General features: G+C 53.8%; 2 protein-coding genes and 2 long non-coding RNA genes across 8 annotated transcripts in view; 3 read left to right on the top strand and 1 right to left on the bottom strand.

Moving 5' to 3' along the window:
* The first annotated feature begins 4,192 nt into the window (after nucleotides 1-4,192).
* LOC144579531 (uncharacterized) lies at nucleotides 4,193-18,526 on the top strand. 4 transcript variants are annotated; one of them, XM_078350932.1, is made up of 4 exons: nucleotides 4,193-4,445; nucleotides 7,256-7,439; nucleotides 12,718-13,715; nucleotides 13,826-18,526. In XM_078350932.1, the coding sequence occupies exon 4, from the start codon at nucleotides 17,592-17,594 to the stop codon at nucleotides 18,312-18,314; it is 723 nt and encodes a 240-aa protein (XP_078207058.1). In that variant the 5' UTR covers nucleotides 4,193-4,445; nucleotides 7,256-7,439; nucleotides 12,718-13,715; nucleotides 13,826-17,591; the 3' UTR covers nucleotides 18,315-18,526. The 4 variants fall into 4 exon arrangements, with proteins under 4 accessions (XP_078207058.1, XP_078207070.1, XP_078207048.1 ...); XM_078350944.1 differs by having other exon boundaries at nucleotides 12,718-13,711; XM_078350922.1 differs by having other exon boundaries at nucleotides 12,718-18,526.
* A 4,630-nt stretch (nucleotides 18,527-23,156) lies between these two features.
* Nucleotides 23,157-59,168, bottom strand: LOC100396719 (NFAT activation molecule 1). The gene is made up of 5 exons (XM_035265131.3): nucleotides 59,010-59,168; nucleotides 39,567-39,896; nucleotides 36,514-36,626; nucleotides 28,424-28,522; nucleotides 23,157-24,241 (listed from the first exon to the last, which is right to left on the bottom strand). The coding sequence occupies exons 1-5, from the start codon at nucleotides 59,128-59,130 to the stop codon at nucleotides 24,107-24,109; spliced, it is 798 nt and encodes a 265-aa protein (XP_035121022.2). The 5' UTR covers nucleotides 59,131-59,168; the 3' UTR covers nucleotides 23,157-24,106.
* Nucleotides 26,001-36,523, top strand: LOC118145741 (uncharacterized). 2 transcript variants are annotated; one of them, XR_008473884.2, is made up of 4 exons: nucleotides 26,001-26,369; nucleotides 26,583-26,724; nucleotides 28,666-28,844; nucleotides 30,488-36,523. It is a non-coding gene; the product is annotated as an uncharacterized LOC118145741 (long non-coding RNA). The 2 variants fall into 2 exon arrangements; XR_013527306.1 differs by lacking the exon at nucleotides 26,583-26,724.
* A 4,630-nt stretch (nucleotides 59,169-63,798) lies between the features above and the next one.
* The window catches only part of LOC118145743 (uncharacterized), a 16,201-nt gene continuing 10,832 nt past the window's right edge, over nucleotides 63,799-69,167 (top strand). The window contains exons 1-2 of the long non-coding RNA XR_008473901.2: nucleotides 63,799-63,880; nucleotides 64,347-64,434. This is a non-coding gene — a long non-coding RNA (uncharacterized LOC118145743). The remainder of the gene's footprint in view (nucleotides 63,881-64,346; nucleotides 64,435-69,167) is intronic.

Consider the following 69,167-nt stretch of genomic DNA (forward strand, 5'->3'; position numbering starts at 1 on the left):
GAAGATTAGGGGCCTGGAGACATTAAGTAAATCACCCGAGGTCACACAGTAAGGAAGCGGCAGATCTCAGAGTTGCCTGGCTGCAAAGCTGGCAACTTTGCAACCTTTCCCTCCCCCACTGCGCCTTAACTGCCGTCTTAGAGCTGGGTTTGAGAATGCCTCCCCGGTCCGGGGTCATTATGGCATTTTCTTCTACAGAGTATGTTCCTGGTAAATGGAACTGTTTATTTTCCACCTATTTATTTATTTTTTCTTTAAGATGGTCTTGCCCTGCTGCCCAAGCTGGAGTGCAATGGTGTGATCTCTGCTCACTGCAACCTTTGCCTCCTGGGTTGAGATTCTACTGCTTCAGCCTCCTGAGTAACTGGAATTACAAGCACGTGCCACCACAACCAGATAATTTTTTGTATGTTTAGTAGAGACAGGGTTTCATCATGTTGGCCAGGCTGGTCTCGAACTCCTGACCTTGTGATCTGCCCACCTCAGCCTCCCAAAGCGCTGGGATTACAAGTGTGAACCACTGCGTCCAGCTACACTGATGCTCTTATCCTTTGTCCATCTGTTTCTGATGGCAACAGCAACCTTCAACTTCCAAAAACAATCACTGGGAGTCCACCTTGTGCAGAGGTAGGACAAGCTTCCATGCAGGTAGGGATGCTGCTGCACCCACAACACCCATGCATCCTCCTCTCTATCTGCCTTCAGGTTGCAGTCAGAGGAGTTTGAAGCCTCTGCAGGGAGCACAACTTCACCAACTGGAACAGACTCCCCTTAAAGGAATGTATTTAGGAAGATCATTTCAAGCATACCATGTACATGCATTTCTCCAAAATATGCTTAGATGGACTTCTGTAATCAGAAAGCTGTGTGTATGGGTTTTGCATTTTCTTGGTCCACACAAACCCCTCGAGAGGTCCCTGTGGGCACTGAGCCTATATGTAGACATCCCCTCCCCTCCTTGATGTCCCAGACATCACAGTCCCTCTGAGGGGCTCCCACCCCCTGGGGAGCAGTCCCTCTGACCTACTCCCCACCCTCTGGAAACTGGGAGGTTGGAAGAGGGGGCATATGCCACAGAGCCAGCACACAGTAGGGTACTCAAGGCACATCTAAGCCTTCGTTTCTGCTGTGTGGAAATGCTTCCTTCACAACTGGAGTCTCAAAACCTCCCCTCAGCAAGAAGGTGCTGCTCAAAACTCTGGGCACACATTAGGGCTGGGAGGGGGTGGCGGAGAGGGGAATATGGCCTGCCCATCCACCAGGTAATGAGGCACCTGCCCATCTCTCAGACTGGTCTAGACCCACGTTCTGGGCTTTGACTGCAATGCCTTTCTCTTTCCCTTTGCAATTCCCTTGGGTCCTGCCCAAGACAGATAAAAGAGCAACTTGTCTTTATGAGAGGTTCCTCTGCCAGAGGGAGGGACCTGGAGAAAACCAGAATGAGGGCCAGAGCCAGAGAAAGATAAAGCACCAGGGCCTCCCACACCAGTGCCTGAGGGTACACTTTATTCCCCAAGGATTTACCCCCAGGTACATGCTTTATTTCAATCTATTTTTTTTATTTTCATATTCCTTTATGAAGGCACTGGGAAATGCATTTACAAGAACAAGGGGTGTTGACATCTTCCTGGCAAAAGTATTAATAATGTATTCCCAGGTTAAATTCTGGATCTCTTTATCACTAGCTACCTAGTGGACCCATGTGAATCAAGTGGGGATTAGAAAATGGGATCCTGTAGTGTGATGTGCATAAAATACCCCACAGATGAGTTGCATGGGAATAGTTGCTTTCTTTATATGAAACAATGTAGAAAGTCAGCACGACACAGTGACCAGAGCATGGTGCCTGTGCCCGGCCTGAAATCTAAGCCACGTGTTCCTGGTACTGTCACTCAGCTCCTCTGTCCTCAGCTTCAGTTCTAGGATGTGAACTTGTTACTAGGGCTTGCTTATTACTACGCTGTTACGAGGCTAAATATAAATGCAGACACAGCGTTAAGAAAGATGATGGGTACTTCATAAGTGCTGTTCTACACAGGTGTTCAGTTACACATCTGGAAGACACGCAGCACTGGTGACCTCCAGAGACGGGACATGGAAGGTGACAGGTCAAGGCAGGACAAAGCTCCACCTTTCCACATTGGCATGGACATGATGCTTTACAACTCAGGGGGAAAAAATCTGTTATCTCTTGTGACGTGGGATGAGAAGAGTGGGAGCTGACTTCTATTTTATGGTTCAGGGAACTGAAATTTAGAGAGATTCAGTGATTTGCTCAGAGTAACAATGCTGATGAGTAATGAAGCTAAGGCAGGGAATTTAGTTGGTTCCCTGGGGATGAAGATCCCTGAATGCTTGAGACCAGGAGTCCACACCCTGGACTCCAAAGTGAGGACCCTCATCCATTCCCAAATCCTCTTATACCCCAACACTGCTGCAGGGAGACACTGATGCCCTGGAGGGGGTGCCTGGCCCAAGAAAAGGGCCCAAACCCTGCCTTAACTCCTGGCTTGACATTTCAACCCCTCACCCAAAATGCAAGACTTTCCCCCAAAGAAGCCCTGCTGAAGGCTTGGGGGCCCAAATTTGTGTCTGTCTTACCCACACTTGACCCTGTATCTGCCTTGTGGGGTGACTTCCTTGTGGTCAGGTGACCTCCCTGAATGACCAGTAGCCTCCTTGACTCCCAGCTGACTCAGAATGCAGGACGTTCCCAGCCAACTGCCCCTGTGACAGTTGGACTTAGAATCAGATTCATCTTCAACCAACCAAACCAGGCTACTGGGCAGTTAAGATTCATTAAGTGAAAAAGTGGCCTGTGGGGCTGGTGCTTGGACAGCTCAGGGAATGAAGCCGACAAGCTGCCAGGGTCTCAGTACCTATTGACCAGAACAGCTGCCCGAGCAGCCTGGAATCAGGCCTGGCTAAGAAGGGTCAGAGGCTGACCCAGCTCTGAGTGAGCAGCTCCCTGCTCGTACCCTTCCTCACCAAGACTCAGGTCCTGCTGTGTAAATCACAACCATTCCAAATCTTCTGATGGCTTCAGAAGTCCACAGCACCTTCAGTGGAGAAGCTGGCAGGGGGCGACGACCGAGGCTCCACCTGCTGTTGGCCAGAGGCTGATTTAGATGCTCCTGGGGATGGGCAGGAAGTTTCCTTGTACCCAGATCACTTTTCTGGCATATCCTGTATTTGAATCTTTCAGGATCTCTTGTATCCATGAGCCATGAGCATGAGAAAAACACATTCAAAGTGGAGACCGCAGTTGATATGTTCCTGGCAGGAGACCATGGGCCAGTGCTCGTGTTTCCCAGGTTACACTTGTGTTCACCAGCTGCCTAAGAGGGACTGAGTCAAAGTTGGGCTTAGGAGGAGGGGTCCTGCAGTGTGGTGGGCACTTACAATACACAACAGGCCAATTGCATTGAAGATGTTACTCTAATGAGAGGCAGCAGCAATTCAAGAAGTGTCTGCTTCCCACGCTGAGCAAGGGCGGCAGCCGCTCCGAGGGTTTTATTTCTGCCCGCAAACTTGTCCGAGGGGGCGGTAGGCGCGCTCCGGTGAGGCGCCAACACCGTGGGCTCTCGTTTTTGGACTTTGGGGACGGGGGCAAGACCGGCGTTGCTGGAGGGGCGGCCGCCCGGGGCGGGAGAGGCTACCGGAAAAGCACCTGCGCCTCGCCGCTAGCCCTGTGAGCTGCCCGGGTTCTGAACTCCCTGGCTCCTGGGGTTCGAGTCAGCATTCGGTCCCGGAACCCGGCAGGCTGCATGCCGGCAGGAGCTGGCACAGCTGGTGCGGAAACCCCCAGGAACTCCGCGGCTTCGCCCCGCGGCCCTTGCAAACATGGAGGTGACTGCTTGCAAAACCCCCTTGCACACCTGGAGCTGCCGGCTTCCAAAGCCCCCTTGCACACCTGGAGCTGCTGGCTTCCAAAGCCCCCTTGCACACATGGAGCTGCCTGCTTCCCCGGCCACCCCAAGGCCGGTGGGCTCCAGCGGTACTTCTTCAATAGGCGGGATTTGAGTTAGGGAAGCTCCCCACCCATAGGGGCTGGAGAAGGTGAGCAAGGGGGAGGGGCGGGAAGTCAGCAGGCAGGCTCGGTGATTGGCTAAGTCTTTGATGGATGGGTATTGTGTCCAATGTTGGAACGAAGCTGGAGGTTTTTTGTTTGTTTGTTTGTTTGTTTTCCTCTGCGGGGCGGGACGGTATTTCCCTGGTAACGGAGAAGTGGCGGGTGGTAAAGGTGGTTGAGGGTTTCTCCATCTTCCCTCCCTCCCTCCTTCCTAGTCTGGGCATCAGGGCCTGTGACCGTTTCGTTAGCGGAGAGGTAGCTGCCAGTCAGCTTCGGTAGGCCTGTGCCCCCAGCCCTTCTGGCGGCCTCCGTGCTGAGCTGGTGGCTCACGCGGAGAGGGACGCGCAGTGACGAGCGGCCGAGCAGCTTTGCGGTGAGAGCACGCGGGGCCGGGGGTCGGGCGGGAGCCTGGTGGCGGGTAACGCCGCACTCTAGGGTGTGTATGGGGTGGGGGGGGCCTGACCTCCTTGGCTTCCCGCAGAGCAGACGGGCTGGAGGTGTGTGGCTGTGAGAGGCGGGTGGGAGGCAGGGCGGGGTGGCTCTCCGCGAGGGAGGAGGAGAGTGTAGTCCGGTTGCACGTTGAGTGGGACAGGCTCTCGCGCCGCCTCTCTGAGGCAGGACCCGCGCACCCGTGCAATTGTGGAGAAAGGGACTGGGCAACTTCGCGCTGAGGGCGGTTTACAGCGGATCACACCCTCTCCTCCCCGGTGTGCGGGGCCTCGGGCGTGCGGCCGCGTTCCGCCCTGCTGGGGTCCGGGACGGGTAGGGGGTCTCCGCGAGTCGACTCTGGGCGTGGCAGGAAGGGCGCGTGAAGTCTGAAGTCTCAGTTCTTCCACCTCCTCGAGATCCGGTTGGCTGGAGGGTCGTACTGATGGTGCTGCCAGTCCCCTTGCTCCCTTTCTCCGCTTGTCTGTCTCCCTCTCCCCTCCTGGTTTCCGCCTCACTGCTAAGGAGGCGGAACCCGCTGTCGGATCGTGCTGGGAGTTTGGGCGCCCAGATCTGCCCCACCCTATGTCTTGGAATTTTGTAATTCAGAGGGTTTTAATAATTTACATACAGAGCAAGTTTTTTGTTTTTCTTTTTTAAGGAAGGAGGTGTATAGTAATTTAACAAGATTCCTGGCAAAGCATAATTCTGTTTACATTTTCTGTGTGAATATACAAGACCAGTGACAGCCATGCGTGGCAGATGTTAGTACCTGGGAATTTTAATTGGAATTAAAAGGTTATGTGCATGGCAATCAGTAGTATAGCATAGTGCTTTTCAAGGCTTTCTTACTTTTCTGGGCAATTCCACCAGTCAAGAAAGAGTTTGTTAAGCTTTACTTTCCATAGGCCTTTGAAAAATTACATAGTGTATGCTTTTTCAAAACACACCCTCCTCTCCCCTTAGATAATAAAAGCTTATATTTATTGAGCACTTACTGTGTCACAGGTACTGTGTTAGGCACTAGACTTTTTTTTTTTTTTTTTTTTTTTTTGAGGCAGAGTCTTGTTCTGTCGCCCAGGCTGGAGTGCAGTGGCGCGATCTCAGCTCACTGCAACCTCCACCTCCCGGGTTCAAGCAATTCTCCTGCCTCAGCCTCTTGAATAGCAGGGACTACAGATGCACGCCGCCACCCTCAGCTTTCGTATTTTTGTAGAGATGGGGTTTCACCATGTTGGCCAGGCTGGTCTCTAACTCCTGGGCTCAGGCAATCCACCTGCCTCAGCCTCCCAAAATACTAGGATTATAGGAAGGAGCCACTGACTGTGCCTGGCCACATAATGTCCTTTTTTTTTTTTTTTTTTTTTTGATGGAGTCTCATTCTGTCGCCAGGCTGGAGTGCAGTTGTGTGATCTCTGCCCACTGCAGCCTCTGCCTTCCAGGTTCAAGCGATTCTCCTGCCTCAGCCTCATGAGTAGCTGGGACTACGGGCACACACCACCACACCCTGTTAATTTTTGTGTTTTTAGTAGAGATGGGGTTTCACCATGTTGGCCAGGGTGGTCTCCATCTCTTGACTTGTGATCCACCCACCTTGGCCTTCCAAAGTGCTGGGATTACAGGTGTGGGCCGCTGTGCCTAGCTTTTTTCATCCCTGTTGTAGCATGTGTTAGAATTTCCTTTTTTTTTTTTTTCTTTCAAGATAGAGTCTTGCTCTGTTGCCCAGGCTGAAGTGCAGTGGTGTGATCACAGCTCACTGCAGTGTCGATCTGAACTTAAGCAATCTTCCTACCTTAGCCTTTCAAGTAGCTGGGACTACAGGTATGTGCCACCAATGCACCTGGCAAATTTTTTAACATATTTGTAGAGGTGAAGTCCTCCTATGTTGCCCAGGCTGGTCTCGAACTTCTGGGCTCAAGAGATCTTCCTTTTTCGGCTTCCCAAAGTGATAGGATTACAGATGTGAGCCACCATGCCCAGTCATTGGTGGCAATTTCTAATAAAATATTTCTTATTTGCCCCTCCTTTTGCTTTTGTTTTCCCTACCCTTTCTCTGTCTTGTGCACTTGTATGTTACCCATATTTCCCAGCATGACAGTGGACCCTTCATGAGTCCTCTTGGTGTCCTCCAGGGCTAGCTTGCTCACATGCGGGCTATTGGAGGATATGCAGGTCCACATTCCTTATTTGCAGTTATGAAAGGAAAAGGTTTTGTTTGTTTTTTGGTAAATCTAGTTCCACAACTACTTTTGGGGGGCAACCCAACCCAGGCTGTCCCATGTGATGCAGAAATGTGACTGCTTGATTATGGGGAGCTGCCCCAGCCTTAGCTGGGAGAGAGAGATGATACATTATATGTACCATACTACCTTTCTAAAATCAAAGCAACCCTGATGACTCTAAGTGGAGTCTCTCCCTCTACTGTGGACTAATATGTCTCGTGGGCCACTCAGGGTCTCCACTCAGTGTCTCCTCTTGGATAGCTAAGAGGCGTTGTAGACTCTTTACTGTCTTTTTCATATGCCATCCATCAGCAAATCTTACTTGCTCTATATCCAAAATACTACCCAGAATTAGACCACTTAGGACCTGCATCTCCACTACCCTCGTCAGTGCCTGTGCATTTCTAGCTTGGTGTTATCAGTTCTGGAAGTCAAGCTTCTATTAAATGTGGGTGACTGGTCCTATGTTGCGTCTGTCATACTGGAGTGAGAATTGACTTGCATGCTATCGCTTTTGGTTTTTGCTTGAGCGCAGAATGAAGTGGCATTTGGATAACCAGGAGTCAGTCGTATGCAGCCCAGCGGTGTCAAATCCCTGGCAGCACAGAGGCTTTCCTCACTGGCACCGGGTGCTTGCCCCCACCCCTCCTGTGAATGAACCAGTGGCAGAGACCATGCAGTCAGCCCGGGAATTCAGTACGCTAACACCCAGCTACCAGGTAAGCTAGAGCCAACCTGAGAGTAACCCCCCATATAGGCACCGAGGAAGGAGAGCTAAGCAGAATCCTGGCACAATTAAGATCTGAAGAATATCTCAGTTTATAATATTACTACTCAGTTATTTCCTTTTATATAATTCTTTATATAATCATATATTAGTTTATAGAGTGAGGTGAAGAATGTCTCAGTTTATAGTGTTACTACTCAGTTATTTCCCTTTATATAATCCTCTATATATAATCATATATTAGTTCATAGAATGAGTGCCTAAAGAATATCTTACCACTCGGTTATTTCCATATATATATGGATAGTTAGAAGATATATGTATAACTATACATCATATATATATAGAAATAGTTTTATGTATATAACTTTATTTTATAACTAAATGTAAGATATAATTATAGTTATATTTTTATATGTTATATATATTTATACAACATATAAAAGTATATCTTAGTTCGTAATCAGAGGAATGTCTAGAGTAGACATGGTACAGAGCATGAATTAAGGAATAAGCAGCTTATAGTTGGACGAATGTCTGGAGCAGATACAGTGCAGAGCATGATTTAAGGGAAAACAGTTATACCAGGACAAGAATCCATGGCCCAGGCAGCAGTGTTCAATATCGTAAGATACCCGCTGTATGACAGGAGGGGCAAGAGCCACTCCTCTTGATAAAGGAGTTGTAAGACCTTGCTCCAGTTCTTGTGGAGGGCTGCCTTCAGACCAGCAATCCCTTGAGCATCCGAGGGCTCAAAACCCCTCTGGATAATCGCACCTTGGTGACTGTGAACCTTATCAGCTCCTGTTACTGTGCTGCTCGAAAAGCATCTTCCTATAGAACCCACTGGAAGCTGCCAGCAGGTGGCAGTAATCCTGACAGCTCTGTCACTGCTGTGTGACTTAAAGCATCCTCCTATAAATCTTTTTAAGGTAGCTTGCCCATAGATAGAGGTATTGCACACTGCACCCTCTTCACTGCCCACGGCCCACCTCCATGCCTCGGTGACCTAATGGGGGTGGACTCCTGACTGCACATGGCCCACTTCCTTACCTTGATGAGCTAATGGGAATGGACCCCTTGCTGCACACTGTCCACCTTCTGGCCTAGGTGACCTAATGGGGATGGACCCCTTGTTTTATGGCTCACGATCCTAACACTATCCTTAAAGATGGCTTCAGTCATTACCCTGCCCCCTAACCTAAACCCAGTAATACTGACGCTTCTGGACATTCAGGGCCTCACCTGACTCCGCTTATAGGTGGCATGGCCCTGCTGAACCCAGCTGTGTTTTCCTTGTACTTCTGTGTTCTGTCTCTATTTCTGAGATACTGCACATCAGCACAGCATAAGGGACACCCCACAACCCTGTGGGGTTCTCAGCCCTACACAACCAAGGAACTAGAGTGAGGGAGGAGGAATAGTGATTTTGGGCAATTAGAAAACATTTTGTAATACTGAGATATTAAAAAATTGTGGAGTATGTGTAAGGTTAAAAGAATAAATAACTTGTGTCCTCACCATACAAGTTTTTGAAAAAAGAATGTCATGGCCTTTGAAGTTCCCTGTGTATCCCTCTCTGATCCCTTCTTTTCCCTCCCTTCAGAGATAGCCACTCATCTAAACTTTGTGTTTATCATTCCATTGACTTTATTGACTTAAAAAAAAAAAAACTCTAACATAATTGTTTAGTTTTGGTATTTTTGAATTTTTATATAAATGGAAACATTTTCTTCTTTGGCTCACTTTTTTTTAAAAAAAAAACTCCATATTTATGTAGATAGCTCTAACTGCACCATTTTCACTCTGGTATGAATTATATGCATATATTCAATTTATTGCATATATTCAATTCAATAACAGTCAATTCTACTGTTGGACTATTGAGCCATTTCCAGGTTTTTGCTTTTACAAAGGTGCTGTTGTGAACATTCTGATGTTCTCTTAGTGAATTCAGTGGTAATTCATGATAAAATCAGAATCTTGTGCCAGAATTTAAATCAGCACACTCATTAAGACAGTTTTGCTGTTTATTTGGAAAAAAAAAAAAAAAGCAGTTGAATTAAACATCATTATAGAGAAATACAACTAACTCTTGGACAGTTATCAAAACCACGTGTATAACTTTTTTTTTAAGGAGATAGGGTCTTGCTCTGTGGCCCCGGCTGGGGTGCAGTGATGCGATCATGGCTCAGTGCAGGCACAAATACACAAAATACATACTAATCAACCATATGTGTTATCGGTAAAGCTTCTGGACAATGATAGGCTATTTGTACTTAAGTTTTGAGGGAGTGAAAAGTTATACATGGGCTGGATGCAGTGGGGCAGACTTGTCCCAGCTCTTTGGGAGGCTGCGATGGGAGGATAACTTGGGGCCAAGAATTTAGGACCAGCCTGGGCAATATAGCAAGAATTCATCTCTACAAAAATCATAAAAATTAGCCAAGCATGGTGATGCCCACCTGTAGTCATAGCTACTAGGGAGGCTGGGGCATGGGAGGACTGCTTGAGCCCAAGACTTTGAGGCTGCAGTGAGGCTCCCTGCTTTGTTACTGTGGATCTTAAATCTGTTCTCAAGACAGCAATCCAAGTGATTCTTTTGAAACCTAAGTCATACCATTGTCATTTCTCTGCTGAAAACCATCTTGTGGCTTTACATTTCAGTCTGAGTATTAAACTGGAGTCCTTATTAAGATGTGTCTGTAATTGTGACACTTTGAGAGCTGAAGGGAGAGGATCATTTGAGGCCAGGAGTTCAAGTCTAGTCTGGGCAACAGCAAGACCCAGAAAACAAACTAAGAGAAAGTACAGGTTGGCACAGGCCCTTAGATCTGGGAAAGCAATTTGTTCCAAAGCTGCTTGAACTCACAAGACTACCAGCAGTCCATTCCCTCTAACCTGTAACATACACCAAACACAAATCAATTTTTTAAAAAAATCTCCTTCCCCATTTTCAAACGTTCACTAGTTGAGATGGGAACTGCCTCTGTGGGTGGGGCTTTCGAAGAGTTTCAGAATCAGAAAACCTTCGTTTTGGTTTTATTTAAAAATTACTTGCCGGGCGTGGACTCATGCCTGTAATCTCAGCACTTTGGGAGGCCGAGGCAGGTGGATCACCTGAGGTGAGGAGTTCAAGACCAGCCTAGCCAACACAGTGAAATCTCATCTCTATTAAAAATACAAAAAAATTAGTTGGGTGTGGGGGCAGACACCCAGCTACCTGGGAGGCTGAGGCAGGATAATTGCTTGAACCTGAGAGCTGGAGGTTTCAGTGAGCCAAGAATATGCCATTGCACTACAGCCTGGACAGCCGAATGAGACTCTGTCTCAAAAAAAAAAAAAAGTTCAATGGAGGTCAGAAGTGTCAGTGCTTCTGACGGTTACCACTGACCGAGAACGGAGACCTGGAAGGGATATTCCCAAATGAGGCTCTGCTGTCACAAGCGTGTGTGCGCACAAACGCACACTTGGCGCTGGACTTCACACCTGCCTGGCTCCCTCTAACAGGGCTGGTCAAGCATGACAAGAAGGTTTTCACTCAAATTATTGTCCTGGAAACAAGGTGGCTAAATGCATTCAGCACCAGCCTTCTCTCATCATCTTAGATCCGTTAAACCCATTCAACCGCCAGTCAGGTGGCTGGAAAAGAATGTTCCCCAGCTGTCTGTGGAAGGATCCTTTAATGAAAGGTCAGTGTCATCTAATGAAAGCTTCAGGCTCCTCTTTAGCTGAGGCCAAAGAAAGGTGGGGAAAGGGATATTACAATCAAGGAAATTTTTTTTTTTTTTTGAGACGGAGTTTCGCTCTTGTTACCCAGGCTGGAGTGCAATGGCGCGATCTCGGCTCACCGCAACCTCCGCCTCCTGGGTTCAGGCAATTCTCCTGCCTCAGCCTCCTGAGTAGCTGGGATTACAGGCACGTGCCACCACGCCCAGCTAATTTTTTGTATTTTTAGTAGAGATGGGGTTTCACCATGTTGACCAGGATGGTCTCGATCTCTTGACCTCGTGATCCACCCGCCTTGGTCTCCCAAAGTGCTGGGATTACAGGCATGAGCCACCGCCCCCGGCCTAATCAAGGGAATTTAAACAGGGCTTAAGCAGCACTGAGAGTTCTACTTCCCATTGATTAGGATAAGAGAACATCATCCTCCAAGGACATTTGGGGGCTATTGAGTTTTAAGGTAAATTTCTATCAGAGGCACTGGTATTCAACCGCCTGGCTTGAATTCTTGATCCTACTTAGTGATCCGAGTGCAGACTCAAGGTGTACATTCTTCAGCTGGGCAGCTGGATTCAGCTGCCTTTCCCCAGCTCAGCAGACCCACCTGGCCGTCTAGGAGCTGGTTAAGGATTCTTTGCAGATGATGCAAAGCACACAGGAGACCTCACATCTCGACATCATTGTGACGGTTCTCTGGCCTTCCCATCTCAAGCTCACGTGTGATCACGGCTTCTTCAAGCCTGCATGGCTTCATCTCGTTTCACCCTGTGTTCCACACTGTCACCTACAGCCTGGAATGCCACAGCCTCTCCATTCTTTTGAGTTTCATTTATTCACTTGACAAACGTGTAGTGAGAGTCCACTTTGGGCCAGGCATTGTTCTAGGGGGAGAGGAGGCACGTTAATCAAGTGAATGTGGCCGAGTGCAGTGGCTCAAGCCTGTAATCCGAGCACTTTGGGAGGCTGAGGCAGGCGGATCATGAGGTCAAGAGATCGATACCATCCTGGCCAACATGGTGAAACCCTGTCACTACTATAAATTTTAAAAAATTAGCTGGGAGTGGTGGACTGTGCCTATAGTCCCAGCTACCTGGGAAATTGAGGCAGGAGAATTGCTTGAATCTGGGAGGCGGAGGTTGCAGTGAGCCAAGATCGTGCCACCGCACCCCAGCATGGCACCTGGCGACAGAGAGAGACTCTATCTCAACAAAAAAATAAAAATAAAAAATAAAAAAATTAGCCAGAGGCTGGGCATTGTGGCTCATGCCTATAATCCTAGCACTTTGGGAGGCTGAGGTAGGAGAATCTTGAGGCCAAGAGTTCAATACCAGCCTGGGCTACATAGGGAGACCACATCACTACAAAAAATAAAAATAAAACAATTAGCCTGGCATGGTAGTTCCAACTACTCAGGAAGCTGAGGCAGGAGGATTACGTGAGCCGGGAGACTGCAGTGGGCAACAGAGCAAGACTCTGTCTCAAAAAAATAAAAGAGAGAGAGAGAGAGAGAGAGCAGACTTGGTGTCTTCCTCCTATAATTCCAGCATTTTGGAAGGCCAAGGTAGGATCATCCTTTGAGCCCAGGAGACTGATTCATCACTGCACACCAGCTTGGGCAACAGCGCAAGATCCTGTCAAAAAAAAGGAAAGAAAAGAAGAAAGTGAAAGAGAAAGAAAATAAAGAAATACATCAGGTGGGCCAGATGTGGTGGCTCATGCCTGTAATCCCAGCACTTTGGGGGGCCAAGGGGGAGATGGATCATGAGGTCAGGAGTTCAAGACCCACCTGACCAACATGGAGAAACCCTCTCTCTACTAAAAATACAAAATTAGTTGGGCATGGTGGCAAATGCCTGTAATCCCAGCCACTTGGGAGGGTAAGGCAGAAGACTGCTTAAACCTGGGAGGCGGAGGTTTCAGTGAGCCAAGATCGCACCCCTGTACTGCTGCCTGGGCAACGAGTGAAACTCATCTCAAAAAAAAAAAAAAAGGAATAAAAGAACATGGTGGCTGAGAGGGTCTGGTAAGGTCAGGTAACAGTGGCCTCAGGCCACAGGCACCTCATGTGGGCTCAATAGAGAGACCCACCCCCAACTCAAGGGAAAGGAGCCAGTGATGGCCACAGGGGGTTGGGGGTCTCTGGGTCCTGGGACAATGACTTTCAAACAGCGAAGGTGAAGAGAGACACTCTTCCTGTTTTGCCCTCATGTGCTGCCCACCTGGCTCCCCGTCTGCCAGCTCACACTCTGCATGGGCATGACCCCAGAAGGCTGTGGTGCTCCTGCTGGAGTGGGTTTGTGGTGGGCGAGAGTGTGGGCCCAGGGGAGGGTATGTGGACACCCACCTGGAATGGAAGGGGGCTCCCCCAGTCCTGTGGCCAACTCTGTGCAGCTGTCAGCGCCTGCACCCCAGGAGCTGTCCAGAGGGAAGACAAAGGCGGCAGATGGGAGAAAAAAAGGACACTTACTCAAAGTGCCACTTCCTGCTAACCACAAGACAAGGAGCTTCGGAGAGAAGAGAAATCACCAAGGGCATGTGGTAGGTATGTGGACAGCCTGCTTTGAACCGGCCCTGCCTGGACTCACCCTGAGCCAGGCTCTCCCCTCCCTGCGTAGTCCATCAGTGAGAGTGTTCATACTTGCTCCTTCCCAGGGAGGAAACACCAAGGGACTGCAGCCCTCCCCTCTGCTGACTTTCCAACTCCCTCTGGGGAGGATCAGAGCCAATTCATCAAGTGCCCCCCCAGCCCTTCCCTCTTGCCTCCTGTCCTCACCAGCTCAGAAGGTCCCTCAGGAGCAGCACTGCATCCTCCCACCTCCTCAGCCCTCAGGGACCTCAGCCTACTAACCTATCCCTCCTGGGCCTGAGTGAGCTGAGCTCTCTTCTGGCCTTCCTATCAGCTCAAATGCAGCCAACTCGCCCTCATCAGAAAGCACACACATAAAGTAAAATTTAAAAATTTCTGCTCCTCTCTCTCTCTCACTTACATACACACCCCCACACGTGCCCACGCACACACACACCCACAAGTAAGAGCCAAATTATAAACTGGGGAAAGATCTTTGCCACACAGAGACCCGACAAGGGTCAAAACCTTATTGATGAGCTCAAACCAATCAATAAGCAACATACAAAGAGCCTGGATGCTCATACTCTGACCCAGGGATTTCTTTTGTCTTTCTTTATTTTTTTTTAAATAAAGACGGGGTTTCACCATGTTGGTCAGGCTGCTCTTGAACTCCCAACCTCAGGTGATCCGCCCGCCTTGGCCTCCACAGTGCTTGGATTACAGGCGTGAGCCACCACACCCGGCCCGACCCAGGGATTTCCTTTCTAGGAAATCCCAAGAAATATCTAGCTGGGTATACAAATATACAGCCATTCTAAACGTCCATATGCACTGATTACCAGGTTAATTCCTTCCCAGGAAATAACTGGCAATGTACAACTGTATGTATAAATTCAATGTAACATTATCTAAAAGAGCCAAATATATTTTTTTAAAAGTAAAAAGAGATCCAAGAATTCAACACGATATAGCAAAATGCAAGCATTGAAAAGATAAAAAATGTTTGAGAGATGAGGAATGCTCATGAAATTATACTAATGGAAAAATATTTTATATAGACAAGATATTCAAATATGGAAAAATGTGTTTTTATTTTATTAAGTTTTATTTTTTATTTATTTTGGAGGTGGAGTCTTGCTGTCACCCAGGCTGGAGTGCAGTGGCACCATCTCAGCTCACTGCAACCTCCACCTCTTAGATTCAAGCCATTATCCTGCCTCAGCCTCCCCAGTAGCTGGGATTACAGGCACCTGCCACCACGTCAGGTTAATTTTTTGTATTTTTGGGGTGAAAGGATTTTACCATATTGGCTAGGCTGGTCTCAAACTCCTGACTTCAAGTGATTTGCCCACCTCAGCCTCCCAAAGTGCTGGGATTACATGCGTGAGCCACGTTGCCCCGCTGGAAAAACATGTTTTTAAAAGTCTGGCAAAAAAAGGCAAATGTTAATAGTCATCCACAAGTATGCAAACAGGAATGGTTTTTCCTACTTCTTTTAGCTAATTCATTCAAACAACATTCAGGAAGCACCTGCCAGGTGCCAGGCCTGACACTGGGCGTTGAGATCTGGACAAGACTCCTTCCCTCCAGGAGCTTCCAATCTGAAGGGAAGGATGCAGTGAGCCAATGAAAATGCAGGGTGGCCGGGCGCGGTGGCTCATGCCTGTAATCCCAGCAGTTTGGGAGGCTGAGGCAGGTGGATCACCTGAGGTCAGGAGTTCGAGACCAGCCTGGCCAACATGGCAAAACCCCATCTCTACTAAAAATACAAAAACTGGCTGGGTGTGGTGGCTCACGCCTGTAATCCCAGCACTTTGGGAGGCTGAGGTGGGTGGATCACCTGAGGTCAGGAATTCAAGACCATCCTGGTCAACATGGTGAAACCCCGTCTCTACTAAAAATACAAAAAAATTAGCTGGGCATGGTGGCGCGCACCTGTATTCCCAGCTACTTAGGATGCTGAGGCAGGAGAATTGCCTGAACCCAGGAGGTGGAGGTTGCAGTGAGCCAAGATCGCGCCACTGCACTCCAGTCTGGGTAACAAGAGTGAAACTCCGTCTCAAAAAAAAAAAAATTAGCTGGGCATGGTGGTATGTGCTTGTAATCCCAGCAGGGCTAAGGCAGGAGGATTGCTTGAACCTGGGAGGCGAAGGTGTGAGCTGAAATTGTGCCAATGCACTACAGCCTGGGCAACAGAGTCAGACTCTGTCTCAAAAAATTCAAAAAAAGAAAGAAAATGCAGCATTATCAACAGCAGTTTGTGAGCACACACACCTAGAAGGTCCCCAAAGAAGCAGGCAGCTGGGGAGAGTGGGAGGAGGTGCACCCCAGATCTCAGATGGCCGGCTTGGTGGCGGAGCTATCCACCTGCCACCACCTTCCAGGACCTGCATCCCAGATGAACTGCATCCTTGGAGGTCTGAACCCATCGGCCCACGGCCAGATGGGCTTGGCAGTTGCTGGCTGGGGCAGATGTGGTAGGTCACAACCTCCTGGTATTCCATACAAGCCACCTGCAGAGGTTCTCCCAACCCTGTTCCACACTGGTCCCCGGGCCCATCACAGGAACTCGAAAGTAACGGACACATTACCCTAGGCAGCTAGAGGGCTTCAATTAGTACAAGGAAACAAAACACATTTTTTAGATGGCTGTCCATTTCAGAGTTTATCCTCTAAGACTGAGCTGTCCCAGCAGACAAGCAACACAGGCACCCAAGGCATTAGAAAAATGTTTGAAAGCGAAACTAATAACAAAATTGGGTGTAGTGGCGTGTGCCTGCAGAACCAGCCACTTGGGAAGCTGGGGTGGGAGAATCGCTTGAGCCCAGCAGTTTGAGCTGTAGTGAGCTAGGATTGCACCACTGCACTCCAGCCCGGGTGACAGGGCAAGACCCTAAAAAACGAACAAAAAACTATTGACAGAGAGGATTCCGTCTCTCCTTGCCCTTTCTTTCCATTTATATTTTGTTTTCCTTTGATTTGGGGACCCTCTTTTTGGGGATTTCAGCTGGAAACCCAGTGCAGCCGGTTTCGGGTCCTGGAGAAAGTCTGCGGGGGGAGAGGGCTGTGGGACGTTTTCAGGGAGGCCTGGCCCATCCGTCTGCTATGGGACCCTGGGAAGGGGAAGGGTGGCTCTCCCATTCTTTGGGAGGAGGCGGCAAAGGGGAAGTCTTTGGGCAGTTGGTAGCGGAACGCCAGACCTGGCCTGAGCACATCAGGTGCTTGGGGTTATTCGCTGAATGCAGGGTAAGTGACCCCAAGGGGCCTTCGCGGAACAGTCAGTCGCTCGGTTTTGGGGAAGGTAGGAAGCCGCAGAGAGGGTGTCTGGACGGAAACCTGGGTGGGTGCAGGGGAGACGGCGCTTCAACCCTCTCAAGGCCAGAGGCTCAGCCGAGACTATCCAGGAGGTGGGAACTTGTCCTCCCAGATGACAGATTATGAGACCGTGGGAAGGGGACTCGCCCCGGCAGTGAAGCGGGATGGACGCCGGGACCCGGTGCCCCAGCAGAGCCGCTCCCAAGCCCAGCTGCGCTCCCGCTCAGCCCTCAACCTTTCCCAGCTGGAGAGGAGAGGGGGGCGCCTGCGGATCCCAGGCGAGCGCGGAGGCCGGGCGACTCCGACCGGCTCGCCCCGCGTCCAGCTCGTACCGAGGCCGTTTTCCGCACCTGGAGGGCCCTTCCCGCTTCTGGGCAGGTCCAAATCCTTGCCCTCCTTGAGGCCGGCGCCGACACCTCCAGCCCGGCAGAGCCCCCTCCTGCCGGCCGCTATCCATCCCCGTCCCAGTCGCATCCGCTCCGGGGCGAGCACCGCCGGGCGCCCAGGCCTCCCGCGGGACCGCGCGCCCCCTGGATGGAGGAGCGCGACTCGTCCAAGGTCGCGGGGCAGAGCCTGCCTGGGACTCGGCTTCTCCCGGACGCCCCGTCTCCAGCCCCGGGACCCGGCCGGGCGGGGCTGACCTCTAGGGCTCCCGGGCCGGGTGCGTCCTGCCCGCGAGGGCCGGGGCTCCAGGTCCAGCCGCCGGGCTCCACTTCGGGGCGCAGTTGGGGTGGAGGCAGTGGCCGGTACCGCAGCACGGGGATCGTGCGCGCACAAATGTCGCCTCCAAAACAGGTGGCCCGGACTGGGGCCGCTGCCCAGCCCCTCCGCCCCTCGCTTCCCCCCGCCCCCGCCCTCCCGAGGCGCCCCCTCCCCACCGGGAGCTGCAGGACCCGCCTGGAATCCCAGTCCGCTGCACCCTCGGCGCGGCCCCTAGTACCTCTGGCTCCTGCGGCGGCCGGCAATGGACAGCTGGGGCCCGGGCAAGAGGCGCTGCGGCTAGAGGGCAGGGCCGGGAGCCCGGCAGGAGGCGGCACCGCCCCTCCGGCCCGGGGCGGTGTCAGCCCCGGCCCGCCATGCCCCGCGGGTCCCGCTCCCCGGCCCCTGCTGGGTCCCCGCACCAGGCCGGCGACCCCTCGCTTTTCCCCAGGCGGGTGCAGACCGTCCCTGGCCCGCCGGCCAACCGGTAGGGAGAGCTCCCCGGCCTCCCCGCTGCCGGTATTACGGGTTACAATCCCGTTTTCCTCACGGAACTAATGAGAAAACGGAGATTCAGAAAGTTGTTAGCTCAATGTCCTGCAGTGGGGAAGGGACGGTGTCACCCGCTAGGACCTGGGTCGGCTCCCACCGCCCCCTGCCGGGACCGTGCTAAGGGCGTTGCCTGCATCATCCCAGTATTTACGGAATTCCAGTTATTTGCTGGATCCTTAACGCCGCCCGGTCTTTTCCCTACTCCTCCTTGCTCTCACCTCGTCCATCTTCTCACTCAGCTGCTGACCCGGTGCCCAAGCCACTGAGAGAACGGAACGTCTATCCTAGCCCTGAGAAAGAGCCTGGCACTCAATGGGTACCCAATAAATACGCTTCGATTGAAGGAATCGGTAGAAATTCCCACCAGCTTCCCCACGCACCTGCTGAGGTAGCGCCCACACTCCCTTCCCTCTTGGGACCAGGCTGAACCCGTCCAGCTTCCAGCCACGACCACCCCCTCCACAAGATCCCGACCCTTCAAGCCAACACTGATTCCGGAACTCTGCCCTCTCTCTGCTCTCCCTGGGTCATTTCCATCACAGGCTGTTGTTACTTCTCCCAGCTTAAAACTAAAACAAGAGGTGGGGCAAGCACTCACGCCTGTAATCCCAGCACTTTGGGAGGCCAAGTCAAGCGGATCACCTGGGGCTAGGAGTTCAAGATCAGCTTGGTCAACAAGGTGAAACCCGGTCTCTACAAAAATACAAAAATTAGCCCGACGTGCTCACTTGAACCCAGGAGGCAGAGTGCAGTGAGCCTAGATCATGCCACTGCATTCCAGCCTGGGTAACAAGAGCCAGACTCCATCTCAAAAAAAAAAAAAAAGGAATGAATGAATGTGGACCCTTTCTCCAGTGGTAATACTCCTTTTTTGTGTGTGTGAGACGGAGACTCACTCTGTAACCCAGGCTGGAGTGCAGTAGCACAATCTTGGCTCACTGCAACCTCCATCTCCTGGTTTCAAGAGATTCTCCTGCCTCAGCCTCCCAAGTAGCTGGGATTACAGGCACGCACCACCATGCCCAGCTGATTTTTGTAGTGTTCATAGAGACAGGGTTTCACCATGTTGGCCAGACTGGTCTCGAACTTCTGACTTCAAGTGATCCACCCGCCTCTGCCTCCCACAGTGTGGGGATTACAGGTGTGAGCCACCACACCCAACCCACTTGTAATACTGTTAATGCTTTCTCTTTATGTCGGCTTTTCCATGATGGTAAGTGTGTTTTTCAGAGAAACTTTGTATTGCTACCCTAAATAGAACACCAGTATCTCAGAGACTAGAAGGCAACAGCAAAAATGAAAAAAACTAAAACAGTGTTATAAAGCCCAGGTAGGTCCTAGTGAGGAAGGAGACCCAGGCATCTGGGATCACCTCCCCCTTGACGTCCATCCTGCGTTTCAATAAAAGAAAGGGCTGGCTGCCTGGTGCCTCCTGAGTCACCCTCCTGTAAATAGCAAGCTTGGTATTGGGGAAACCCTCCGGAAGACACTGTATTTACTTAAACAAGATCAAAGCCCCACCCTACTCCATCCGGAGACCAGAAACCTTTCACATGTGATTCCTAAAGCTGTAAACCCAAAACCCTTTCACCAGTAATTTCTAAGGCTGTAAACCTAAGATTGTTTCACCTGTAATATCTAGAATGTAAGCCTATATAAAGGCAAAGCCTCTCTTTGTTAAATGAACTGGGTCATTTAGACAAATCAACACCCAGCTCCTGGCTGTAATATTAATAAACTCCTTCCCTCCCTGTTTGGTGTTCGAGAGCTCTGTTTCTCAAGGCCGCTCCTGCTACACTGTTGCCCATCCAAGAGCTGAGCCCCTCCTGCCCTCTCTTTGTTCAAAGGAAAATTCAAAAGGTATAGAGAGGTTTTCAAGACAGGCCAGCTCCCATCAAAGACTTGCCCTGGACTTAAGCAAAGGCATTAAAAGAGAATTGAGAAGGGAATGGCTTTCTTTTTTTTTGAGACAGTTTCACTCTTGTTACCCAGGCTGGGGTGCAATGGCACCATCTCGGCTCACCGCAACCTTTGCCTCCTGGGTTCAGGCAATTCTCCTGCCTCAGCCTCCTGAGTAGCTGGGATTACAGGCATGTACCACCATGCCCAGCTAATTTTTTTGTATTTTTAGTAGAGATGGGGTTTCACCATGTTGACCAGGATTGTCTCGATCTCTTGACCTCGTGATCCACCCGCCTCCACCTCCCAAAGTGCTGGGATTACAGGCATGAGCCACCGTGCCCGGCCTTCTTTTTCTTTTTTTTTGGAGACGGAATCGTGCTCTGTCACCCAGGTTGGAGTGCAGGGGCACAACCTCAGCTCACTGCAACCTCTGCCTCCCAGGTTCAAGCAATTCTCCTGCCTCAGCCTGCTGAGTAACTGGGATTACAGGTGCACACCACCATGCCAGGCTAATTTTTTGTATTTTAGTAGAGACAGGGTTTCACCATGTTGGTCAGGCTGGTCTTGAACTCCTGACCTCAGGTGATCCACCTGCCTCGGCCTCCCAAAGTGCTGGAATTAAAGATGTGAGCCACTAGACTGGGTGCGGTGGCTCAAGCCTGTAATCCCAGCAATTTGGGAGGCCGAGGCGGGTGGATCACGAGGTCAAGAGATCAAGACCATCCCAGTCAAAATGGTGAAACCCTGTCTCTACTAAAGATACAAAAAATTAGCTGGGCATGGTGGCTCATGCCTGTAATCCCAGCTACTCGGAAGGCTGAGGCAGAAGAATTGCCTGAACCCAGGAGGCAGAGGTTGCGGTGAACCGAGATGGCGCCATTGCACTCCAGCCTGGATAACAAAAGCGAAACTCCGTTTCAAAAAAAAAAAAAAAAAAAAAAATTAGCCAGGCATGGTGGTGCATGCCTGTAATCCCAGCTACTTGGGAGACTGAGACAGGAGAATCACTTGAACCTGGAGGGAGACACAGGTTGCAGTGAGCCGATATCACACCACTGCACTCCAGCCTGGGCAACAAGAGCAAAACTCTCTCAAAAAAAAAAAAAAGGTAAGAAAGAAAAAGACAAGCAGAGGTTGGAATTCAAATTTGCCTGGCCCCCCAAGCCGCAGCAGCCTTTGAGGCCAAGTTATTTTCTAGCCTGACCTGTCCTGGCTATAGGGAGAGCTTCAGAGGCCAGGGCATGGAGGAAGAAGTGGGGGACAGAAGAGCCCTCATATCTGACCTGCCCTGGACTTAGTTTGCTCATCTGTGACCCTGCCCCGGAAGCACAGCCTGGCCCATGCTACCCTGGGCTCTCCTGACCCTGGAGCACCCCTTCTGCTCCTGAGCCCAGTGCACCCCTTTGCTCTCCCTACCAGCACCCCCGCAGGTCCCTTTCCTCCTAAGGTTGAGCACACAGGCTCCGAGAGGAAGGGAAGGCATGGCTTGTGGCTGGCTTTCCGGCTGGAGATGAAGAACCCTGCGATGCTTGTGAAAGAAGGGAGTGGTCTGCCTGGGGTTGAATCTGCCCCTATTAGTAGGGTGGGTGTGGGCACATTTTTATTTTTTGCAACAGCGCCTTACCCAGGCTGGGATTCATTATTATCATTATCATTGTTACTATTTAGAGAGTGTCTCACTCTGTTGCTCAGGATGGAGTGCAATGACATGATCACAACTCACTGCAGCCTTGACCTCCCAGGTACAAGTGAGCCTCCTGCCTCAGCCTCCTGAGTAGCTGGGACCACAAATGTGCACAACCATGTCCGGCTCCTTTTTTTGTTTTTTTTTGTTTTTTTTTTGGAGATGGAATTTCGCTCTTGTTACCCAGGCTGGAGTGCAATGGCGCGATCTCGGCTCACCGCAACCTCCGCCTCCTGGGTTCAGGCAATTCTCCTGCCTCAGCCTCCTGAGTAGCTGGAACTACAGGCACGTGCCACCATGCCCGGCTAATTTTTTGTATTTTTGGTAGACACGGGGTTTCACCATGTTGACCAGGATGGTCTAGATCTCTTTTTTTTTTTAGATGAAGTTTCGCTCTTGTTTCCCAGGCTGGAGTGCAATGGCGTGATCTCAGCTCACTGCAACCTCCACCTCCTGGGTTCAAGCAATTCTCCTGCCTCAGCCTTCCGAGTAGCTGGGACTACAGGTGTGTTCCACCATGCCCAGCTAATTTTTGTATTTTTAGTAGAGACAGGGTTTCACCTTGTTGACCAGGATGGTCTCAATCTCTTGACCTAGTGATCCACCCGCCTCGGCCTCCCAAAGTGCTGGGATTACAGGCCTGAGCCACCGCGCCTGGCAAAGTTGTTTTTTTGTTGTTGTTTTTTTGTTTTTTTTTTTTAAGAGACAGGGTTTCACCATGTTAGCCAGGATGATCTTGATCTCCCGACCTGGTGATCCTCCCACTTCGGCCTCCCAAAGTGCTGGGATTACAGGCGTGGCATGAGCCACCCCGCCCAGCCAAGGGTGTCTTTCTTTTTTCTCTCTGCCAATTGTCTTGTTATAGCACACTAAATATGTCCCGAGAAGTACCCCCTGTGTTTAGTGTGGTTGATCTGTCCCTTGACATAAGTAACTCTATCACTTCCTGTGTAGCTCAGATGGAGGGCCTGCCCTCTGTCTCCAAGGCCACCTCCCTGCCTCTTCCCCCACCATGCTACCCCACTCCTGCTCTCTGCCCTCCAGCCACATGGGCCTCCCCTTCTAGCCTCAGAGCTTCCCCCACAGCTCTGTCCTCAGCCTTCTGCCCTCTGTCTGGGATGCGCCTCCTCCCATAGACTCACCTGTTCCGACTGCCTCCTATTCATCTGGTTACCGGCTCATGGTAGGGTCCCAGGACCCCCTCCCCCTCCCCACCCTGGCTGGTCCCTCCCAGAAGACCACCCCTCACAAGAGGGCTACAAATACCGCTGTGTGTCCATGGGGTCAGTGACCTGTTCCTACAGACAGTCATTCCCAGAGGCCAGGGACATGCCTAGTTCTCCTGACCAGCACCCCAGGGCCTGGCACAGGGTGGGCACTGCCTGAGACAGCCCAGACATCCCTCGGGGTCCCAGGCCGGGGGAAACCCTGCTTTCACTCGGGGTCAGTTGAGGGCTGAATATAGAAAGGGCTACAAGAATAGGCAATTTAACAAATAGTGCCAGCCTGGGCCAGTAGGCCAAGTGCCAGCTGCCCGCCCTCCCTGATGGGTGCTCCAAGATGCCCACAAGCTGCTGTTCTGACTGAATGACACCTCACACTTCATAGTGCTGACAGCTCTGGCGCAGATGTCACTCAACTTGGAACACATCTGAACTCAGGAGCAGCTGGTATTGCAGGAAAGCATTGCTCACCCACTTTACAGATGAGCAAACAGGTTTGAGAGAAGGTATGGTTGCCTAATATGCCCGAGGCTCTGTCACGACCATGGCAGAGACCTGACCCGAAGCCCAGCTTCTAACAGCTCACACTCTAGCTCCAGACTTGAGCCAACACCGGCCTGGGGGCAGCTGGAAGCCTAACACCCCCTGTGCTTGGCCAGTGTGGACACTGTGCCCGTGGTAGTTACACTGACTCACAGTGCGTGGGCACAGCGGGTCCCAGGTGGCTCCCCCAGCACAACCTTCTACCCTCACTGAAAATCTCCGAGGTGAGTACAGTTAGGTGGCTCAGTCTGCACACATGGAGATTCAGACACAGAGAAGTTAGTTGCCTCACCCGGGGCTGCACAGTGGCTAAGGGACGGAGCAGGAACTCAAACCCTCTAGTCCTAACCAGCAGGCCAGCTGCCACCAGGAGAGGGCTGGGATTCCACAGCAGGTGGGTCATTTCCATGTCCCATTTGCCCCCCACTTCACCCATGATGGGAGGGTCAGATGCAGTGAGAAGCCAGGCTTGCAGCCCCGAGCCTGTGTACCTTGGAGAGGGGGCTGTGTGTGGTGGTGGGTGGGCTGCCAGTCTCACTCTCGATGCAGGCATAGACCTCCGTCTCACGGCGCTTCAGAGCCTGCAAGAGACAGGGTGCCACGATCAGGGGAGGTGTGCAGAAGGACAGTCCCCGGCCCCAGCAGCTAGCCTCCCTGCCTGTTACACACTCTGCCATGGGATCCCAGGGGAGGGTAGAGCCCGGCCACACCTTTGCACCTGCCACCCCATTTCCCAGAGTCACCTTGCCCCTTCCCTGCCTGTACAGGGCTGACCCCTCTCTGTTCTCTGCCACCTCCCTAAGGCCATTTTAGGACTCCAGTAAAGCCTTGTGCTCCACCTGGCAGGTTTTATCCAGGCTTCCACCTGGCTCTCCAGAGAAAGGGCCAGGTCTCCTCCTGCTGTCCCTGCCTGTCCCTAGGCTCTCAAGGGCCTGGCAGCCAGCAGGCCCCTGCAATGACACCTGTGGCCACTGCTCCAATAGGATGCCGCCCTGAACTCTGCCTTCCCGCCCCTGCTCAAAGCCCAGGCTCCTGTGAGGGTCCTCCCACCCACCCGCACCCTCTACATCTGCCCCCCGCCCCAGCCTGTACTCAAGGATAACCAGGCACCCAGTGGGGTCACACTCCCTGGCCATTGGGCCAGTACCCTGCTGGGGGACTCCAGAGTCCTGTCACTTTCCTTTCATTCCCCTCTGCCACCCCTCCCGGGCCACCTGGGCTGTAGCCATAACCCATATGCACCTCCCTGGAGATCTCAAGCTCCTGCCATCCACTCTCTGACCACAGGCCCTCCACAGCCCAAGCCTCCTCCCAGGAAACCCGAGTGAGTGTCGAGCTCAGCTGCAGTTGGAGGCCCTGCCCCGGGCCTCATGGCTCCTGTACTGGATCATGTCAGAATCCTGCTCCCACCAGCATCTCACCAGATTGGGAGCCCCTTGAGGGCAGGGACCATGCCTCGTTTGTCTCTGGGTTCCTGATCCCACAGCTGTGCTTAGCACCCAACAAGCTATCGTGAGGGGCTTCCCCATCACTCAGGTGTCCTAGAACCCATTCACTCTTGGCCCAGCTAAGAGAGGCCTGACCAGAGACCTCAAGGGGGTAGAAAGAACTGGGGCTTTTGGCGGGGCATGGGGGCTCACACCTGTAATCCCAGCACTTTGGGAGGCCAAGGCGGGCAGATCACGAGGTCAGGAGATTGAGACCATACTGTCCAACATGGTTAAACCCCGTCTCTACTAAAAATACAAAACTTAGCTGGGCGTGGTGGTGCCCGCCTGTAGTCTCAGCTACTCAGGAGGCTGAGGCAGCAGAATCACTTGAACCTGGGAGGCAGAGGTTGCAGTGAGCTAAGATCACAACACTGCACTCCAGCCTGGTGACAGTGAGACTTTGTCTCAAAAAAGAACCGGGGCTTTAAAATCAGACAACAGTAGGTTCAAATCTCAGCTCTGACTTCTGCCGGCCAAAGGCAACCCCTTAACCTCTCCATGCCTCAGTTTCCACATCTATAAAATGGGAATAATCACATCTATTTTGCAGGTTCAATGCATGATTAAATGAGATACTGTGCACAGAGGGCCCCGCACATAGGCAGGCAAGTAGTAGGTGCTTTATAGGCTGCTGTTGAATGGTCAAGAGATGCATGATGCCTTCCCACTCCCCTCTCTAGGATCACAGACCAGAGAGACCCTCCCTCAGAATCTGTTGGGCTTCACAGCAGAGCCCACCAACAGCCTAAGCAAGAGCAGAAGCCTTTCCTTCCTGAGTGTACATGTCATGTGGATGCCGGCTGGTTGCCAAGGAGGCGGTTTCCCTGGCAACAGGCAAGCAGGGGTTTCTGAGGCAGGCTGGAGAGACAGGTGGTGCTCAGAGGCAGGAGGAGGGTGGGAGGCGGGAGGCGGGAGGGGTGGAGGGAGGGAGGCAGGTACCAAGAGGCAGCTGGGCATGAAAATCCAAGTAATAAACCATTTGGCGCTTGGGAGACCCTCACTTCAAGGGCATCAGGCGCGGGGATGGTGGGGTGGCCCTGGGGACGAGTTCAAGGGGTTTTAAGCCAGAAATAGGCTGGGTCTGGGGAGAGGGGCTTTCAAACTCTCCTTGTAGGAAAGGGACCAGGGCTGCCCCAGGAAGAAGCCCCATTTCCAGTGGAGAGAAACGTCCAAGACCTGCCCTGGCTTGTGTGGCCTTCATACCTGCCCGGAGCACCAGGTACCCCCGCTACCCTGGCACCCAGGATGGGAATGTTCCTCTGTGGTCGTCCTGTGCCCTCCACCCTCCACCCACTCAGGCCCAGACCCCTGTGAGGTCTCGAGATCTGACAGTCTCTCTGAGCTGGACGTTTCTGGTCACAGAGAGAAGGGAGGGGAGCAGCCTCCTTGCCTGTGTCCCGGCAGAGGAGCAGGTCTGGGGACCCACAGGTAGTTCCCTCCCTCCTGTCCAGCTCAGCCTGGCTGCCCAGAACACATGAGCCCAGAGAGGGTGGGCGATGCAGGGCCAGAGAAGACCAGCCTGCCCTAGGACGCTGCAGGCCCCTGACCCACACAGTGGAGGAGTAGGCGAGTGGGTGAGTGGGCGAGTGGGAGAGGAGGCAGTGGTGCAGCGGGCAGGGCGGGAGCAGCTTCGGGGCTGAGGGCATGGGAGGCTGTGGAGGTGGCCACCAAATAGCAGCTGCTGAGTGAAGCCTTCGACAAGTCCTGACCTGCTGGGGTGCATCTATATGCAAGGTCTGACCTGCATCACCAGGCTGTGAAATGCAGGGTGCTGCCTTGGCAACAGGACACCCTCTGAGCCATGAACCATCCCCTCCTGGCCCTCCATTAGGTTTGTCTGCTGGGAGATTGCACAGGCCTTGGAGGGGACCGCTTGTGGGGCTGGGCTGGGGGTGGGCTGGGGCTGGGCTGAGCTGGGCTAGGGGCTTTGGGGTAGGGGCTGGGGACTGGGCTGGGCTGGGGTTGAGGGTTGGGGGTTGGGGGCTGGGCTGGGGGTTGAGGGCTGGGGGCTGGGCTGGGCTGGGGCTGGGGGCTGGAGGTTGGGGGCTGGGCTGGGCTGGGGGTTGGGGGCTGGGTTGGGCTGGGGGTTAGGGTTTGGGGGTTAGGGGCTGGGCTGGGTTGGGGGTTGGGGGTTGAGGGTTGGGGGCTGGGCTGGGCTGGGGGTTGGAGGTTGGGGGTTGGGGGCTGGGCTGGAGGTTGGAAGCTGGGGGCTGGGGGCTGGGGGTTGGGGGCTGGGGGTTGGGAGCTGGGGGCTAGGGGCTGGGCTGGGCTGCGGGTTGGGGGCTGGGCTGGGTTGGGGGTTGGGGCTGGGCTGGGCTGGGGGTTAGAGGTTGGGGGTTAGGGGCTGGGCTGGGTTGGGGGTTGGGGGTTGGGGGTTAGGAGCTGGGCTGGGCTGGGGGTTGGAGGTTGGGGGTTGGGGGCTGGGCTGGGGGTTGGAAGCTGGGGGCTGGGGGCTGGGCTGGGCTGGGGGTTGGAAACTGAGGGCTGGGGGCTGGGCTGGGCTGAGGGTTGGAAGCTGGGGGCTGGGGGCTGGGGGTTGGGAGCTGGGGGCTAGGGGCTGGGCTGGGCTGGGGGTTGGGGGCTAAGGGTTGGATGTTGGGGGTTGGGGGCTGGGAGCCAGGGGCTGGGCTGTGCTGGGCTGGGCTGGGGGTTGGGAGATGGGGGTTGGGGGCTGAGCTGGCGGCTGGGGCTTGTTGCAGAGTGAGGGGCCGTGTCAAGGAGGGGAACAGGGCATGGGGGGCACCTGGCATTCGTATGCTTTCCAGGGGGCCTGCACATGTCATCTCTTTTCAGCTTCACAGAAATTCCACAAGGTGGGAATTGTTATCCCTATTTTACAGATGAGGAATTTGAGGCTAGGAGAAGTCACACAGCTGGTATAAGACTGAAGCAGGGGGCCAGGCGCAGTGGCTCATGCCTGTAGTCCCAGCACTTTGGGAGGCGGAGGTGGGCAATCATGAGGTCAGGAGTTCAAGACCAGCCTGACCAACATGGTGAAACCCCGTCTGTACTAAAAATACAAAATTAGCCACGCATGGTGGCGTGCGCCTGCAATCCCAGCTACTAGAAAGGCTGAGGCAGGAGAATCGCTTGAACCCGGGAGGCAGAGGTTGCAGTGAGCCGAGATCGTACCACTGCAATCCAGTCTGGGTGACAGAGCAAGATTCTGTCTCAAAAAAAAAAAAAAAGAAAGAAAGAAAATGACTGAGCCAAGGAATCAGACCCTGCCTCAGGCCTGAGAGCAGTGGAGGGAGCCTGGGCCCCGGGACTCACTGTGTAGACGGATTCTGCAGGAGGCTGTTTGGGGCTGCTGGCAGATCTTGGAGCTGGGCACTTCCTGGTGGGGTCCTTCCGTGGAGCCTGCATCTGCCTCTGTAGGGAGAAAGGAGTCAGGGCCAGGGATGAGTGGCTCCCATCGTCCTCCCCGTGCAGACCTCACCAGGGGAAAGGATGGCAGATTGTCATGAGGCCACACAGAGATTCATCGCTCTGTCCCTCCCACTCACCCTCTCCAGTGAAACATGGCGAATACCTCCAAGACCTGCATCAAGCCACTCATGCACCTGGAGACACAGGAAATGGAAGAGGCCCACACGAGGTGTGGCCCCCGGACGGAGCACCTGGCTGTAGGGACGCAAGCTGCTGGGCCCGGTGCCAGTGGGGCAGGGCCCAGGGACCAAGCCGGCTGTCGTGGGTGAGCCTCTAGTGGCACCAGCCAGGCCTGGTGTCCAGTCCTGCCCTGCTGTCACTTACTGGCTCTGGCCTTGGTTTCTTTTTTCGTGTTTATTTTATTTTTTTTTTTGGGAAGGAATTTCGCTCTTGTTGCCCAGTGGCCCAATCTTGGCTCACTGCAACCTCCACCTGCTAGGTTCAAGCGATTTTCCTGCCTCAGCTTCCCGAGTAGCTGGGACTGCAGGTGTGTGCCAACATGGCCGGCTAATTTTGTATTTTTAGTAGAGACAAGGTTTCGAGATGTTGGCCACGCTGGTCTTGAACTCCTGACCTCAGGTGATCCGCCCGCCTTGGTCTCCTAGTGCTGGGATTACCATGAGCCACCATGCCTGGGGGTGGGCCTTGGTTTCCTCAGCAATAACCCTCCTTTGTGAGATTGTTGCTAAGATTCAAGGAGAGCACAGGGAGCAGGTGCCCGGTGCTAAGGAGGTGGCGCTTTGGGGGTCCTTGGCCAACCAGCACACACTTGATAGCACCGGGAACCAGGCAGTGTGAGGAAGTGGGCAACGTCCCTAGCCTCCTGAAGTTTAGGGGCCAGTGAAGAGATAGAGGATGAACCCACAGTTTTGCCAAAACATGGTATGTGGGCTGATCGCGGGTCATGGAGTCTCTGGCACACGAGGAGGAAACCAGTGCCCCACTGGGCAGAAGCAATATTGAAGGTGAAATCCTGAGGGCAAGTTCATTTAGCAAGAGAGGGAGGAGGGAGCCCCAGGAAGAGGGAACAGCAGGTGCCAAGGCCTGGTGGTCTTGAGGCACTAAGAGAAGGTCAGTGTAGGCCAGGCACGGTGGCTCACACCTGTAATCCCAGCACTTTGGGAGGCTGAGGTGGGCAGATCATGAGGTCAGAAGTTCAAGACCAGCCTGGTCAACATGGCAAAACCCCTTCTCTACTAAAAGAACAAAAATTAGCCAGGCGTGGTGGCGAGTACCTGTAATCCCAGCTACTTGGGAGGCTGAGGCAGGAGAATCACTTGAACTGGGAGGCGGAGCTTGCAGTGAGCTGAGATCACACCACTGTACTCCAGCCTGGTGACGAAACAAGACCCCATCTCAAAAAAAGAGAGAGAGAGAGAATGTCAGTGTGGCCAGAGAGGAGAGCCTGCCCAGGAGGGGCCGGAGTGGCCGTACAGGCTTTGTGAAGAGCACAGGAGATAACTGAGGGCTGGAAGTGGGAGCCAGGTCAGAGCTGCGCTGGAGAAAGACCCCGCTGGCTGCTGCCTGGAGCGCTAATGGTCACGGTGGAGGCTGGGCCCGGCCTGCTGGGAAGGTGAAGCCTGGGCAGGTCAGGAGGCGGTGCAGGCAGCCCTCTGGAGGCAGAGGGAGGTGGCCTGGACGTCCCCGCTCATTGCAGGCACCACACTGTCACTGCTGACAGTGGAGCCACAACTGCCTCATCTCAGGGCAGGAGCTAATTAAAAACCCTGGCCTCCTGCCAAACCCCAGCCCATTTACTGCAGGATTAGCTGTTGAGAGCTACTTAACTCTCAGGCAGAAGCCGGTGCCACCCCCAGTCACAGCATATAATGGCTTAGAGCATGGAGCCAGGTAGGACTCTGAACACCGGACCTGCCTTCTCTCACGGGCCTCTCCACAAACCTGCAGGTGAGTCTTTTCATCATCTCGGTTCTGTACCTGACGGAGAGGAGGCTCAGAGAGGGCAGATGACTTGCGGAGGCCATGAAGCCAGGAAGTGGCAGATTTGAATCTGGATCTGTGTTTCACCAAGATACCGACGAGATGAGAGCTGGAGTTGTCACTCCTCTGCTTTGTTAGAACATGTAAGCCTTACAGACTCAGAGAAGTGCTGGCGTCTGCGTAGCACTTGCTAGTTTACAAAGTCTGCTGGGACCTGTCCTTATTTTCATTTAATTCTCAAAACAACCTGAGGAGGTGGGCATGGAATTGCTCATTTAACATAGAGGGGACCAGGTACAGTGGCTCACAAATCCTAGCACTTTGAGAGGCCGAGGCAGGTGGATCACTTGAGGTCAGGAGTTCAAGACCAGCCTGGCCAACATAGCAAAACCTCATCTCTACTAAAATTACAAAAATTAGCTGGGTATGGTGGCTGGCATCTGTAATCCCAGCTACTCGGGAGGCTGAGACAGGAGAATCGCTTGAACCTGGGAGGCGGAGGTCGCAGTGAGCCGAGATTGTGATATTGCACTGCAGCCTGGACAAAAGGAGTGAGAATCTCAGAAACAGAACAAAACAAAACAAAACAAAACAGAGGGGGGAAGCTGAGGCTTGTCCATCTGGTGAAGAGCTGTCCTTGGATCAAACCCAGATGTGTGTCCTCAAATCCAGGGTCCCCTCCCCTGCACCACCTGCTTCTTGAGGGCATTGTCATAGTCAGAGGCTGTGCTCCACCCCAGGGCACCTTGGTGCCTCCTCTTGTCAGGCAGCTGGGGACCTGGTGTCTGTGTCCTCACTGAGCCGGCCGGCTTGGACACCGCTGGGGCTGAGGATGTGAGCTCACGTGCAGTGGCTCTCCTGCAAGGCTGACCTGGGCTCAGCTCTTTGGCCCTGCCGGGGCTGGAAAGCACGGTCCCTGGAGCTCAGCTGTCGGTGTCCCTCCCTGGTCCTGGGCCTGGGCTAGGCATGGAGGACCCCGTGGTAAGAGAGACCCAGGCCTGGCCTCGAGGCTCTATCAGTGAGACTGCTGGGGCTGCCAGAGAGGTGAGTGCCACTGCAGGGCCCCAGGAAGGAGCCCAGGTCTGCAGGGGACTGCAGCAGTCTCAGCGCCATCTTGCACTGTCTTCTGAAAACAGAAGAGGAATTCCTAAGCTCTTCGAGTCTGAGAAGGTGTCTGAGACATGGAGAACAGCTTGGGGGCAGGAGTATCTAGATGTGTCAGGGATGCACAGAGGGATGGACAGTGAGATGGAAAGGAGGTGAGCCACAGGCCAGCGCAGGTGGGGCCACGGGAGGCCAAATGCCACGGTGTCTACCCGGAGGGCAGTGGGGGCCAGCAGGGCAGGGAAGTGGCAGCAGTTGCATTGTATAAGCCTCCCTCTGCTGCCACAGGTGTGGGGTAGACTGCAGGTTGGGGCTGGCAAGGGGAGGAGGCAGGATCCCCAGGAAAGAGGCCTCCTGGGGGTGCTGGGGAGGCTGGGCTGGGGCAAGGGTTCCCATGGAACAGGGAGGGAGCCTTCTTGAAAACTCAGATGGGCGCCATTGCACTATGGGGGCAGGGCTGCTCTGCTCCCTGCCCACCCCTGCCCATCCCTGCCCATCCTGCCTACCGAGTGCTCTGTCCTTGGGGCCAGCATTTGCCCTTTCAACTGTGGTTTTCAGATGAATCACTGATGTGGCTTCTCCCACCGTGCCCAGCTCTCTGTGGCCCAAGTCTCCTCCCCTAGTAGACAGTGGTGGGGCAGGGAGTTACCAGGCATGGGCTGAGATCCAGCTCTGAACACCAGGGCTGCTGCCATCAGCAGCTCAGGACGCATATCGGGCCTCAGTTTCCTCCTCTGTAAAATGGGAGCAATAATGTGGCCTTGCCTACCTCACACTCCGGCCACTTCTGACTTATCTTCCAGGTCCTCATGTGCCTTTATCCTGTCATTCCTTCCACAAGCATGCACTGCATGCCAGGCTCCCCAGCTACTGGAGACACTCAGTTCCCCTCCACTCCCCACCCCCCGGCAAGGGCTATGCTTTGGCAGGACAGACAGCATAGAGACAAGCCAGGGGCCAGGCATGGTGGTTCACACCTGTAATCCCAGCACTTTGGGAAGCTGAGGTGGGCAGATTACCAGGTCAGGAGTTTGAGGCTAGCCTGACCAATATGATGAAACCTGATCTCTACTGAAAAAATACAAAAATTAGACGGGCATAGTGGCACACGCCTGTAATCCTAGCTATGGCTTGAACCCGGGAGGCAGAGTTTGCAGTGAGCTGAGATTTTGCCACTACACTCCAGCCTGGGCAACAGAGCGAGACTCTGTTGCAAAAAAAAAAAAAAAAAGATGTAAGCCAGGGCATGGCAGCAGACACCCTTATTCCAGGAGACACTGATGGAACCCTGAGCCCTGGACGCCCAGGAAGCCCTAGGGAGGGGGCTGGATCCTGGACAGACTGAGTGCAGGGCTCGCTGAGGGGTGCGTGGGAGAGAAAAGAGCAAACGCAACTCCAGGGCTTGGGCCTGAGCATCAGGAGCACATTTGCTCGGACTCAGAGGGCTTGGGGACGAGGAGCAGTGCTCTGGATGCATGAGGTGGCAGTGCCCTCAGGCCCCATACGGGGCTGTGGAGCATGGTCTGGAGCTTGGGGAGGGGTCTGAGCAGCAGATTGTGTGGAGGGAGAATGGGCCCGCAGAGCAGAGCCTTCACCGCAGCACAGGCAGAGAACGGAAGGGCTCGGAGGAAGGGCCCCGGCTGCGCCAGAGGCCAGAGGTCACCAAGACGAGGGTGACCTAGCAAAGCTGCCCGTGGGGTGGGGCAAAACCAGGAGGGCAGCGGGTCCTGGAACCAAGAGGAGGCGGGTGCTGTGAGGTGGGAGGCCTGCTGTGTCCAATGCCATGAGAGGAGGAGGGTCAGCTGCAGGGAGCGCCTGCTCTGAGAAGACCACTTTGACCCTCAAACCAGCCGGAAGCCCCCAAACCTGCTCTAATGGTGGGAATCATGTCGATCACTGCCCTCCCGAGGGAGAGACCTCTCCTCGTGCTCAAAGCACCTTAGAGCCACACCGGCCCCTCTGCGCCTTCTACAACCCCATGACATGGCTCCTCTGCTTGGCATCCCCACTGGGGAAACTGAAGCCTGGGGCACCCAGCCCACACTCACAGAAATGAGTAAGCCGCAGAGCTGAAACCTGTGCTTTTAAGCGCCCTGCTGACTTCGACTTTCTTTTTTCCTGAATGGGTCATGACGGCGTAAGAGCTGATCTACCCAGCTGACTGAGAGTTTAGCTTGCTGTACTCCCTCTGTGTTCCCAGCTCTGTACAGGGCCTGACACATACTATGTGCTCAGCTGACATCAGTTTAAGGAAAGAATGAATGAATTTCTGTTTGTTTGAGTAGTCTCACTCTGTCGCCCAGGCTGGAGGGCAGTGGTGCAATCTCGGCTCACAGCAACCTCTGCCTCCCAGACTCAAGCAATTCCCATGCCTCAGCCTCCTGAGTAGCTGGGATTATAGACATGCAATACCCCACCCAGCTAATTTTTGTATTTTTTATAGAGATAGGATTTCCCCATGTTGGCTAGGCTGGTCTCCAGCTCCCAACCTCAGGTGATCAGCTCACCTGGGCCTCCCAAAGTACTGGGACTACAGGTGTGATCCACTGCAACTGGCCTGAATGAATGAATTTAATGACAGGTGTGAAAGAGCCCTAGAAATGGTAAGCCCTTCCGCAAATGATAATTGAGGGCCTACTATGTGGGGGGCCCTGTGCTAGAGGCTGGGGCTGCGTGTGGCAGGGAACAGGCTGAGAGGCACCCAGCCTCACAGAGCTGGCTTTGGGGAAGAAATGGAATAAGAGATCAGGGACCTACAGATGACGAGGGCAGAGGCAAGCGGGGTGGCAGAGAAGTAGCCATGGGAGGGCCTCTCTGAGAGAAGTAGTCCTGGAGGGCCTCTCTGAGAGAAGTAGTCCTGGAGGGCCTCTCTGAGCTGGGGACACGGGAGCGGGGTCCAGAAAGGCAAGAAGGAGATCTCCAGGAGGCACTCCAGGTGCTGGAACACAGAGAACAAGGAGGGCCCACGAGGCCTCTGCTGTTGAAGGGCCTGCAGGCAGGGCTGACAGTGCCACCTGTGAGTCATCCATTCCTGGGCTCCACCCCCGTCCCTGCTGCCCCAGCCCCTCCCAGCAGCCTCCATGGGTCTTCAGTTCTTGCTCCCTCCAGCTCCCATCTTCCTGGGGGTGTGAGCTCCGTGCCCTCCCTGCCTGGCCTTTGCAGGCACTGCCCCCGAGGAGGCAAAGCCATTTTTCCAGACTCGGCCCAATGGGGTTGCACACTCTGCTCCTAGTCCTCACTGTCCCAAAGCTGCCACCTGCGGTTCCGGTCCACCCTCTGCCGCTTCTAGTTTGTAGTTTCCAGCCTTGATTCATTTATCCATCACCACAGGTGCTCCCGGGTCCTCTGTGCCTGGAGGGAACGTCTTTTTCCTGGACTCTCTCCTTCCCCCATCCTGCCGAGGCCCTAAGGGGCATCCACAGTGAACCTGGAGGCTCAGGGCTGCTTCAGCAATGCAAACGCAGCAGCAGCTCTGGGCCCCGGGTTCTCTTTCCCTCCCAGCCCAGACTCTCACCTCAACTGTCCTCCCCAGGGGCAGGGGATGTGGAGGCAGCAGGAAGCTCCTACTGTGCGTCAGGCATCCAACTGGTGCCTCAAAAGTGCTCTCCTGCAGATCACCCCAGGTCAGGAGTTTGAGATCAGCCTGGCCAACATGGTGAACCCCGTCTCTACTAAAAATACAAAATTAGCCAGGCATGGTGGTGCGCACCTGTAATCCCAGCTACTTGGGAGGCTGAGGCAGGAGGATCCCTTGAACCTGAGAGGGGGAGGTTGTAGTGAGTCGAGATCACACCATTGCACTCCAGCCTGGGCAAAAAGAGTGAAACTCCATCTCAAAAAAGAAAAAAAGTGCTCTCCATCCATGTTCACTTGGTGGGCAGGGTCTATCTGTACCCCCATTTCCAGAGGAGAAAACTGAGGCTCAGAGAGGGCCCAAACTTGACGAGAGGGCTTGCTCCCACCCTGCTGGCACTTAGCCTAGTGATGGCACACATGAGACACTTTGCAGACATTCCTGGAAGCACAGGCAGGGAGGTGAGAGGAGGAGGAGGAGGAAGGCAGGAGTCACTGAAGCAGGGAGGAAGCTGGGACCAGAAGTCAAGCCCATGGCTCTGAGATTTGCTCCTCCTTCACTGATACCCTGACCCAGTCCCTATGGTCCGGGCCCTTCTTTGTAGGGCAGGAGCTGGGGTTGCTTAGCAAGCGGGGGACTCAGGGTTAAGATCTCGCCTGGCCCTGTTCTGCCGCTCACCCACTGGGCCTGCATTGAATAGGAATCCATAGGGCTGGGTGACAATGAGCATGGGGGGCCAGCAGAGAAACTCCCTCCCCAGGCAGGGGCCACCTGCAGTGTGAGCAGGAGCTGTCCAGGTAAGGAGCCGGACCCAGCTACCCCATCCTGCACTCCAGCCCCAACTCTGCCACACACTTACTATTGACCCTGGGCAAATCACAACCTCTGAGCGTCACCTTCCAGAGCTGTGAAATGGGAAGAAATCTCCCTGTGGAGCTATGGTGGAGGGTGTGTGGAAGGGTGTGTGGGAGGGCACCTGTGCCAGTGGCTGGTAGCCCTTTCTTCCCTTTCAGCCTCCTGGGATCAAAAATCCCGGGCAGGGATTCCCTAATCTGTGGAGCTGGAGTGGTAGGCAGGAGGTTCCTGCAGGTCCTCTCAGGTTCTCAGCGGGATCAAAAGGGGCCCCACGGCAGCACAGGGAGTGGCACAGGAGAGGTGCCCTCAGTCCCAGTACAAGGGGCCACCAGGGCCACCTGTTACAGATGTGGATGTGCCCTCACCAGGCAAGGACACAGCAGCTTCTCTGCTCCCCGGAGGCACCCCAGCCTGTGGCGTGTGGGTGGAGGGCTGCGTGGCTGTGAGTGTTCATGCCTACCTTCTTCCAGAGCAGCAGGGCTGTGCCCACAACACTCAGGACGCTCAGGAGGCCGGTGAAGCCAAACAGCAGGAGCTTCTGGGGGCTCCGCGGGGGCTCTCGGTACCCTGTGTCTAGGAGGAAGGGCAGGGGAGCAGAGGGGTCAGTGACCCAGGAGAAGGCGGGGCACACCCACCTGATGTTCTCCCTCACCCAGGACCTGTTTTCGATGCTCCCCTGCTGATGCACTCCACACTCCACTAGGGTACCAGGGAACCAGGCCTCGGGCCTTCGTTGTCCCCCTGGGTCCTTTTCTTTTCTTTTCCTTTTCTTTCTTTTTCTCTCTCTCTCCCTCCCTCCCTCTCTCCCTTCCTCTCTCTCTCTCTCTCTCTCTCTCTCTCTCTCTCTCTCTCTCTCTCTCTCTCTCTCTGTCTTTCTCCCTTTCTTTTTTTTTTTTGAGATGGTGTTTCACTCTCATTGCTCAGGCTAGAAGCAGGATCTCGGCTCACTGCAACCTCTGCCTCCCAGGTTCAAGTGATTCTCCTGCCTCAGCCTCCTGAGTAGTTGGGATTACAGGCATGTGCCACCACGCTGGGCTTATTTTTGTATTTTTAGTAGAGGTGGAGTTTCTCCATGTTGGTCAGGCTGGTCTCGAACTTCCAACCTCAGATGATCCAACCGCCTCGGCCTCCCAGAGTGCTGGGATTACGGGTGTGAGTCACTGAGCCTGGCCTCCCCTTGGTCCTTTTTATGTTCACTGCCTTGATTCTCTGTAAGGACAGGGACCACCTCGTTTGCTCCCCCAGTGCCCCAGTGGCCTGGCTCCCCTGAGGGCTGCCTGCAGGGCTGTGAGCCCGTTGTCTCCCCTCTCGGGGTCTCTTCTTCTCCCTGTGTGAGGTGGTGATAATGGGGTGAATGTGGCTAGGGCTGAAGGAAGTGGGTTTATATCGGGACGGATGGGGAGGGGCGCTGCACCTGGGCTAGGTAAGGCCCAGCCCTCCCTCTGTGCCATCCTCCTGTCCCTCCTGCTGTCATCCATTCCTCCTTCCCCTTTACCCCATCCATCCATCCATCTGGCTGGCAAAAACACACGGGGTGCCAACCATGTGCCAGGCACATGGTGATTTCCCCAACACCGCCTATAGTCAGGCACCAGCCCCTATGGGCACCATCTCCCTCATCTTCATCCAAGTCCTTGGAAGGCAGAGGATTGCCATGAAAACCAGGCCCAAGCTAACATCAGGCAAGCAGTGGGACAGGGGTGCAAACCCAGGCCTATGGGATTTGGAAGCCCCCAGCTCCTTCCAGGGGATTGCAGAGGTAGGTCAGAGAATCAGGGCTTCAGTGAGGGGCTCCCTCATAACTTTTGGGGTCATCACTCCTTTGAGAATGAGATGAAAACTAGCTGGTTGTGGTGACTCACACCTGTAATCCCAGCACTTTGGGAGGCTGAGGCAAGAGAAATGCTTGAACCCTGGAGATGGAGGTTGCAGTGAGCAGAGATTGTGACACTGCACTCCAGCCTCGGTGACACAGTGAGACTCCGTCTCAGAAAAAAAAAAAAAGATGGCCAGGCGTGGTGGCTCACACCTGTAATCCCAGCACTTTGGGAGGCTGAGGTGGGTGGATCACAAGGTCAAGAGATCGAGACCTTCCTGGCCAACATGGTGAAACCCCGTCTCTACTAAAAATACAAAAAATTAGCCCGGCGTGGTGATGAGTGCCTGTTGTCCCAGCTACTTGGGAGGCTGAGGCAGGAGAGTTGCTTGTAACTGGAAAACGGAGGTTGCAGTGAGCCAGGATAGCACCACTGCACTCCAGCCTAGTGATAGAGTGAGACTCTGTCTCAAAAAATAAATAAATAAAAATATCTTACCTTGGATTCAGGAAAAGAAAAATACATAAATAAAAATAAAAAAGAGAACGTGATGAAAACTAAAAACCTGTACCTTTAAAGGTATATTATACATGAGCCAAGTGCTCACATACACGAGGCCCCCACAAGAACATACATATACCTGGCTAGTTCTACAGAAGTCCACCACGCCGTGATGCCCGTGCACACTGAGACCAAGGGCCCGAGTGAGCTCTCTCAGGTCACCTTCCAGAGGCATCTAGGGGCCGATCTGCAAGCCACCCTTCCCTTTCCCATACGCAGGTGGAGCCCTGGCACAGCTGCAGGCTGGGGCCCTCTGAAAAGGCTGGGTCCTGCTTTGCCAACACTGGCAGAGAAGGCAAACCATTCTCTATTTCCGTTTTTTTTTTTTTTTAAGATGGGGGTTTCTCCACGATGGCCAGGCTGGTCTTGAACTCCTGACCTCAGGTGATCCACCCACCTCGGCCTCCCAAAATGCTAGGATTACAGGCTTGAGCCACTGCCTTTTTTTTTTTTTTTTTTTTTGAGATGGAGTTTCGCTTTTGTTGCCCAGGCTGGAGTGCAATGGCACGATCTTGGCTCATGGCAACCTCTGCCTCCCAGTTCAATCAATTTTCCTGCCTCAGCCTTCTGGGTAGTTGGGATTACAGGCATGCACCACCATGCTGGCTAATTTTTTTGTATTTTTAGCAGAGACAAGGTTTCTCCATGTTGGTCAGGCTGGTCTTGAAATCCCAACCTCAGGTGATCCTCCCTTCTTGGCCTCCCAAAGTGCTGGGACTACAGATGTGAGCCACCATGCCCGGCTTTCCTTTCCTTTTTGTTTTTGAGACAGAGTTTTGCTCTTGTTGCCCAGGCTGGAGTGCAATGGTATGATCTAGGCTCACTGCAACTTCCAAATTCTGGGTTCAATCGATTCTCGTGGCTTAGCCTTCGAGTAGCTGGGACTATAGGCACCCACCACCACACCCAGCTAATTTTTTTGTTTTTAGTAGAGACAGGGTTTCACCACACTGGCCAGGCTGGTCTCAAACTCCTGACCTCAGGTGATCCACTGCCTTGGCCTCCCAAAGTGCTGGGATTACAGGCATGAACCACCGCACTTGGCCCCATTCTCTATTTCTGATCCGGAGTCCCAAACTGCTGGTTGAAATCTCTGGGTCCTTTGCCCCCGGAAGAGCCACAGAGGAAGCCTCACCTCTGACCAGGATGAAGGTGCCATTGCCTCTTGCCATGGTGTGTGGCCAGTGGACAGAGCAGTAGTAGGTGCCGGTGGCTGATGCATCCGGCGGCACAAGGGTGACCAGGCAGTTCAGGGTGTAGGTCTGGTTCTCTATGCCCGATCCAGGGTGGCAGTCGGTTGGCTTCTCAGGGCTCCTCTGCCCATGGAGATCTTCATGAAAGTAGCTGACTGTGAAAGCCTTGAATTGGGAGGTGTACGGGTAGCTGATCCTGCAGCTGAAGGAGACAGGTGAGTTGGCCAGGGAGGCCACGATGGGCAGGCTGCTGTGGGTCACTGACTGTCCTCCTGGAGGGGAAGCAAAGGGAGAGAGTGACAGGTCACTTCAGGCTGCCTCAGTCCCACCCACTTGCAGGTTAAAACAAGGCTTGTGGGCAGGCACCGTGGCTCACGCCTGTAATCCCAGCACTTCGGGAGGCTGAGACAAGCAAATTACCTGAGGTCAGGAGTTTGAGACCAGCCTGGCCAACATGGTGAAACCCTCGTCTCCACTAATACAAAAATTAGCCAGGCATGGTGGCGGGCGCCTGTAGTCCCAGCTACTCGGGAGGCTGAGGCAGGAGAATTGCTGGAACCTGGGAGGTGGAGGTTGCAGTGAGCTGAGATCATGCCACTTCACTCCAGCCTAGGTGACAAGATCGAGCTCCATCTCAAAAAAACAAAAAAAACAAAAGACAAGTTTCATGCCTCCTGTGCCCCTACCTCTGCAGCTGCAGCCCCTGCCTCTCCTGCACTTGCTGTGCGTCGGACTTGTGCCAGGCACATTACACACACCGCTCTGCCTCTCCTAATATACCCCTAGGCAACACGAGAGCCCCTGTTTTACAAAGGGGAAGAGTCTGAGGGGCAGGGAGCTGAAGCACCTAGCTCCTGATCCCTCAGCAGGTAGAGGGTGGAGCTACAACCCCATTCAGGGCTGGGAGACACCAGAGCCTGCTCTCCTAACCCCTCTCCTTCCCGAAGTCCAAGAGGCCACGTGAAATAAACGCCCAGGCCTGAGAAGAGTGAAAGCTGGTGATGGATGAGAAATAACGAAGGAAGCAAGAAAACGAAAGAAAGAAACGCAAGCGTTTCCTGGTGGTAGACAGAGAGGCAGGTCTAGCCACAGGTCTCCCGTGCCAGAGGAAGAGGGCGCACAGGTGGCAGCAGACAAACCTCTCCTGGACTCGGAAAGGATGTGTCAGGTTTTTGGTTTTTGGTTTTGTTTTTTTTTTTTAATTTTTTATTGGATTTTAGGTTTTGGGGTACATGAGCAGAGCATGCAAGACAGTTGTGTAGGAACACACATGGCAGTGTGCTTTTCTTTCCTTCTCCCCTTCACCCACATTTGGCGTTTCTCCCCAGGCTATCCCTCCCCACCTCCCCCTCCCACTGGCCCTCCCCTTTTCCCCCCAATAGACCCCAGTGTTTAGTACTCCCCTTTCTGTGTCCATGTGTTCTCATTTTTCATCACCCGCCTATGAGTGAGAATATGCGGTGTTTCATTTTCTGTTCTTGTGTCAGTTTGCTGAGGATGACGTTCTCCAGATTCATCCATGTCCCTACAAACGACACGAACTCATCATTTCTGATTGCTGCATAATATTCCATGGTGTATATGTGCCACATTTTTCCAATCCAGTCTATTATCAGTGGGCATTTTGGTTGATTCCAGGTCTTTGCTATTGTAAACAGTGCTGCAATGAACATTCGTGTACATGTGTCCTTGTAGTAGAACGATTTATAGTCTTTTGGATATATACCCAGTAATGGGATTGCTGGGTCAAATGGAATTTCTATTTCTAAGGCCTTGAGGAATCGCCACACTGTCTTCCACAATGGTTGAACTAATTTACACTCCCACCAACAGTGTAAAAGTGTTCCTTTTTCTCCACATCCTCTCCAGCATCTGTTGTCTCCAGATTTTTTAATGATCGCCATTCTAACTGGCGTGAGATGGTATCTCAATGTGGTTTTGATTTGCATCTCTCTGAAGGAAATCTAGGCAAAACTATCCAGGACATAGGAGTAGGCAAGGACTTCATGAACAAAACACCAAAAGCATTGGCAACAAAAGCCAAAATAGACAAATGGGACCTAATCAAACTCCACAGCTTCTGCACGGCAAAAGAAACAGTCACTAGAGTGGATCGGCAACCAACAGAATGGGAAAAAATTTTTGCAGTTTACCCATCTGACAAAGGGCTGATATCCAGAATTTACAAAGAACTCAAACGGATTTACAGGAAAAAAACAAACAAGCCCATTCAAAAGTGGGCAAAGGATATGAACAGACACTTTACGAAAGAAGACATATATGAGGCCAACAATCATATGAAAAAATGCTCATCGTCACTGGTCATCAGAGAGGTTTTTGGTTTTTTTTTTGAGACGGAGTTTCACTCTTGTTGCCCAGGCTGGAGTGCAGTGGCGCCATCTCGGCTCACCTGGGCTCACTGCAACCTCCCCTCCCAAGTAGCTGGGATTACAGGCATGCACCATCACACACGGCTAATTCTGTATTTTTAGTAGGGATGGAGTTTCTCCGTGTTGGTCAGGCTGGTCTGGAACTCCCGACCTCAGGTGATCCGCCCGCCTCAGCCTCCCAAAGCGCTGCGATTACAGACATGAGCCACCGCGCCCAGCCAGTTAGGTTTTTATCTAGTATAACAGGCAACATCCTGAGAGTGGTTTTTCCAACAATGCAGACGTGCTGCACGTGGGGCCATTTCGGCTGTGATCATCATGTCAACGGACGGTGACAAGGCCAGTTTTGCAGGAGCCACCCCTCCCCCCCAATCATCAGAGGCACTTCAGGAAACAGTTTGAAAATTCGCAAAGCAGCAGCCCTCCCTGGGGGGCCTCTAACCCCTGCTGCAGGCCTCTGGGATGCTGTTTGGATCCTGGGCTGGGGTCAGCAGCCACCCCCTGCCCCAGACTTCAGCCGCTCAGGCCCCTCAGCTTCAACGCTCCCAGTTGCTCCAGGCCCCGCCTTCTCTAGCAGCTGAGCAGCAGACAGTTCTAAATTGAGGTTGGCAGCCAGCAGCCAGGAACATGCAGGCCGGTTAGTTACTTGGGAGAAGATAGTGCGTTTGAGATGCTCAGAGGAGCCACAAGATTTATTTTGTTGGGGAAAGTGAGGCGCGGGCGCTGCCTGTGGTGTGGGCCTGGAGTGAGGCCAGGCTGACTTCCCAGGTCTCTTGAGTTCAGCTCTGAGCCAGAGTTCTGGGAAGGGGGTCCCAAAGGGAGGCCAGCCTTCTGGAAGATGCGGGACAGACACGGAGTCGGCCCCGCGCTTCAGTTAATCCCTCAAAACTTTGGCCACGCTGATATTTTGAGCTTCCCATTGAGCCACTAAAGAGACACCCCCAGGCTAGGCAGTGTTTCATGGATGTAATCCCAGCACTTTGGGAGGCCCAGGCAGGTTGATCACCTGAGGTCAGGAGTTCAAGACCAGCCTGGCCAAACATGGCAAAACGCCATCTCTACTAAATACACAAAAATTAGCCAGGCATGGTGGTGGGAGGCTGTAATTCCAGCTACTTGGGAAGCTGAGGCAGGAGAACGTTTGAACCTGGGAGGCGCAGGTTGCAGTGAGCTGAGATTGTGCCACTGCACTCCAGCCTGGGCGACAAGAGCAAGACCCCATCTCAAAAAAAAAAAAAGATTGTACAAGACAAGAGGGGTGGGGTGAACCACAAAGGACATCGCCGCCGACACCACCCTGCAGCCCCACACAACACTCACAGGCCACTTCCCCCTCTGTGCCCCTACCTTGTGGGCCCCTCGAACTGTGACCTCCATCTCCTCACCGGGGCCTCCTGCTCCTCCTCACAGTGAAGCTAAGAGGCCACTCCAGGGGGAGGGCAGTTACACAGTCAGCACCATGAAACCTTCCTGTTTCTCCTAGGCAGGAAGACTTCAGACCAATTGTCTTTAAAAATTCTCTCTGTCCGAAGTATCCTTCTAGAAAACGATGAACTCTGCTATCGCAATTACGCCGAACTTTATAATTCCAGGGAAATCTATAAAAACAGATGGCCATGGTTCCGTATTCTTTTGGGATTTGTTATTTTAAGGTCAGAGCGTTAGGATCATGAAACGTTCAGCTCTGGCTCAGGTCTGCCACAGCGAGGAGAGGTTTCGAAGCAAGAACCTCAGACCTCTGATGAAACTGCTGTCTCTGAAAAGTGAAGAGAGGAAGCAGTCTCTGACCAGCTCCATCAGTAACAACAGCCAGGCTGGAGACATCAGGCCAAAAAACCCAGGGAGAGGAGAGGAAGCCTGCAGCTGCTGCCAAGGCCTCCAGGTTCTGGCCTTCGGATGTAGCTCACCGCCTCCCCTGCCTTCCTTTCACTGGGCGTCAGTACCCCTGAGCTGGACCCCTGCAACTGCCCAGCTCCCAGCCCATCTCCTGGCCCCGTGCCTCCCAGAGGCCCCTTCAGCGGTGCAGGCCGTAGAGGTCCAGGCCCTAGCTGGCTGCTGACTAGAGGCGGTTCCCCATGACAGCTCAGTGCTGAAGATAGGTTTCATGGCCATTTCCAAGTCCACAAATGCTTTTCAGCTGTTGTTTGCAGCACTTCCGTGGGGGTCCTGAACAGGCCATGAACGTGCCCCACGGGACTCGAGGCCAACCCTACAAGCACCCGGAGCCCAGGGCCAGCCTCCCACGTGCCTCCACCAGCTTGATCAGTGGGGACAGACAAGGAGGGGTCTGGGCGGGAAAGAGAAGAGGGACCTCGCCCCTCCCCATCTCACAGGACCCCAGGGGACATGGAGAACCACTTCAGCATCAGAGCTTGAAGTTTCGTCTGTTACACAGGGTTAGAGATGCGAAGAACTGGGACTCGTGTGTGACTTTCGGTGACCAGAGGACTTTGACTTGGAGGAACTAGGTTTTGCCGGGAGAAATCCTCCAACACCAAGGCGTCTAGAGGGCCCAGGACCTGCTCCCGCTGCTTTTCTGGTCATTCTCCAGGTCCCAGGGACCTGGGGCAGGTGGAGCTGGGACTGGCCCTGGGGCACAGGGAGGAAGTGTCTCAAGGAGCCCCAGGTGTTTTCTGTGCAGGGAATGCATTGGATCCCAACCTTTTAGAGAACTTAGGAGGATTCTCCATTTGCCCGCCGGTGGAGAGCGGGGCCTGGAGGTGGCTGCAAGGAACTCCCCTCAGACTTGGGGAGGGCAGATTTGGGGCACAGGGTGAGGAAGGGCGGGTGAGGACATGAACTCCCCGGCCTGCCCTGCCGGGAGGGAAGACTGCAGGGGCAGGGAGAGTTTGGATCCTCGGGAATTTTCTGGATAGGAGCCTCTTGAGCCTGGTGAATGTGGACGGGATGGTGCAGGGAGAGGGGAGAGGGCACCCAGGTGAGGACCATGGGGGAGGAGGGGTGGAGCAGGAGGGCAGCAGGGCCACCAGAGGCAGGGTTGCTGCAGGTGTCTGGGAGGGCCCCGCCCCAGGGCTTGGCTATTTGTTCTGAGCCTTCAGCTCCTCCCCTGTGCCTCCCCACCCCCACACAGCTGCAAGCACAGACATCTCCTCTGGGCAGCACCGTGCATCCCAGCTCAGTCTGCCCACGCTGCTGTAGCACTATACCGGAGACTGTGTTTTGGGGCGGCACACTGCCCCCATCCCTCACTTCCCTGCAGCTCCAGGGAGGTTTCTCCCACACTGTGGGGAAGCCTTGGGCCTGGCCGGAAACAGGGGCGATGAGCACGGGTGTCTGGGGAAAGCCCATGTTCTGGAGGCAACAGGCCTGGATTCAGCTCCTGGCTCTGCCACTTCAAGGCTGTGCAACCTTGGGCAGGCGGCTTAACTTCTCTGACCTCAGTGTCTCCCCGCAACACAAGGAGAGCAACAATGCCAACCTTCAGGGACTGTGGCCGGATTCACTGGACCTGGAACCCAGCTCCTTGCCAAGGGCCAGGCTGCCTTTCTCCAGGGGACGAGAATGAGGTAGGGAGTCCTTGAGGATTTTCAAAGGCAAATGCCAGCTGGGAGTGGTGGCTCAAGCCTGTAACCTCAACACATGTGAGCAGATCACATGAGGTCAGGAGTTCAAGACCAGCCTGGCCAACAGGGTGAAACCCTATCTCTACTAAAAATACAAAAAATTAGCTGGGCGTAGTGGCACACGCCTATAGTCTCAGATACTTGGGAAGGTGAGGCAGGAGAATAGCTTGAACCCAGGGGGCGGAGGTTGCAGTGAGCCGAGATTGAGCCACTGTACTCCAGCCTGGGCAACAAGAGCTATCTCTGTTTCAAAAAAAAAAAAAGAGGCAAATTTGGGGGTTTGGGAAAGCTCTGGTTAAATGACACGCCCTCAGCACAGGGGACACAGGCCCTGATGGTCCAGGCACAGCAGGACCCCCTGGGGCCTGTCTCTGACCCAGGCTGGGGCACCAACCCCGTCCCGGGCACTGGCCTGGCCCAGCTGAAGTCCCCTCTGTGGTGTGATATTTGAGGGCTCTGGGCATGAACAGCCCTCTGCCTACAGCTTCCAGCTCCTCTTCTGCCACCCTTCTTGGGAAAGACTTTGCCAACCGCCCGAGGGTGCCTGAGTCCTTCCTTTTCCAGTTCTTATGAATCTGTGGCTGCTTGAACTTGGGGTTTGAGAGCTGGGCAGAGTTACTACTGTCCCACCCCTGGCACAGGGACCCCATGCTGAATGAGTCCCCGGTGGGATGTGCCCCCACGTGTTTGTGTGCCCACCTGGCAGCTTTCCTGTGGCTCACTGATGTTCAGGATCAGACCTGCCTGCTGCCAGTACATGCCCCCCCACCCTCCACCTCAACAGCTCCCATCCGGCCCCCCCTCCCGCCCAACCCGGGCTGCCTCTGTGGCTCTGAGCCCCTAGTGATCCACAGACTCATCCCGCTCCTGCCCTGCCTGAACCGGCAGAGGCTCCCTGCTGGAGAGACCCAGGAAGGAGTCTGCAATCAGTGTACAGGGTCAAGACAAGCAATTAGAAAAAACAGAACATGAAGCATTTCATGCGTAGTAAGGGCACTGTTTGCGACCTTCTGCTTTCAGTTATATTCATACAATTGGGTTCAGACAGGGTCACGCTAAAACATGCATCTCTTAACTTTGGGCCACTGCTAAAAAAATGGAAAGTCCCTGGCCTGGAGGATCCAGTTCCTGCCTCACAGGCCCTGCACAGCCCTGCTCTCTGGCCCTCACTCGCCTGCTCCCGCGTAGATATTGGGCTGCCACAATCCAGCGCCGTAGCCTGTGCTATCCCAGCTGCGGGGACGTCTTACCCACTCCTTTCTCTCCTGGGCTTTGGGGGTCCCCCGTCTGTCTCCAGGACTTGCTCGCTTCCTTCCTGAGCCACTCCTGGCTGTCTGGCTTCCTGCACAGCACAGCCTCTCAGGCATTGCTGTTATGCCATGTGATCAGAAGAGCCAATGTTCCCTGGGAATGGTGTCACCTTTTGCAGATGACAAAACTGAGCCTCAGAGGAGGGAAGACGTTTGCCCAGTGTTGGTAGACATGGGATTTTAAGCTGGGTCCCTCTGAGTCTGTAACCCCCCCACTTCTCTCTCTCTCTCTCTCGACGGAGTTTCACTCTTCTTGGCCAGGCTAGAGCACAGTGGCATGGTCTAGGCTCCCCATAACCTCCGCCTCCCGGGTTCAAGTGATTCTCCTGCCTCAGCCTCCCAAGTAGATGGGATTACAGGCATGCACCACCACGCCCAGCTAATTTTGTATTTGTGGTATAGATGAGATTTCTCCATGTTGGTCAGATGGTCTCGAACTCCCGACCTCAGGTGCTCTGCCAACCTCAGCCTCCCAAAGTGCTGGGATTACAGGTATGAGTCGCTGTGCCTGCCACCCCACTGTTAACCATTGTATTATACTATACTAAACTATACAACAATTTTAAAACCTCAGACTGGATGTGGTGGTCACACCTGGAATCTCAGCAATTTGGGAGGCTGAGGTGGGAGGATCTCTTGAGCCAGGGCTTTAAGACCAGCCAAGGCAATATAGCGAGACCCCGTCTCTACTAAATAAATAAATAAATTAGCCAGGTGTGATGGCATGCCTGCAGTCCTAGCTACTCAAAGATCACTTGAGCCTGGGAATTCGAGGCTGCATTGAGCTGTGATCATGCCACTGCACTCCAGCCTGGGTGACAGAGAGAAACCCTGAGAAAACAAACAGGCCGGGGCAGTGGCTCACACCTGTAATCCCAGCACTTTGGGAGGCGGAGGTGAGTGGGTCACCAGAGGCCAGAAATTTGAGACCATCCTGGCCAACATGGTGAAACTCTGTCTCTACTAAAAATACAAAAATTAGCTGGGCATGGTGGGGGGCACCTTTAATCCCAGGTACTCAGGAGAATCGCTTGAACCCAGGAGGTGGAGGTTGCAGTGAGCCGAGATCACACCACTGCACTCCAGCCTAGGTAAAAGAGCGAACCTCCATCTCAAACAGACCCCTCAAAGCAAGCAAGAGAAAAAATTCTCAAAGGAAAGAAATATACATTTTTTTTTTTTTTTTAGAGAGGCAGGTTTTACCATATTGGCCAGGATAGGCTTATCTCAAACACCTGACCTTGTGATCCACCCACTTTGGCCTCCCAAAGTGCTGGGATTATAGGCTTGAGCCACCATGCCCTGCCTGGAAAGAAATATACTTTTTTAAAGGGAGTCAGAAGTTCAGAGGCTGTTTCCTTAAATTTGGGTCATGTAATAGGTAGACAGGGCCAGCAACATGCAGTGGCCTGGGGACAATGCTAGTCGGAAATGGCCCTAAGCACTGGGGAACTGTTCCCTCAGCTCCAGCAGTGCCTGCAGCTCCCCAAACAGAAGTGACCCCACAAACCCTCTACAGACTGGCCCTGTGACAGGGTGAGGTGGCTCGTGCCTCTAATCCCAGCACTGTGGGAGGCTGAGGCAGGTGGATCACCTGAGGTCAGGAGTTGCAGACCAGCCTGGCTAACATGGTGAAACCCTGTCTCTACTAAAAATACAAAAATTAACTGGGTGTGCAGGCACGTGCCTGTGATCCCAGGTATTTGGGAGGCTGAGGCAGGAGAATTGCTTGAACCCCGAAGGCAGAAGTTGCCATGAGCCGAGGTCGAGCCACTACACTGCAGCCTGGGCAACAAAAGTGAAACTCCGTCTCAAAAAAAAAAAAAGAAAATGCTTCCATGGCTTCCTCTCACCCCCAGAATCTGCCACCCGCCATCACCCCGGTCCCTCCCACCCTGCTCCAGCTGCCGAGGCTCCTCTCATCACAAGCCATAGGCCAGGGCTTTGGTCCTGGCTCCCCCTGCATGGAACTCAATCCCCACATGGCATCGTGAGCATTGTCAGCCAAGGGCGTGAGGGCCCAGACACGCTGATCAAAGGTATCCGTTCCGACTTAGGTCGATTTTAAAGGAAAACACTTTGACTGCCCAGCTACAGAAGACAGCAGTTCCCACGGTCTTTATTTTAGGGATGGAATTTGCCCTCCAATTTAATTCTGGCACCTCTTAGAGCTGTGCCTTTTTAAAGGCCCATCTGAAAGGCTGGAAGCCGGGCTGGCAGTTTAATCACAGGGCCCCAGCCATGTGCCTAAGCATGACTCCCAGGATGCCACAGACGAGCGGGCGGGCAGGACACAGGCATCAAATGCGAAGGCGTGAGCCTGAGTGGCTGGTGAGGGAGGGGCACGTCGCAGGCCTTGGAAGGCAACCTTTGAACAGAGACTATTTCCGAGCTTTTAGCACCGTCGGCTTTGGAATGGCGCCACTGGACAGCCTGTCACATCTTTCAGCGCCTCCAAATTACAGAGATGCATCAAGATGTGGCCATTTCCACAGCCCGTTCACGGCTCGTTTTCATGCCTCTAGACCCCCAAACCAGGGCACATGGTGGCCACTCGGGAACACAAACCAAGGGTAGAATGTCCAGGGTTTGGATCGGGAATAAGCCTCACAAGGGTCTGTTGGTGTCTTTACAGCAGTGGCCTCCTTTTTGCCTGTTTGGAAAGTCCACGCCGGGCTCTGTGGCTCACGCCTGTAATCCCAGCACTTTGGAAAGGTGAGCGGTCAGATCACCTGAGGTCAGGAGTTCGAGACCAACCTGGACAACATGGCGAAACCCCATTTCTACTAAAAATACAAAAATTAGCTGGGCATGGTGGTGTGCGCCTGTAGTCCCAGCTACTCAGGAGGCTGAGGCAGGAGAATCGCTTGAACCTGGGAGCTAGAGTTTGCCATGAGCCAATTATCATGCCTGCACTCCAGCCTGGGCTACAGAGTGAGACTCTGTCTCAAAACAAAAACAAACAGACATAAAAAGGTCTAAAGAAGATCGAGTTACTCCAACAATGGAGTGTGTGGCCTGGTCATCAGGGGACTCAGCCTCTACTTTCATATTTGCCTCTCTACCCTCAGTGGGGCATCGGGATGGGGTGGAAGGTGGCAATAGGGCGCCAAAAGGGTGGGGGTGGGATCTGCTTCTGTCTCTGAACTGGAGTGGGCAAAGTGAAGTGAGGAAAACAGACCCCCAGGCTGCCTCCTTCAGCAGGGAGTGTGTGTCCATTCAAAGTCTCACTAAGGAAGACCAAGTCCTGCCACCAGGAAGGGAGCTGACTGATGGAGACAGAAAGAGGTGGGAGAAAGCAAGGACCTTGGGCTGCCGGAGCTAGGGGTGGTGGAGGGCACCTCAGCATGGGAGGTCTAAGGGGTCCCTGGAAAGGCAACCCCTGGGGGGTGGGCCATTACTTGTTCTTTACATTGGAATTATTTTTGCCTGTTTTGAAAGTCAAGGCCAGTCCACCTCCTAGTAACAAAGTGAAACACGTTCACTAGAAATTCTAGAAATGCCGAACACTTTGGGAGGCCGAGGTGGGAGGGTTACTTGAGCTTAGGAACTCAAGGCCAGCTTGGGCAGCATAGCAGGCGCCCGTTTCTGGACATCATAAATAAATAAATAAAAATTAGCTGGGCAAGGCGGCAGTGCCTGCAGTTCCAGCTACTCTGGAAGCTGAGGTGAGCGGGTCACTTGAGCTCAAGGGTTTGAGGCTACAGTGAGCCATGACTGCACCACCACGCTCCAGCCTGGGTGACAGTGTGAAACCCCATTCCTCTTGTCTTTTTTTTTTTTTTTTTTTGAGATGAAGTCTCACTTTATTGCCCAGGTTGGAGAGCAGTGGCACGATCTCAGCTCACTACAACCTTTGCCTCCTGGGTTCATGCAATTCTCCTGCCTCAGCTTCCCGAGTAGCTGGGATTACAGGCACGTGCCATCATGCCCAGCTAATTTTCATATTTTTAGTAGAGGCAGGGTTTCACCATGTTGGCCAGGCTGGTCTTGAACTCCTGACTTCATGACCTCATCGTCTTGGCCAGGTTGGTCTCAAACTTCTGACCACTGAGGCAGTGATCCTCCTACCTCAGCCTTCCAAAGTGCTGGGATTGCAGGTGTGAGCCGCCACATGTGCTGGGACCCCATCTCTTAAAAAACAAACATACAAACAAACAAACAAAAATTTTAGAAATGACAGCAAAATCTCAAGAAGCAAGCAGAACTTATTCAGCTGAACAGATCTGCCACGTGGACCTCACAGCTGTGAGCATTTCGCTATCTTTCTCCCCATCCCTTTAGGAAGCTGAACTTGGAAGGAAGAGAAGAGCAGGAGGCAGACAGTTGGGGGAGGGGTGTGGAGAGAGTTTCAAATGCAAGAAAGTTCTCAGGTGAAGCTTCTCAAATCCTTGAAATGGGCAGTGCACCTTGGTGGAGTTGAAAGCAAGGATTTGTGTCTGGGAGGGGGGTACAAGAGGATGCCTCAGAGAGGGGGAGCAGTTAGAACACTGCCCTGGAAACCTGGTGGAGCCTCTGAGGGTTTTTTTTTTGAGACAGTCTCGCTCCGTTGCCTAGGCTGGAGTACAGTGCAATCCGGGCTCACAGCAACCTCCGCCTCCCGGATTCTAGCAATTCTCCTGCCTCAGCCTCCTGAGTAGCTGGGACTACAGGTGCATGCTGCCACACCTTGCTAATTTTTTCTATTTTAGTAGAGATGGGATTTCACCATGTGGCCCGGGCTGGTCTTGAACTCCTGAGCTCTGGCAATCCACCCTCCTCGGCCTCCCAAAGGGCTGGGATTAGAGGTGTAAGCCACCGCACCTGGCTAAGGGCTTTTAAATTGGGAAGTCATATGATCATGTTTGTATTTTATTTATCTATGTATATATTTTTTTTCTGAGACAGTCTTGCTCTGTCACCCAGGCTGGAGTACAGTGGTGCAATCTCAGCTCACAGCAGCATCCATCTCTTAGATTCAAGCAATTCTCCTGCCGCAGCCTCCCAAGTAGCTGGGATTACATGCATGTGCCACCATGCCTGGCTTATTTTTTATATTTTTGGTAGAGAAGGGGGTTTCACCATGTTGGCCAGGCTGGTCTTGAACTCCAGACCTCAGGTGATCTGCCCACCTCGGCCTCCCAAAGTGCTGGTATTACAGGCGTGAACCACTGCACCCAGCCCACATTTGCATTTTAGAACAAGGACAAGAGAAGTACTAGAATTCCGGTCTCCCTCAGCCCCTGAATCCCTCCCTCACATTAGTGATTCCTTCCTTGGGATCTGTTGTACTTCAGCCTCCTTTTAAAATACACACGCTTCTGGCTGTCAACACACTCCTTTCCCTGGACAACTCAGCGAGTTTACTTTTATCGTGACTCCTCTTAAATCCCTACCTCCCCCAAGATCCCTGAGCCTCCAGGCACACAATCTCTCCAGTCCTCCGTCCTCCCTCTGTCCTCCCCTCCCTCCCATCCACTTCCTCCACCCTGCCAGCTCCCCACTTCCCTCCCCGTCCCGCCTCCTCCGGCCCACCACAGGATGCTTTCAGCTGGCTGCCACTGCTGCCACCAAGGAGGTTAGCAAAGATGCTGGTGGGTCCTGAGGTTTCTGGCCTCGCCCCTAATCCTGCAGACCTTCTCTCTTTGACCTTCCCTCCTCTCACCTCCACCCACAGGCTTCCTGAGCCTGCACCGTCTGCACTTTCCCTAGCTTTTCTCAGCCTGCCTCATAAAGTCGGATGCTTGTTCCTTGGCTCTGCCCACAGCCTTATCTGCTTCCAGTAAGCTCAGTCATACACACATACCTCTGAGCGCCTGTGTGCTCGGGACCACAGGTGACACCTCGGGGGAGAAGGGAGAGGGACTGGGCTTGTTTGGGGCGAGGAGGGGGCCAGAGGGGATACTACAGAAGAGCCTATGAGTTTGACCTTGACAGACAGCTTGGGTATCACCAGGTGGGCAAGTGAGAGGACACCCTCCAGATCCAGGGAGCAGTGTAGGAGCAAAGGCTCACGGCAGTGGGTGTGGCTGGCTTCTCCAGGGACAGGGAGTCCTCGGCCTCCAGACAGCCTCAAAGGTGGGTGTGGCTGCCATAAGGAGTAGAAGCCCAGGAAGAAAGGGCAGCCCGGGGCTCGGAAGGGTCTCATCTGGGTGCACCAGGGCTAGGGGCCTGCTGATGGCAGTGAGCCTGTTTGCAGTTATGCTCTATGGACCCTGACCCCTGGCTCACCAGCAGCAAGCACAGACCTGGCCCAGGCCCTGGCCTTCCTCCACCCCAGCATATGCAGTGGGGTGCATGCGGAACTCAGCCATGGTCAGCATTCTGCCTCTTCCACCTCTTCTGGGCACCCTGCACAGCCCCCAGGCCCTAGAATGAAGCCCCCAGGTGCAGCCACTCACCAAACAGACCTGCAGAAGCCAAGCACATCCACGTCCCAGCCAAGACTCTGCAGCCTTTCCTCTGTGCCTGTCTGATGCTGGACGCAGCCTCAGAGAACCAGCTCAGACAAGGCCTGGCCCTCCAGGAACTCTGTTCTGGCAAAGAAGCCTTCGGGGCTCTGGCCTGATTGTGTGCAGGGACAGTGAATCACCGTTTGCCTGCAGGAGGACTGGGGAGGCCATGGTAAGCCCCTTAGACTGCAAGGACCTGAGTCTCAGGGTGCAGAGGAGTAGGCGGGGCTGCTGGCTGGGCCCTGAGGAGCCTGGTGGGCAGGTCACCCACTACCCAGGACGGAGGGTGAGCGCTGTGCCCTCGAGCCCTGTCCCCAGGGCCAAAACTTCACAGACCCTCCTTGAGGGGTCCCAGGTGCCAGGCCCTGAGGCATTGTGGTGCTGGAAGTGCCTTTCTGCTGCTGCCTGGGAGGATACTGAGCACCAAGACAGGGGGGCTTGTGGAGGCTCAACATACTCCAGTGACTTGGCCAAAGGCTCCTAGGACCCAAATCCAGGCTGCTCAGACCTCACCAGGAGGCCAGGTGCCCTCCCTGTCAATTTCATGTCCATCTCCCTCCCCTCCCTCTCACCCGGCTCACCTGGTCCCTTTCTCTGGCTTCAGTCCCATCCAGGTCCTGTTGCCCATGTCCCCACTAGGGGCTGGGTGCCAGCCCTGTGCTGGGAGTCAAGGATTAGAAGCCACGTGAGTCCGCACATTCCCTTTGATTTTTTTAACCACTTAAAAATATAAAATCCATTCATAACTCACAGGCCATACGAGAGGTAATGGGCTGGGTTTAGCCCACCGGCGTGGTTTCAATTCTTGCTCTATCCATAGCAACAAAAACGAGCTTCAGCCACACAGTGGAGTGGATGAATCTTAACAAACATAATGCCGAATGAGAGAAGCGGGTCACAGGAGAACACATACGTATCCTTCAATTACACAAAGTTCACAAACAGGCGAAGCTAGTCTGTAGGGTTCAGGGATGTGTCCTCATGATAAAATTACGAAGAAATGCCAGTAAGTGATCGCCCTGCCAGCTGGGATGGGGGTACCTTTTGCGGGGGTGGGGGGGGTGCCTGAGCCACGGAGATGTTCTCATTCTTGAACTGGTGTGAGTCACCTGGGACTTCTGTTTTCTAGTGCTCACCATGCAGCACGGTGCGGTGGTGCAATCTCAGCTTGCTGCAACCTCTCACCAATGCAATCCAGCCCAGCCACTGAGTTCAAGCGATTCTCCTGCCTCAGCCTCCTGAGTAGCTGGGATTACAGGTGCTCACCATTACACGCAGCTAATTTTTGTATTTTTAGTAGAGACGGGGTTTCACCAGGTTGGCCAGGCTGGTCTTGAACTCCTGACCTCAGGCAATTCACCGTCTTGGCCTCCCAAAGTGCTGGGATTACAGGCATGAGCCACCGCCCCCGGCCTGGAACATCTTTTAAACAACAAAGAGCACGATGACACCTGGGTCCAGAGCAAACCTGTCTGGAACTTCCACTGAGGCTCACGGTCCCACCAGGCTGAGAGTGGGGCCTGTGTCTTGTTCACCTCTGGGTTCCCCCACTCCAGGTGCCTAGAACCGGTCCTTCTCAATGGATATTTGAGAGATAAATACAGCCCAGAGTTCTGAAAAGGCCACAAAGAGAGAGGGGACTGACATTTGCAGAGGACACTAAGGTGCAGAGAGGTTAAGTCATTGTCTGAGGTCCCACAGCCGTCACCAGAAGAAGGCAAGCCTGGGACTCAGGTCTGTCCAGCCTCAAAGGGAGGACGGAGGCCCACGGAAGCCGGGCTGCAGCTGCTTCCAGAAAAGCCAAGCCCCCAACAATTCCCCTCTTGGGGACACCACCAGTGGCTGCGTTTGAGAAAAGCAGACTTTGCAGAGGGATCAAAAAGCCAGAGGGCAGGCCCAAGTCCTGACTCAACTGGGCGGAGGAGGATGGCTGGGAGCAGGAGCGGCACCCTGGATGAGCTGGAGGCCCTGGGCTCATCAATCTCAAGTCTCCACGGCTCTGGCGAGGCTGGCAGGTGGCTGACATTCACTGAGCTCTAATCACATGCTGGGCTCTCAGTCCTCAGGATGTGCCATGAGGTGGGCAGCGCTATCACATCCATTTAGCAGGAGGCATAGTGATATGAGTGATCCGCCCAGGGCGCCTAGGTGAGTAGCAGAGCTCAAATTCAAACTGGGCCAGGCTCAGAGGCTCACGCCTGCAATATCAGCACTTTGGGAGGCTGAGGAGGGCGGATCACCTGAGGTCAGGAGTTTGATACCAGCCTGGCCAACATGGTGAAACCCTGACTCTACCAAAAATTCAGAAATTAGCCAGGTGTGGTGGCGGGTGCCTGGGATCCCAGATACTTGAGAGGCTGAGGCAGGAGAATCACTTGAACCCGGGAGGTGGAGGTTGTAGTGAGCCAAGATGGTGCCACTGCACTCCAGCCTGGGCAACAGAGCCAGACTCTGTCTCAAAAAAAAAATCAAACTAAAGAGGAATGCCCCGGCCTGTATTCCTAAGCCAGTATCCTATCACAGTCCAGGGAGACGGTGCAGAATCAGGGACACTAGACTTCAGTGACCCCCTCTGTGGACGAAGCTGAGAGTGCAAGCTGGGTCGGTACTGGCAGGCGGCAGTTTTTGCCAGGCTGATGGTTAAGGCTGATGGTTATGGTCAAGGGAGGTTTGGAAGATGTGGGAGGGGCAAGATTCTTTCCAGCAAACCCTCAAAGCTCTGAGGGGAGAAGACGGGGGCGTGGTGTGGTGTGACAGATGGATGAAGGGGGATGCACAGGGGTAGGACCAAGAGCAGGTGCAGGAGCTGGGTGCAGTGGCTCACACCCGTAATCCCAGCGCTTTGGGAGGCCAAAGCAGGTGGATCACGTGAGGTCAGGAGTTCGAGACCAGCCTGGACAACATTGTTGAGTCTCTGTAGCCACAAAAATATTCAAAAGGTAGCTGAGTATGGTGGTGCATGCCTGTGGTTTCAGTTGCTGGGGAGGCTGAGGTGGGAGGATCACTTGAGCAAGGGAGGCAGAGGTTGCAGTGAGCTGAGATTGTGCCACTATACTCCAGCCTTGGAGCAGAGGACCCTACCACAAAAAGATAAAAACAGGCCAGGCATGGTGGCTCACACCTGTAATCACAGCACTTTGGGAGGCTGAGGCAAACAGACTACCTGGGTTCAGGAGTTCAAGACCAGCCTGGCAAACATAGTAAAACCCTGTCTCCACTAAAATACAAAAATTAGCCAGGTGTGGTGGTAGGTGCCTGTAGTGCCAGCTACTTGGGAGGCAAAGGAAGAAGAATCACTTGAACCCAGGAGGTGGAGGTTGAAGTGATCCGAGATCATGCCACTGCATTCCAGCCTGGGTGACAACAGTGAAAATCCATCTCAAAAAAAGTGGGTGGGGGCTGTCTGCTGCTCCAAGGGACTCTAGGACACCATAAGGGTGTTTTCACCTCTTGTGAACGAACAGGTTCTCTTTCGTATAAAGTTTGTTGTAATACTGGGTGGCAGCAGGTGGTGCTGGGAATCTGGTTTTGTTTGTAGTTGAGACTGTTACAGAAGAGCTTTTCCTCAGTAACGCTGGGTATCTTTTCCTCAGGGTGCGCTGGGTGTCTTCTGGGGAGGACGAACCACACAAAGGGAAAGGATGGGAATTGGGGAGAAATTAAATTAAAAATGACAGTGAGCTGAGACACATCGACACCCACAGGCTGCTTTTCCCAGGTCTGGACATGTTTGCACCAACTGTCTGTGGTGTGGGCTGGGGGGCGGGGGCACAGGATTAAAGGATGTGGTGTCCTAGGGCTCTGGCTCCAGCCTGGGGAGGTTCACACAGGTCAGCCCTTGCCTCCCCAGGGCAAGTTTCTGGGGAAGAACATTCTTTGCAAAGGTAAGGGGAGCCCCTGAGCCCACTGGCTGAGGGGCCCAGCTTGGGGCTGAGGCTGACCTGGGGCTGAGCCTGGCCTCTACTTACCAGCTAGGCCTTGTTATAAAAGGGGGTTTAATAGGGGAATGACGCAGCAGTAGAGCAATCTGTGTCAGGCATAAGTACCTCTTCCCTCCTCATCTGTGTGTGTGCTCATTGTTGTTCCACCTGTGAGCCACACTCTTTTTTTTTTTTGTTTTTTTGAGACCAAGCCTCTCGCTGTCTTCCAGGCTGGAGTGCAGTGGCATGATCTCGGCTTACTGCAATCTCTGCCTCTGGGTTCAAGCGATTCTCCTGCCTCAGTTTACCGAGTAGCTGGGATTACAGGTGTGTGCCACTACACCCAGCTAAATTTTTTTTTGTTTTTTAGTAAGATGGGATTTCATCATGTTGGTCAGGCTGGTCTTGAACTCCTGACCTCGTGATCCGCCTGCCTCAGCCTCCAAAGTGCTGGGATTACAGGCGTGAGCCACTGCGCCCGGCCGAGCTGCACCCTCGCTGAGGAAATTTATATTCGAGTGCTACTTCTTTCGTGGTACCGAAAATTTTACTTATAACAGCCTTGAGCAAATGAACTGGCCTCCCTGGGCTTCCTTTTCCCTGTCCTTAAAATGGTGCAGGTGAGGACAATAGTGGCCCCAAGGGGTGCTGTGAGGGTGGCCAGTGCCTGCCCTGATAAGGGCCCCAGAAAGGCTAATTCGTGGTAGTGAGAGGGGGTGCAGCAGGACAGATGGGGCAGCTCCTGGAAGCCTCATCAACTCTAAGAGAATAGAAGGAAAAGCAGCTGGTCTCCACAGTGGAGACCACCCTTTGGCCAGAGGGAGGGTTGGCTGCTGTCCTGCCAAGGAGGGGCAGAGAGAATCTGGCAGAACTCACTGAGCCCTGGTGCTGGCATCCCTGGAATGGGAGCCTCCTGGCCCTTCCCTGGCCTGATGAACTGGCCCTGAGGCCACCTACCCCACAGCCTGGCTTGGATTCTGGCCATCCGCTTCCGAGAGAGCCTGGGACCAGGAAAGGAGCGCCGCTGGCGCAGAAAGACACACAGAAAGGCTCACATCCTGAAACACTCAGCCTCTACTTTATTTCAGGAACTGGGAGGTCCCTTTCTTTTTTCTTTTTAAAATTTTTATTTATTTTTTTTAGTTACTCTTTTTTTTTTCTTTTTTTATTGCATTTTAGGTTTTGGGGTACATGTGCAGAACATGCAAGACAGTTGCATAGGTACACACATGGCAGTGTGTTTTGCTGCCTTCCTCCCCTTCACCCACATTTTCTAGTGACTGACAGTTCTGTGCCTCTGGGCACAGCTCCTGGTCGCTGGCCCTGGTATCCCCCTCTCTCCCTGGCCAACACTGGCAACAACCCCCGAGGGCAGCCCCACCTCTTGCTAGATTCAATGCAGGCTCCACCGCATCAGCAGCATCATGAGATGTGGGGAGCTGTCCTTCCCCACTGCCCGAGCTCCTGACGCCAGCCACACAGCACCCACCCTCCTTGTTTAAGGGCCAGGAGGCCAGACTGTGGGGGGTGGGGAAGCTGTCCCCCGCCCCTTTAAAAGCCACCTTGGTGAGGCATTAGCTAAACATCTTCTCAGTCCCTGAAGGCTTCCCCTGTGAAGTCTGCAGCGTTCAAATGACAACCAGCAAATCCCCAGAGACAGGTCCCTGGGAATTAGCAGCGCGGGGCTGGATGAAAGCCGCTCTGATGTTCTGGAGCGAGAGAGTAGAGAGGAGAAGGATGGATGCTATACCTGCCAGTTGCAGGGTCCGGGGCAACAGCAGCAGGCCAAGGAGGAGCTGGGGGGGCGTGGGGGGCCCAGGAGGGCATGCGGAGCCGGGCAGTGCCCACCACGTCGGAGGCTGGCTCTTCATCCGGGGGCCTGCCTGTCCAAGGCGACTCTTTAGTTCACAGGAGGGGATAGCTGGTGGCTGGCGCTGACAGCTTCCCCTTTGCTTTCCCCACAAAGCTCCTCCCTGGCAGCCCCAGCCTTCTGCTCAGAAGCAAAGCAGGAACAGCCCAGTAGGAGTGACCGCCAGATGAGGAACCTGCCACTGAGACTGGTCCAGGCCACACGGCCCGAAGAAGAGCTGGGAGTGGGGACCCAGTCCAAGCCCCAGGGGGCTTCACCCCTTCTCGGGCTCTTTCCAGCTGCGGCCCTGTCCAAGAGACACTGGTGGCCATGCAGAAGGGTCATGGGATTTTCATGAGTAACTTCAGGCCCTGGTTTAGCCTCTCACTTCTGATATGCTTTTGTTTTTTGAGACGCAGTCTCACTCTGTCGCCAGACTGGAGTGCAGTGGTGTGATCTCGGCTCACTGCAACTTCCACCTCCCGGGTTCAAGCGATTCTCCTACCTCAGCCTCCCGAGTAGCTGGGATTCATTACAGGTGCGTGCCACCATGCCCAGCTAATTTTTGTAGTTTTATTAGAGACGGGGTTTCACCATGCTGGCCAGGCTGGTCTCGAACTCCTGACCTCATGATCTGCCCACCTCAGCCTCCCAAAGTGCTGGGATTACAGGCGTGAGCCACCTCACCTGGCCTGAAACAGTTTTAAAATGACCAAAAGCATATTCCCACAAACTTGTCTAGAATATTCTAAGAATCCCTTAATCACGTTTTTTGGTGGGGGTTGGTAGGGAGGCTGGGGTGGAGGGCAGGCACCTCCTGTTCCAAGCCCCAGAGAGGGCCAAACACCTAGGGGGTGTGAAAGTCAGGCTGCCCATTATTTGCCCAGCAAGGGTCTCTGCGGGTCCCCTGCAGAGGGCCAGGGGATGCCTCCTCTCAGGTTCATCTCTAACATCAGCTCCTCCCCGTGGCTTCCCTAAACCTTAGCTCACTCAATCTCCCAGTGTGAGACACGTGCTCTGCTTCCCCATTGGCTGCAGGGCACAGCCTCTGTTCTCTAGCAGCATCAGCCTGGGACAGGAATTGTTTGCTGCCGGGACCCCCTTCCCCAGCAGACTCAGAGCCTTTCACCCTTGGCACACTGGGCACGCACACACCTGCCTGCGTGCCTGGAGTGACAGAGGAAAGGGGCTGGGGTGTGGTGATGGGTGGTGGAGCTGGAGGCACCTGATACATGGAGGACGCAGGCGGTGTCCTTTCACTCACCAGATAAATATGATCCCAGTTGTACAAAAGAGAAGACCACAGCCCCAGGAGGCAAAACAACTTGCCCAGGATCAGGGCAGGTCTGTGGGGCGGGCATTGGAACTGCCAGCTGCATGATGCCCGAGCCTTCTCCCACCCTGCTGCCGCTTGCTCTGATGTGCCTGGCTGCAGCCCCCAGTGATGACATCAGGAGGGCCAGTTCAGTTCTTTACACAAATGCTTTTCCCTGGGCCGTTTCAAACATGGACAACAAAAGCAGAAAGACGTTTCCACCAACGCCAAGAGCACAGGAGGCTGGCGAGAGCAGGGGCCGCCCACGGGGGGAGGAAGACGTAAGAACAGGAGACGTTTCCGACCGTGCAGGGGGTGGGCGAGGACCTGAGTGATATTGACTGTTGATCCATCACAGTGATACATGCTCGCATATGTCACAGCGAGACACAGACTGGCTGCTTCATGCTACTCCCGGCTCCCGGGGGTAGCAGGTTGTCTAAGCACCTCAATGCCATGGTGATAGACCTGATGTCAATGCCTCGGGGCACACAGGGAGCATTGGAAAAGCATTGGTCTGTGCCTCCACAAGTCTTGTTATGAGTTGGCACCGGGAAGCAGCCAAGTGCCAAGCTGCCTTGGAACATGGGAGCCTGCTCTTCCAACGCAGTGCAGCCACTGTTCCTGCCCTGGTGCCAGCTCGTTGCCCCTGCCTCTCAGGCAACAAGCCCCTTGGCCTGTGATGGTGCCCTCCACACTCCAGCTCTGCACCACGGACTCCTGGGAGCTCTGAGTCTGGGTCTAGCCTGCTGCACACCTGGTTTCCATGCTCGCCTGCCTGAGCTGCCTATCTGTCTTCCTCCCCTCTCCTCTTTGTGCCTGGCCAGGGGGTGCATGAATGGACAGATGACTGAGCATAAGGCAGGGAGAGGCCTTCCTCCAGGCCCGATGTGAAGGCAGGTGCCCAACACTGCGCTGGTGCACAGGAGGCCTCAGGGGAGGGGTAGGCTCCAGGGGCAGGGTGGGAGGAGACCTGCACCCTCCCCAGGCAGGCCCTGGGCTGCAGAGCACAGAAGTAACTGGACAAGAGGTGGCTGAGGGTCCCAGCTCACTTCGAGTTTCTGAGGCACTCTGCAGCCACGCAGCCTCTGAGGGAGAGGCAGGGACAGGCCTTGTCGAGGAGCCCAGCAGCCCTGGCTATGCCATCCGGGCCTCGTGTCTGGCCTTGATCCTCCTCAGGAGCCAAGAGGGGAATAGAAATAAAACAGCAGCACATCCAGGCGCCTCATTTTTTTTTTTTTTTTTTTTTGAGACAGAGTTTCACTCTTGTTACCCAGGCTGGAGTGCAATGGCACAATCCCAGCTCACCGCTACCTCCGTCTCCCGGGTTCAAGCAATCCTCCTGCCTCAGCCTCCCGAGTAGCTGCGATTACAGGCATGCGCCACCACGCCTGGCTAATTTTGTACTTTTAGTAGAGATGGGGTTTTCTCCATGTTGGTCAGGCTGGTCTTAAACTCCCAACCTCAGGTGATCCGCCTGTCTTGGCCTCCCAAAGTGCTGGGATTACAGGCATGAGCCCCCGAATCCGGCCTCCCTCCAGGATTTTCAAATGCTTCAGTGAGCAAGTGGTGGCTCAGGGGCCTCCAGCCAGGACACGGTGAGGTCCTGAGCTCTTCCTGGTTCTGTTCTGCACAGGAAGCAGAGGTACAGTGGGAAGGGGACCTCCCCTGCATCCCGCTTCAGCTGTGGAAATCACTTCCTTCCTCCCCAAAGATTCCAGCACCAAGAGGAGCTGAGCCGACCTGCAGGAGGAGGCCCCTTGGAATGATGCTTTGAGCTGGCTTAGCTGAGGAAGAAAGGGTCCTGGGGTTTGAGGGCCTGATTCATCCTCTCTCTCAAACACCCCACATTCAAAAAGAGTAGCCTCCGTCCTAGGAGCAGCTGGGTTTGCCTCTGGGGACTTCTTGTGCCTCGAAGTGGCCCTGTAGCTGGGTGGTGCTGACTCCACCTGAGGCAGGCAGACCCACCTGGAGGCCATCTGCCCGCAGGCTGCCTGGGCTGGAAGCCTGGCCTGGCCCATCTCCAGAATCCCCTCTCAGTTCCAGCTGCCTGTATTTTTGGCTATTAAGCATTTGTTTGATGCCAGACAGTTCTAAAGGCTTTTCATGTACTTCGGCCCTCACAGAAACCTTGTATGGGAGGTGTTGTGACTGCTCCGGCTTTGCAGATGAGGAAACTGGAGTTCAGAGAACACTTGCCTAAGGCCACACAGTGAGGAAGCAGTGGAACCAGGGTCCCGGCTCCCGGGAGCTGGCTTTAACCACTGTGCTCGCCTGTAATTCACCCGGTCCTTCACTCAGGGCAGCTATTATACCCCTCATCTGACCTATTTAGTGAGAGAGGAAAACAGAGTGAATGACCTGCTCGGGGTCACAGAGGGGACTGGAGGCACACCTGGGACCGGGCTTTCCTAGTGGACACATACCACGCTTTGACGAGACCTCCCCGCTACGCTCAGTTTCGGAGGTCAGCCCTGCCACACCAAAAGGAATCTTCAAGATGTGGAAGAAACAGAAAACAAAGGTGAGGCCGGGCGCAGTGGCTCATGCCTGTGATCCTAGCACTTTGGGAGGTCAAGGCAGGCTGATTGCCTGAGCTCCAGAGTTCCAGACCAGCCTGGGCAACACAGCAAAATTCTATCTCAACTAAAAAATAAAAATAATAGCCAGGCGTGGCAGCGTGGGCCTGTAGTCCCAGCTACTCAGGAGGCTGAGGCAGGAGAATTGCTTGAACCTGGGAGGAGGCGGTTGCAGTGAGCCACTCCAGCCTGGGTGACAGAGCAAGACTCTGTCTCCAAAAATAAAAACAAACAAAAAAACCCAAAGGTGGCACAATTTCTTTTGCTTTGTTTTAAGATGGAGTCTTGCTCTATCGCCCAGGCTGAAGTGCAGTGGTGAGATCTAGGCTCACTGCAACCTCTGCCTGGGTTCAAGAAATTCTCCTGCCTCAGCCTCCCAAGTAGCTGGGATTACAGGCACATGCCACCACACCTGGCTAGTTTGTATTTTTAATAGATTTTTCACCATGTTCGCCACGCTGGTCTCGAACTCCTGACCTGAAGTGATCCACCCTCCTCAGCCTCCCAAAGTGCTGGGATTACAGGTATGAGCCACGGCGCCCGGCCACAATTTTCAACATTTATTCCACCATGTCCACCATGTGCCGAGGTTCTGGGAGGCTCAGGCCCTTGACACAACCGTGCCCCTCAAAGAGACGAGCACAGAACCAGGAGGCCCTCGGACTTCAGACCCCAGAGCCACCAAGTCCCCCATCAACGGTGCCACCCCCTTCCCCTCCTGGCCACGCAGGACGGCCCCAGGGTTGGCCTGTGCTGATGGTGCCACCTGGTGGTAGATATGGGAACACGCTCACTTGAGATTTCCTCTCCGTCACCCTTTTTCCCCCTCTAGGGGTCCCGGGCTGCCCTGAGGCCACCGTCCAGCAAGATCAGGACAGGTTTGAGCGGCCGTGGGATAGCGCGGTGGGGGTTCCGGGGGGCTCCGGTGCAGGCAGAACCAGGAATGTGCCGGCGGGGGCGGTGGGTACGGGGTGCAGGGCGTGGCGGCTGCGGGACCTCAACTCGCCTCTTTAAATCCCCTCCTGGGCACCCCGAGAGCCCGGCCGTTTCCCCTCGGGCTGTTTCTTCTGGGACCGCAGCACTGTCTCCTCCAGGGCAGCCTCCAGCGGAGCCCGCTATTGGCCGCCAGGCAAACCAGTCCCATCCCTCCAGCAACCGGGACTTTCCGGGCAGGGCTCCCCAGCGTGGGTTCAGCCAATTAAGGAAGCAATTAGCTTCCCATGAGCCTATTCATGCTTCCTCGCCCACAGTTCCAAGGTTCTGTGAGACCAGAGCCTCCGTCTCCCGTGGGCAGAGGGTGTGTGTGGCTGCCACTAATCTGCAGACGCTGGCTCCACCCCACAGAGTTGCAGGGCCAGGAAATGTGCATTTGAACCGACCCTTGCTTTCACACTTCAGAAACGGCTGGAAGCACCTCTCAAGTCTGACACAGGTTTGATACTCCCTACTCTTCTCCCTCCCCCAACTTCTCCTTCCTCCTCCCACCTGCCTTCCTCCTCCCACCTGCCCCCTTCCTCCTCCCACCTGCCCCCTTCCTCCTCCCACCTCCCTTCCTCCTCCCACTTCCTCCTCCCACCTCCCCCTTCCTCCTCCCACCTGCCTTCCCTCCCTCCCCCACCCGCCTGCCCTTCCTCCCTCTCTCCTTCCCTCCATCCCTTCCTACCCCCAACCTGCCCTCCCTCCCACTTCTCCCTCTTCCCTCCCATTTTCTTCCTTCCTTCTCCCCTCTTCCTCCCCCACCTTCCCTCCCTCCCTTCCTCCTCCTCCCCACAACCTTTCATTCCTCCCCACTCCCTCCCCTCTCCTTCCTCTTTGGAGGGTCAGCGCCTTTTCCTGGGAAGGGCAAGGGATCTGGTGTGAGCTCACTTTAGTTTGCACCCCAGCCTTGTCTCCTCAGGCGTTGGAGTGGGGGGCAGTTTCCGCATCCTCAAAATGGGGGGGGCAGTTTCTGCATCCTCAAAATGGGGGCGAAACACCCACTTTATAAGGGTTTAGTGAAGAACAATGGAAGTAATGGAAGTGAGAGCACTTTGCAAACAGCGAGATGTTGATAGAAAAGCAGTTGTTCTAGGCCAGGTGCAGTGGCTCACGCCTGTAATCCCAACACTTTGGGAGGCTGAGGCAGGCGAATCACTTGAGGTCGGGAGTTTGAGACCAGCCTGGCCAACATGGTGAAACTCCCCCGTCTCTACTAAAAATACAAAAATTAGCCGGGTGTGGTGAAAGGCATCTGTAATCCCAGCCACTCAGGAGGCTGAGGTAGGAGAATCGCTTGAACCCAGGAGACAGAGGCTGCAGTAAGCTGAGATCATACCACTGCACACCAGCCTGGGAGACAGAATGAGACTGTCTCAAAGAAAAAAAAGGCCGGGCATGGTGGCTCACTCCTGTAATCCCAGCACTTTGGGAGGCCAAGGCGGGTGGATGGATCACCTAATCAGGAGTTCAAGACCAGCCTGGCCAACATGGTGAAACCCTGACTCTACCAAAAATACAAAAGTTAGCTGGGCGTGGTGGCACATGCCTGTAGTCCCAGCTACTTGGGAGGCTGAGGCAGGAAGATCACTTGAGCCCAGGAGGCAGAGATTGCAGTGAGCAGAGATTTTGCAGCTGCACTCCAGCCTGGCGACAGACTGAGACTCCATCTCAAAAAAACAGAAAAGTGGTTGTTTTGCCTTTAATCTTCATTCATCCTCTCAATTGTGTAGGTCCCTTTAGAGGGGAGGGGGTTTGGGAAAGTCACAGAGAACAAGGAGGGTCCCCAAGGGGAGAGGAGGAAGTCTATGGAGGTGACAGTTCTGGGAGGGGCAGCAGGGGCACTGGGAGGAGCCGGAAATCGAGGCCCTCCAGGCACCCCATCCCCCCACCACCCTCTCTGCCAGCCAGAGCAATTGGAGGCTGGTCTTGGAGCTGCCCCCACTGAGGTTCCAGAGGCGGGGTGCAGGGGTCAGGGCAGCTGCAGGGGATTTCCAAAGGGTTCCCCCCGCACCAGCCTCAGGCCTCAGGAAAGCTCTGCCCTCTCCGTTCTGCCCTCTCCTCTCAGCTGGCCGTCTATTCTCACTGCCTCTTACTTTCTCTTCCCGTTGCCCTGTGGCTAGGCCGGCTCTTCCACCGCCCCAGGGCTGGGATGGATAATGGCACAGCTGTGCAGACCTGGGTCAGAGTCAGACTGCGCTGGGTTCAGGGATAGCAAAGAACCCAGGCCGGGCCCTCTAATTCCTGCAGGGGTCCAGATCGACAAGGAATTTCAGGTCACTCATTCCCTCATTCAACGAACTTTCCAGGGCACCGCTGTGGGCCGGACCCCGTCCTGGGTGCTCACCACGTAGGGCGTAGGCTGATATCCACTCTAAGTCACATTCCAACATGACGGGCTGAGCCCACCAAGAAGGTCCAGGCGTCCAGTAAGGCTCTATTTATTTGTTTATTTTCTGAGATGGAGTGTTGTCCTGTCGCCCAGGCTGCAGTGCACTGGCACAATCTTGGCTCACTGCAACCTCCACCTCCCGCAATCAAGTGACTCTCCTTCCTTAGCCTCACCATGTTGGCTAGGCTCGTCTCAAACTCCTGACCTCAAGTGATCCACCCGTCTTGGCCTCCCCAAATTCTGGGATTACAGGCATGAACCTGTCCCAGGAAGGCTTTATAAGAAGCTTCCAGGAGTAGACAAGGGGCTGGGGTGTCCCATCCAGGCTGAGAAGCCGAGGCTGGAGAGGGGCCCAAGGGAAGCAGAATGAGAAGGCCTCCCCCTCCCCTGGGCCTCCTCCGATGAAAACTACCTTCTCTCTCCAGCAGCCGCAGTCAGACGCATAAAACCATTTATTTTTTCTGCTCAGAAATTACTAGTATTGCAACTAGTATCGATTTCTACTGGGGTTTTTTACATTTTTTTTTTATAAAGATGGGGTTTCACCATGATGGCCATGCTGGTCTTGAACTCCTGACCTCAGGTGATCCACCCACCTTGGCCTCCCAAAGTGCTAGGATTACAGGTATGAGCCACCGCACCCGGCCTATTTCTACTGTTTTCATTTCACATGTACGGATTTTCAGCAGCATTCAGAGTTCAGCAGCTTCCGGGAACCGCCCGATATCATTTACAATCCAGTTTCTGAGTGGGAACAGCTTTCTCCTGGAGACAGCTCTGGGAAATTAGAGGCTTCCTGCAGTCATTGGACTCGAAGGTCTGTTCTGTGCAAAATGCCCTGTGACACCGAAGAAATGCTGGGTGTTTTGTTGTTGTTTGAGATGGAGTTTTGCTCTTGTCGCCCAGGCTGGAGTGCAATGGCATGATCTTGGCTCACTGCAACCTCCACCTACCCGGTTCCAGCGACTCTCCTGCCTCAGCCTCCTGAGTAGCTGGGACTACAGGTGAGATGCTGTTTTAGGAGCAGAAATCTCCCAGGGGTGTGCTGACAAACAATAACCCCAGCCTGCCCGCCATCTTCAGAATGGAATCAGAGGAGGGGAGAAACCACTTTTGGATCTCAGGACCATGATTTATATTTTTTATTTTTTTTGAGATGGAGCTTTGCTGGTCACCCAGGCTGGAGTGCAATGGCTCAATCTTGGCTCGCTGAAACCTCCACCTGCCCTGAGTTCAGGTGATTCTCCTGCCTCAGCCTCCCAAATAGCTTGGATTACAGGTGCCCACCACCATGCCTGGTTAATTTTTTGTATTTTTAGTAGAGATGGGGTTTCACCATGTTGGCCAGGCCGGTCTCGAACTCCAGACCTCAGGTGATTCACCTGCCTCAGCCTCCCAAAGTGCTGGGATTACAGGTGTGAGCCGCCACGCCCGGCTGGGACCAAGGTGACTGAAGCCTTCACTTATCAGAAGCCCCCCTCCTCAGGAAACTCCCTTGGGGCAAAAGGAAAGTGTTCTGGGGCTTTTTCTGCCTGGCAGGGAGCCTGTGCCCAAGTCACTGCTTCCCCTGGGCTTCCCTTTTTCTTTCTTTCCTCCTAGTGTCTGCTGACTGTGTGTCACACAGGGAGCATGGGGCCAGGCCATCTCCGAGCTGCCCATGGGACGAAGACTCTGACACTTGCCAGGAGCAGCTGGCCTGGGAGTGGGCGGGAGGCCCTTGGTCAGGGCCTGGCCCCAGGTCCCCAAAGCCTTCCTGCCTCCTCCAACCCCCTTCTGGGCCCTGGGCCACCAACTGCTGGGCATAGCCACTGAATGAGGGCGAGGGCAAGATGAGGAAGAGGTGACCTAAGGTGGGGAAGGAATCACCCTTGCCGGACACTTGGCCAAGTCCGCTCTCTAAGCCACCCTGCGAGGCACAGTGGCTCATGCCTATAATCCCAGCACTTTGGGAGGCCGAGGTGGGAGGATCACCTGAGATTGGGAGTTTGAGACCAGCCTGACCAAGAAGGAGAAACCTTGTCTCTACTACAAATACAAATTAGCTGGGCATGGTGGTGCATGCCTGTAATCCCAGCTACTCAGGAGGCTGAGGCAGGAGAATTGCTTGAACCCGGGAGGCAGAGGTTGCCGTGAGGCGAGATTGAAGCATTGCATTCCAGCCTGGGCAACAAGAGCGAAACTCCGTCTTAAACAAAACACTTTCCTTCAGTGGCAGAGGAGATAAATACCTTGTATTTTATCCAGACAACAGATTAATGTAAAGCAGTATAAATAAACTCCAACTCCATGTATCTACATGAGTGAATCTCAGAAACATAAATTGGAGAGGAATGCTTTAAAACAGTAACTTTAAAGTTGAAAAAACATAGAATGATACTATGTATTGTTCAGGGGCATAGATACGTAATGAAGTGTGTTATTAGGAATTAGGAGGATTGTTATATACAATAATAGGAACAATTCATCAAGAATATATAAGAAATTAAGGCCGGGCTTGGTGGTGGCTCAAGCCTGTAATCCCAGCACTTTGGGAGGCTGAGGCGGGTAGATCACGAGGTCAAGAGACCGAGACCATCCTGGTCAACAAGGTGAAACCCTGTCTCTACTAAAAATACAAAAATTAGCTGGGCATGGTGGTGCATGCCTGTAGTCCCAGCTACTCAGGAGGCCGAGGCAGGAGAATTGCTTGAACCCAGATGGCAGAGGTTGTGGTGAGCCGAGATCGCGCTATTGCACTGCAGCCTGGGTAACAAGAGCGAAATCCGTCTCAAACAAACAAACAAAAAAATAGAATGATA

The sequence above is a fragment of the Callithrix jacchus genome, chromosome 1 (assembly GCF_049354715.1).
Source record: "Callithrix jacchus isolate 240 chromosome 1, calJac240_pri, whole genome shotgun sequence".
In the NCBI taxonomy this organism is placed as follows: Eukaryota; Metazoa; Chordata; class Mammalia; order Primates; family Cebidae; genus Callithrix; species Callithrix jacchus.

Bases quoted from the DNA above. Each gene is read 5' to 3' on its own strand.
- LOC144579531 (XM_078350922.1), top strand. From the start codon at position 17,592: ATGGAGGAGCGCGACTCGTCCAAGGTCGCGGGGCAGAGCCTGCCTGGG.
- LOC100396719 (XM_035265131.3), bottom strand. From the start codon at position 59,130: ATGAAGAGCCAGCCTCCGACGTGGTGGGCACTGCCCGGCTCCGCATGC. The intron at 39,897-59,009 runs GTATAGCATCCA...CTTCCCCTCCAG, and splicing joins CCGGACCCTGCAACTGGCAG to GAGGACAGTCAGTGACCCAC. The intron at 36,627-39,566 runs GTGAGGCTTCCT...CCTTCCTCCTAG, and splicing joins CACCTTCATCCTGGTCAGAG to ACACAGGGTACCGAGAGCCC.